General features: G+C 46.7%; 1 protein-coding gene across 1 annotated transcript; it reads right to left on the bottom strand.

Annotated features, from left to right (window-relative positions):
• Positions 1-40,855: 40,855 nt before the first annotated feature.
• Positions 40,856-68,028, bottom strand: LOC135892818 (NACHT, LRR and PYD domains-containing protein 3-like). The gene is made up of 10 exons (XM_065420614.1): positions 67,908-68,028; positions 64,678-64,737; positions 59,073-59,239; positions 56,191-56,368; positions 50,867-50,932; positions 47,915-49,649; positions 46,166-46,252; positions 43,350-43,520; positions 42,792-42,959; positions 40,856-40,937 (listed from the first exon to the last, which is right to left on the bottom strand). The coding sequence occupies exons 1-10, from the start codon at positions 68,026-68,028 to the stop codon at positions 40,856-40,858; spliced, it is 2,835 nt and encodes a 944-aa protein (XP_065276686.1).
• Between the last annotated feature and the right edge of the window lie 4,061 nt (positions 68,029-72,089).

Below are 72,089 nucleotides of genomic sequence, written 5' to 3'. Positions count from 1 at the left end.
GTGGCTCAATGCTATCACCTGGCTGCTGTATAAGAAACAGATGGAAATTGAAAACCATACTGCTATAGCCATGGGATGTACTGAAATGCAGATACTTACTTTGTCCACCTTGGAACACGAAATGTTTTGGGTAATATCGGGAAACACTAAGGTTTTAATACACTTGCTAAAGCAAAGAAAAAGATCATTGTTTGATACTTATCAATATGAATGGATGCAGTATGTTTCTAGCATGGTAAGGCCAGACCTTTTAATTGGAGAAATTGTTGGTAAAATTGCACCCCAACAGTCTCTGGAAGCAAGGATATGGAAAGTTAGTCCACTCCCCATATTGCACATGGGATCTTTCTTGCTACCCCGGATCTCGAGCCAGTGGGCTGGGGAGGGAGGGAAGCTATTGGACACCAGAGGTTGAACCGAATGGACTCCTCAAAAGTGGGTATGTTTGTCCTTACCTATTGCCCCAGAGCCCTGTACCAAAGATATATCGCTGGGATCGTGTATGTGGGATAAATTGGATAATGAGACCAAGGTACTGTATAATGGGCAATGTGTATGTGTGAATTCTTGGGAAGAGGTCTTTTGGGAGATGAATGTAAATGCAATGTAAGTACTGTGTTTACCAATAATCACACTTACTATCTACCACAGCCAGAAAAATGTCATCTTACTGTGAGCACTAATGGCTCCTCTGGGAGGGGAAGGGGGAGGGGACGGAGCGGCTGCGTCGGTTGGAGCCGTTAGGGAGCAGCTCCTGCAGGGGAGGGAGCCAGATTAGATTAGATTAGAGAAAGGGAGAGACTCAATATATTGTTAGGAGGATGGATTAGATGGATAGGGAGATTAAACAGATTTAATAGATGGGTAGATCGATTAGATGGATTGGGTGATTAAATAGATTAAGTGGAGGATACGTGGATAAAATGGATGGAGAGATTAAATGGATGTAATAGATGGATAGGTTTGTATTGGCAATTGTAATCAGTCACCCTGAAGAAAAAACGGTGCGATTTTTTTATGACTAAAAAAATTTCCCAAATTGAAAATTTTTTGGTTTTGGAATCAATAAAATTTATTTTCCAAAACTACTTAACCTGTAAATGGGAAACTGAAACATAGTTTTAAAATGTTTTTTAAAAAGGAAAATAAAAAACGAACAGAATGAAAATGAATTCAAAATTCACCATTTGGGGTTTGTTTTCAACCAGCTCTACCTGTAAAGTTCTTTAGAGGGGCGGGGTTCTGCAGGGCTACTTCCAAGACTGCGTGTACGACTATTGCTTCTTCAAAGGCCAACAAGCCGTGATATGCCAGCTTATCACCAGCTATACTGCAGCCTGCCAGGCCACCGGGGTGACTATAATGCCTGGAGGACCAACTCCTTCTGCAGTAAGTGGAAGCAGCTTGGGACCGCCTTCTGGGATGAAAGTTAATGTACGAGGGAAAGAAAACAGGGTCTTTGCTCAAGGGAAAGCCAAGTTGGTTGGTGTTCAAGGAAGGGGATATGAGATGTTTCTCCGCTAGGGGGTGCAGGCTTTGATCCAGCCCCAGGGTAGGGGGACTGGCCAGGTCAGGGTGGGCATGGGAGATGATATGGGGCTTTTCCCCTCTAGGGGGCACCAGCTCTGATCTGATCCCAAGACAGGGGAACTGACTGGCTCAGGGGCAGGGAATTGGAATTCAGGGCCTGTCCCCTGGAGGGTGCAAATTCCAATCCAGGCCCTGCCTAGGGGTAGAAGTTGACTCAGTGTGGGTTGTCCAGGGATATGGGGCCTGTATTTCATGAGTGTGTGGGTCTCATGCAGGTCCTTATTGTACAAATGAGCCTGTCACAGAGCTCATGCTAATATCTGGAGTTGCCAGTGTCAGAAGAGGCCAAGAGCTGAAGGGGCCATGGAGACTGAACTTTCCTCTGACAAGGGGTCCTGCAACAACATACTGGCAAGGCACAGTATGAAGGAAGCTTGCCTGGCAGCTTCCCATACTGCACCCAACAGACTCCATTCTCCAGGGCTGTCATCAGGCTCCCTTCTCCAGCCCTTACATTGTTACATAGTTCAGAATACATTTAGTTTTCTTTTATGGGATGCTACCGTCTTGTTGTTTCAATGACAGGTCTCTCCTGTGCCCAAAACAGCCACTGTGAGGTCTACGCCCGGGGCTGCCAGTCGACCTGTAGCAGCCTCTATGCCCCAGTTCAGTGCTCAGCCCAGTGCTGGGACGGCTGCGTGTGTGATGAGGGCTTTGTGCTCAGTGGTGATGAGTGCATCCCTATGTCCCAATGTGGATGTGTCTACCTGGGATTTTATTATAAGGCTGGGGAGACCTTCCACCCAACGTGCCAGGAGCAGTGTGTGTGCCAGGCCAGCGGAGATGTGGTTTGTAAAGTTTTGTCCAGCCTCCCTAATGAGGAGTGCAAGCTGGTGAATGGCATCCGGAAATGCCAGCCTGTCGGATCCGCAACATGCTCCGCAGCCTGAGACCCCCACTACCTCTCCTTCGATGGGGTTGCCTTCGATTTCCAAGGCACCTGCACCTACATCCTGGCCAAGACCTGCACCAACACCGGGAACCTGACATTCTTTGCCGTGAAGGTGGAGAATGTGCCCTGGGGCAATGGGAAGATGTCTGTCACCAAGCTGGTGTCCGTGGAGGTCTACGGGCTCACGCTCACCCTACTGCAGAACAGGAAGGGGCTTGTCATGGTAAGTCCTGCTCAAGATGTTCCCAGGGGGCTGAACCCTGCAATGGGGCAGCCCCACTGATGTGGCAATGCAAGGAGCACTTGTCTCCTGGGTCACTCACTAGGAGCGTGCAGGCAGGAGGGGTCAGACACTCAGGTTCTGATCCTGACCTTATTGGCACCAGGGCCAATCCAGAGGCATCCCGCTGAAGAAAGCAGAATCGCTCTGGATTTTCTCTGGGACAAGTGAGATCGGAATCCTCCCCTCAGCTCATTGCGCTCAGTGGATGATTGCAGAGTAAGCCCAGGGAACTGATATCAGAATCAGGCCCTGATGCCATTACACTGGAAGAGGTGACCCTGGATTTACCTTGGGGTCAGTGAAATCAGAAGTGACCATAACATAATTGAGTTCAGTGGAGTCACTACAGATTTGCCCAGGTGTCACTGAGACCCTATCTTGTGCCCATAACCCACCCCTACAGCATCCACTCCCCCGACTCACAGGGAATGCTCCGTCTCTTCCATGTGGACGGGGCGTCTCACAACCTCCCTGTGGTCATGACCGATGGGCAGCTCCAAGCATATCAGCATGGTGGAAACGTGCTGGTGCAAACAGACTTCGGCCTCACTGTGAGCAATGACCTGGTTTACCACGCCAGAGTCACCATCCCAGGGAACTACCAGGGCCAGACGTGCGGCCTGTGCGGGAACCACAACGGGCGTTGGGACGACGAGTTCCTGCTCCCCGATGGAAGGGCGGCCCCTAACGTGGCAGCGTTCGGTTCTGCCTGGAAAGTCCCGATCCCGGGGGTGGCCTGTGAGGATGGATGCACCAGGAACAGCTGTCTGGTCTGCAAGGAGATGAAGAAGGACTTCTTCAAACAGCGCAAATACTGCGGGTTGCTCACGGTGCCCGATGGCCCCTTCGCCACCTGCCACAGCACAGTCAGCCCCACTGTGTATTTCAACAGCTGTCTGTATGATCTGTGCCTGGGCAATGGGGACTCCCAGGTCCTGTGCCAGAGCATCCACAGCTACGTGACGGCCTGCCAGGAGTTCCGGGTCACCGTCCAGCCCTGGAGGAGCACCTCCTTCTGCAGTAAGTGCCGTGATGCTGGTGTAGCACAAGGGCCTGTCCCACTCGCTCCCCTCCCTCTGCAGGGCGGGGACAGTGATTCTAGGTATCTCATTCCAGGCCGCTGAGCTTCTTCAGAGACTCCTTTGGGTGGGAACCAACAACTTCATGTTCCGTTATAAAGGTGACCTGATCCTCTCGTCCCTGTTAGATTCTCCTCTCCTTCATGTCTGTCCCTCTAAGGTGTGGGGTGAGATCTCTCCAGCCATCAATTACTTCTCTCTCTGCTTTAGCTCTGAGCTGCCCGGCCAACAGTCACTACAAGCTGTGCGCCGACCTCTGCACCACCACCTGTGCCAGGATCACCGACGCCAGGAAGTGCCCAGACACCTGCGCCGAAGGCTGCCAGTGCGATGATGGCTTCCTCTTTGATGGCCAGGGCTGCGTGCCTCTGCAGATCTGTGGGTGCTTCAAAAAGGGGATATATTACAAGGTACTGCCCCCTGCTGGGGTATTAAATCCTATCCGTTCGCTTCCTCCATGCCCTGCTCTCATCAGCCATGTTGGATCAGACCGTTGTCACTTGCCAATGGCAATACATGAATCTCTGTAGAAAGGCGAAAGGCACTAATGGTGCAAGGCTTGTTCCATGAACCGTGTCCCTGCAAGGGCAGTGGAGTCTAGGGGTTGGAGCAGGGAGCTGGGAGTCAGGACTCTTCGGTTCTCTCCCCAGCCCTGGGAAGGCAGTCATGCTGTTATACTTAGAAAATGAAAACCAGCAGGATCTTATTCAGGGAATAAGGCAATAGTAGGGGATGTAACATTACAGTAGTTGTGGGGGACCATCCGGAAAATATGTCATACCAATGGTAAGCTGTTATCTGTCTCTCTGCAGTGGCAATTCTTAACATATCCCTGTTTGTATTCATAATATGCATGGTTCGGTTTCCCACATTCCCTTTTGTTTGTTCTAGGAACTGTGTTACCTCTTTACCTTTTAATAGGTGATTGGTGAATTCCTGCCATTCAATATCAAGATTGACAGAGAATTCAGCTAAATCAGTGCTCACAGTAAGATGAGATTTTTCTGGCTGTGGTAGATAGTAAGTGTGATTATTAACTAACATGGCCCCCTCCCCACAGGAGCTGCACCCCAATGGCTCTAACCGACATGGCTCCCCCCCCCCGCAAGAGTTGCTCACTAACAGCTCCAACCAACACAGCCCCGTCCCCCATAGGAGCCGTTCCCTAATGGCTCTAACCAGCGTGGCCCCCTCCCCCACAGGAGCCGCTCCCTAACGGCTCCAACCGACGCAGCCCCCTCCCCCACAGGAGCTGCTCCCTAACGGCTCCAACCGACGCAGCCCCCTCCCCCACAGCAGCTGCTCCCTAATGGCTCCAACCGACGCAGCCCCCTCCCCCACAGGAGCTGCTCCCTAAGGGCTCCAACCAATGCAGCCCCCTCTCCCTCAGGAGCTGTTCCCTAATGGCTCCAGCTGACACAGGCCCAGCATTGCCAGTCTTGTGTTTTTTTCACAAGTGCCGGGGTTTTGCCGGGGGGCTGGGGCTTGTCTGGTGATGGCGCGAGAAGCTCCAGGCCCCTGGTGAAGTCCAGCCCCGCTGGGAGCCAGCAAAGTCGCTCCTCTCCGCTCACCGCTCTGATTGGGGGAGCAAAGAGTCCAGCTGCCCAGGGTGGTGCCGCTCCCTCCCTTCCCCTGTCCCATGAGTAACGGGATGGGACAGCTCCTATGCTCCTCCCCCACCCACAGCACCCACCCTGGGAAGGGGCAAATGGGGGTGAGGAGCCCCAGGAGCTGCTCCCAACCCATTGCAGGCCTCCCTGGGATGGGAGGGGGAGGGGTGAAAAATCCCAGGAGGAGCAGAGGAGAGGCTGTGGGGGGCTGAGTTGAGCAGGTGGGAGTCTGGGATTGCTGGGGCGGAGGCTGGGGCTGAACTGATGGGGTGGGGGCGGGGGCTGGGGCCGAACTGACGGGGCTGGGGTGCTGAACTGAGGGGAGCTGTACTGCTGGGGTGGAGAATGGGGAGCTGAACTGGGGGTGTTGGACTGATGGGGATGTGGGCTGGGGTGGGGTGGGGGGGCTGGACCGATGGAGGGTGGGCAATGGGGGGTTACTGAGGTGGCTGAACTGATGGGAGGAATGGGTGCAGAGAGAATAGAAGGGGGAACTGGGGGACAGGATTAATTACTGCACAGGGGACAGGCAAATGTGGGGGTGACAGCTCCTGCAACAGGGACCAAAATCCCCTTCCCTTAGGAGAGTGGGCAACACAAATTGTCACAGACACGCACTGAGGTGGGCGGGAGAGTTCTAACATCAAAAGACAGGCCACAATTCACAGTGCAGTCCTTTTAAAAGAAGCTCTTTATTTCTTGGGGCCGATCTCATGAGTTTTAGGGTCTGACTCACAATTTTTGATCTCTTGAGATTGGCAATACCATAGACCCCTCCCCCACAGGGGTGGCTCCCTAACGGCTCTAACCAGAGCCGTCCCCCTCCCCCATGGTTGGCCTCACCAATTCCTAGTCTTAGTCCTTTTGAAATCCCAATGAAATAGTTTTTCTTCAGTATTTGCCAATTTGTGACAATCAAAAGGCTTTGAAGAGATGGTCCAATTTCAATGATGTTCTGATGGAAACCATGCAAATTCCAAAACCCACCTGGTTTTCTCCCAGCTTGCTGACCTGGCTCTTTGGCATCTTGCCAGCAGGATTGCCTCAGAGCCGGGTCTCCATTTCCCTTCAGAGAAAATTTTGCAGTTGATTAGATTTATTCTAAATTGGGACGGAACCAATTTTCGAAATATTGAAATCCTCCACCATGAAGAATTACTTTTCTCCAGCCAGTTCTATCTAACATGATGCTATAAACTATTTCTGGCTCCGATTCACTGAAAATTTTGGATGGGGCCCATTGCTAATCTGAGCAGAGGTCGGAATGAAATGTAAATGACTAGTGCCATCGATTGTGACCTTTGCCCTTTCTTTCTCACCATGAAGGTGAATAACACCAGGGCCCACTTACCCATCTCCCTCAACAATGGGGCCCTTCGGCTCTATCAGAGCGGCACCTCCCTCGTCCTCCACACCAACTTCAACCTCAGAGTGTCCTACGACTGGAACAAACACCTGAGGGTCACCATCCCTAATGACTTCTCTGAGAGCCTGTGCGGTCTATGCAGCAATTATAATGGGGACCCTTCCGATGACTTCTGGACCCCAGCCGAGGATCAGGATCCCAGTGCCATACTCCAGGAGCAAAACTGGGAAGTGGAAGATGAGGATCAGTTTTGCTGGCACAATTGCATTGGAGGTTGCAGACCCTGTGGCCCCAGCATAGCCAGACAGTACAAGGAGGAGGCCTCGTGCGGCCTGATAACCAAGGTCTCAGATGGGCCCTTCAGCCAGTGCCACATCAAGGTGGATCCTACAGTCTACTTGGACAACTGCATGTACGATCTGTGCCACAACGACGACTACAGGAAGGCCCTGTGTGAGGCCCTGAAGGCCTACGCAGATGCCTGCCAGCTGGAGGGGGTCAGGATTGGGGAATGGAGGCAGCTGGCCAGATGCCGTGAGTACAGATTTGAATGCCAACATTATATAAACGGGTCTGGGGGTCAGCACTCCTGCATTCTATTCTTCTCCTTAGGAGGGAGTGTGGCCTAGTGCTTTGAGCAGTGGTTGGGATATGAGGACTCTTAGTTGTACTGTACCTACAGTATCTCTGCCTGTCTGTCTATGGTATTTCTAAGGTGGCTCTCACTGTGAATATATAACATCTGCTGATGACACATGGGAGTCTGAGATAAGTTGATGCCAATTTTTAAGTCAATCATCCCTTTATGGGCCTGATCCTTTAGGGTGCCAGGCACCTCCTGCAATGTGATGAGCATCATTGACTCTTCTTGAGGTGAGTGGGATTGGAGAGCTCTCTGTGTCCCATTAGAGACGTCCCTTTCTGTCTATTTTAAATGCTGCTTTTTCATGGAGAGAACTTGCTGCTAAAGCTGTGGGTCCTTCACTCTCCAGCCATGGAGTGCCCCCTGGAGAACAGCCAGTACCAGCTCTGTGGAACAGCCTGCCCAGCCACGTGTGTGGACCAGTCAGTCCCCAGCAGCTGCCAAGACCCCTGCGTGGAAAGCTGCCAGTGTAAGAATGGTTTTGTGCTGAGCCAGAGCAAATGCATCCCACAGGGCAGCTGTGGGTGCCAGTTTAAAGGGTGCCCCATGCCCCCAATGAGAGCTTCTGGATTGACTAGGCATGTGGGACATGGTGCATGTGCAATGCAGCCACTAGACAAGTCGAATGTGTGGGTGCTACATGCAAACGTTCAGAGAGATGCGGGCTAGTGAATGGTGTACGGGGCTGTTACCCTTCCAGCTACGCCACCTGCTCTGTGACAAGGAATCTGTGCTATGCCACCTTTGATGGACAGAGATACGACTTCCAAGGGCACCTGCCACTACCAGCTCACGGCTCTGTGCGCGAAGGCAGAGGGACTGGTGGACTTTGAAGTCTACTTCCAGGAGAACAATACCACTCCTGTACAGATCAAGGTTTATCAGACCAACCTCAGGGTCAGCAATCAATTCCCTGGGAAAGTCCTGGTGAGTTTCTCAAATTGTCTCTAACCTCTCTAAAACATTTGTGGAAAGTCACCTGTGTGATCCAGAAAAGTTGCAGACAGCGCATGGAAGGATTTTGAAATATAGGGTGAATTGTAACCACATTCTTCTATAAACAGGGAGCCAATGGAGATATTTAAGGACTGGGGTGATGTGGTTACACTTCGGATGTGTGAGAAGGTGTCTGAATCATAGAATCATAGGACTGGAAAGTACCTCGAGAGGTCATCTAGTCAAGTTCCCTGCAATCATGGCAAGATTAAGTATTACCTAGACCATTCCTGACAGGTCGTTGTGTAACCTGCTCTTAAAAATCTCCAATGATGGATATTCCACAACCTCCCTAAGCAATTTATTCTATTTCCCAACGTCCAAACTAAACCTCCCTTGCTGCAATTTAAGCCCACTGCTTTTTGTCCTATCCTCAGAGGTTAAGGAGAAAATTTGTTCACCCTCCTCCTCGAAACAACCTTTTATGTACTTGAAAACTGTTATCATGTCCCCTCTCAGTCTTTTCTTCTCCAGACTAAACAAACCCATTTTTTCAATCTTTCCTCATAGGTCATGTTTTCTAGATCTTTAATCATGTTTGTTGCTCTTCTCTGGACTTTCTCCAATTTGACCACATCTTTCCTGAAATGTGGCACCCAGAACTGGACAAAATATTCCAATTGAGTCCTAATCAGTGCAGAGTAGAGCAGAAGAATTACTTCTTGTGCCTTGCTTAAAACACTCCTGCTAATAGCAACAGTGTTACACTGTTCAATCATATTTAGCTTGTGATCCATTATGACCTCCAAAACCCTTTCTGCAGTACTCCTTCCTAGGCAGTCATTTCCCATCTTCTATGTGTGCAACTGATGGTTCTTTCCTAAGTGAAGCACTTTGCATTTGTTACTCCTGGGGAAATTCTCGCATAATTTTGTATGTACCCACATAAAAAACATTTTCCTAAGAAGTGCTGCAGTTCTGCCTTTTTCCCACCAGAGGCCGCTGTGATACCAGAACAGCCAGCTGCTTTATGCCTGCTGTTATAGTGCCGTAGCGGCCTCTGGTGTGCAAAAGTCAGAATTGCAGCACTTCTTAGGCAAAATGTATTTTATGCGGGAAAATACTAAATTCTATGGCCAGTGATGCAGAATTCCCCCATGAGCAGCACCTTGCCCGTGGAGCCAGTTTAGGACAGAGTGGGGCACACAGGGCTGCTGGGGGGTCACAGACTGGGGTTCAGAATGACTTGTAGGGAGGACAGACTGGCACATGGGCTCAGGAGCTAGTTGGGTGACAGCGTTGAGCCTGGGGAGGGGGGAGGGAGGCTGCAGAGACCCGTGGGGATGAGGGGTTTGGGGATGGGGCAGATGTGCCTGACTGAATGGGAGAGGCTTGGGGTCATCCAGAGTCTGCATGGGGGAGGCTTCCCAACACCCTAACAATCCCACCCCCCATGAAGAAAAACCTCCCACCCACACCCAACACTCTCCAGTTTCACTCCTAGGTTCCTTCTCTCTCCCTGAGGTCCTCCGTTACCCCTGACTCCCCAAGCCTTTGCCCTGCTTCTGACAGGTGCCGGAATTATAGTTCTGTATTGTAATATAAATGAATTACACAAAGTTCTGTATGAATATGCCTAGTAAGGAATCTGTCAAAAACAACTTTGCCAGAATCTTTTCTCTTTTTTTGGTCTTTTTTTTTTTTTTTTTTGATCTATACATACTGACAGATATCTTGAAATAAATTACCAAAATAATTGAAACTGGCATGATTATATTGTGTTATTTTGACAAATAAGATATGCAGAATTTTGCAGAATTTTCAAACATTGTGGGCAGAATTTTTTATTTTTTGGCGCAGAATTCCTCCGGGTGTAATTTGTCCTTATTGAATTTTATCTTATTTACTTCAGACCATTTCTCCAGTTTGTCCAGATCATTTTGAATTTTAATCCTATCCTCCAAAGCACTTTCAATCCCTCCCAATTTGGTATCGTCCACAAACTTTATAAGTGTCCTCTCTATGCCATTATGTAAATCACTGATGAAGATATTGAATAGAACTAGATCCTTGCAGCCAAAACTGATCCTTGATATGCTCTTCCAGCTTGACTGTGATCCACTGATAACTATTCCCTGGGAACAGTTTTCCAACCAGTTATGCACCCACCTTATAGTAGCTCCATCTAGGTAGTATTTTCCTAGTTTGTTTATGAGAAGGTCACGCAAGACAGTATCAAAAGCCTTACTAAATTCAAGATATACCACATCTACCTCTTCCCTCCCATCCACAAGTGTCCACACTGTCAGAGTGTGCTCTCACCCCCAATGGGGCACCTCCTTGTGGCTGCAGCTTGGAATTAGCTCTGCCTTTCTGAAGCCCCTGCCTGCGAGTGCTCACTGTATGACACTCTCTCTCTACCTGAACTCGATGGCTCCCTCCTGGTGGCTTGGCCCTCTGGCTAGGTCACTGTAGTTTCTCCTTTCTGGGAGGTTTGTGTACCGAGTGTCACCAACTGCCCCAGGCAGTCTTCCAATTCACTGCCCCTCTATGGTGCCACATCCCCAGTGGCTGGTAGGGGAACGTAGGCTCACCCTCATCTTTGGGTTCCAGCCCAGGGACCCTAAAACCAGCAGCTAAGGTCTACCCTGTCCCATGCCTTGTTTCTGTTTCCTTGGATTGCTTCCTATGTTGCCTCTATCAGTCTCCTTCTCTACCCTTCTCCGGCTACACCCTTCCCTCCTGGCCAAGACCCCCTCACCTCTCCCTAGCCTCAGAGAGTGACTGCAGACCTCCTCCCTGCAGCCCCCTTCTGCCCTAAGCTACCTTGCTTTATACCAACCCCACCTGTTCCTGTTCAGCTTCACCCTTTAATTAGTTCTCATTGCTCCCTGGCTCCTCCTCCAGGTGCATCTTAGGTGGTTAATTGGCCTGTCTAGCCACCTTAACCCTTTCAGGGGGAGGTGTGGGGTGAGCACTCCTTCACAGTGTCAATAGCATCCAGCAGAGGTGGGAACCTGGGGAGCTGGGGCTCAAGTAGGACAGAGAGGAGGGACCTGCAATAGCTAATGCCAGGGGAAATTCAAGTCTGGTTAGAGCTGGGATTCAGGCAAGCTGTAGGGAAGGAAGCAGGCCGGACTGGATGATTATTTGAACAGAGGTGGCTTATTATTGTGTGTGTGTATATATCTCCTCAATATATGTTTCACTCTATATGCATCCGAAGAAGTGGGTTGTAGCCCACGAAAGCTTATGCTCTAATAAATTTGTTAGTCTCTAAGGTGCCACAAGTACTCCTGTTCTTTTTTTGAACAATACAGTTGTACTGTATGCTGAGTGCTTTGGTAGGGAGAAGGTATCTGATGAATACTATTGTTATAAAGTTTATAGATTCATAGATTCATAGATTCTAGGACTGGAAGGGACCTCGAGAGGTCATCGAGTCCAGTCCCCTGCCCGCATGGCAGGACCAAATACTGTCTAGACCATCCCTGATAGACATTTATCTAACCTACTCTTAAATATCTCCAGAGATGGAGATTCCACAACCTCCCTAGGCAATTTATTCCAGTGTTTAACCACCTTGACAGTTAGGAACTTTTTCCTAATGTCCAACCTAGAACTCCCTTGCTGCAGTTTAAGCCCATTGCTTCTTGTTCTATCCTCAGAGGCTAAGGTGAACAAGTTTTCTCCCTCCTCCTTATGACACCCTTTTAGATACCTGAAAACTGCTATCATGTCCCCTCTCAGTCTTCTCTTTTCCAAACTAAACAAACCCAATTCTTTCAGCCTTCCTTCATAGGTCATGTTCTCAAGACCTTTAATCATTCTTGTTGCTCTTCTCTGGACCCTTTCCAATTTCTCCACATCTTCCTTGAAATACGGTGCCCAGAACTGGACACAATACTCCAGCTGAGGCCTAACCAGAGCAGAGTAGAGCGGAAGAATGACTTCTCGTGTCTTGCTCACAACACACCTGTTAATACATCCCAGAATCATGTTTGCTTTTTTTGCAACAGCATCACACTGTTGACTCATATTTAGCTTGTGGTCCACTATAATCCCTAGATCCCTTTCTGCCGTACTCCTTCCTAGACAGTCTCTTCCCATTCTGTATGTGTGAAACTGATTTTTTCTTCCTAAGTGGAGCACTTTGCATTTGTCTTTGTTAAACTTCATCCTGTTTAACTCAGACCATTTCTCCAATTTGTCCAGATCATTTTGAATTATGACCCTGTCCTCCAAAGCAGTTGCAATCCCTCCCAGTTTGGTATCATCCGCAAACTTAATAAGCGTACTTTCTATGCCAATATCTAAGTCGTTAATGAAGATATTGAACAGAGCCGGTCCCAAAACAGACCCCTGTGGAACCCCACTCGTTATGCCTTTCCAGCAGGATTGGGAACCATTAATAACAACTCTCTGAGTACGGTTATCCAGCCAGTTATGCACCCACCTTATAGTAGCCCCATCTAAATTGTATTTGCCTAGTTTGTCGATAAGAATATCATGCGAGACCGTATCAAATGCCTTACTAAAGTCTAGGTATACCACATCCACAGCTTCTCCCTTATCCACAAGACTCGTTATCCTATCGAAGAAAGCTATCAGATTGGTTTGACATGATTTGTTCTTTACAAATCCATGCTGGCTGTTCCCTATCACCTTACCACCTTCCAAGTGTTTGCAGATGATTTCCTTAATTACTTGCTCCATTATCTTCCCTGGCACAGAAGTTAAACTGACTGGTCTGTAGTTTCCTGGGTTGTTTTTATTTCCCTTTTTATAGATGGGCACTATATTTGCCCTTTTCCAGTCTTCTGGAATCTCTCCCGTCTCCCATGATTTTCCAAAGATAATAGCTAGAGGCTCAGATACCTCCTCTATTAGCTCCTTGAGTATTCTAGGATGCATTTCATCAGGCCCTGGTGACTTGCAGGCATCTAACTTTTCTAAGTGATTTTTAACTTGTTCTTTTTTTATTTTATCTGCTAAACCTACCCCCTTCCCATTAGCATTCACTATGTTAGGCATTCCTTCAGATTTCTCGGTGAAGACCGAAACAAAGAAGTCATTAAGCATCTCTGCCATTTCCAAGTTTCCTTTTACTGTTTCTCCCTCTTCACTAAGCAGTGGGCCTACCCTGTCTTTGGTCTTCCTCTTGCTTCTAATGTATTGATAAAAAGTCTTCTTGTTCCCCTTTATTCCCGTAGCTAGTTTGAGTTCATTTTGTGCCTTTGCCTTTCTAATCTTGCCCCTGAATTCCTGTGTTGTTTGCCTATACTCATCCTTTGTAATCTGTCCTAGTTTCCACTTTTTATATGACTCCTTTTTATTTTTTAGATCATGCAAGATCTCGTGGTTAAGCCAAGGTGGTCTTTTGCCACATTTTGTATCTTTCCTAACCAGCAGAATAGCTTGCTTTTGGGCCCTTAATAGTGTCCCTTTGAAAAACTGCCAACTCTCCTCAGTTGTTTTTCCCCTCAGTCTTGATTCCCATGGGACCTTACCTATCAGCTCTCTGAGCTTACCAAAATCCGCCTTCCTGAAATCCATTGTCTCTATTTTGCTGTTCTCCCTTCTACCCTTCCTTAGAATTGCAAACTCTATGATTTCATGATCACTTTCACCCAAGCTGCCTTCTACTTTCAAATTCTCAACAAGTTCCTCCCTATTTGTTAAAATCAAGTCTAGAACAGCTTCCCCCATAGTAGCTTTTTCAACCTTCTGAAATAAAAAGTTGTCTGCAATGCAGTCCAAGAATTTGTTGGATAGTCTGTGCCCCGCTGTGTTATTTTCCCAACATATATCCGGATAGTTGAAGTCCCCCATCACCACCAAATCTTGGGCTTTGGATGATTTTGTTAGTTGTTTAAAAAAAGCCTCATCCACCTCTTCCACCTGGTTAGGTGGCCTGTAGTAGACTCCTAGCATGACATCACCCTTGTTTTTTACCCCTTTTAGCCTAACCCAGAGACTCTCAACACTTCCATCTCCTATGTTCATCTCTACCTCAGTCCAAGTGTGTACATTTTTAATATATAAGGCAACACCTCCTCCCTTTTTCCCCTGTCTATCCTTCCTGAGCAAGCTGTATCCATCCACACCAACATTCCAATCATGTGTATTATCCCACCAAGTTTCAGTGATGCCAACAATGTCATAGTTGTATTTATTTATTAGCACTTCCAGTTCTTCCTGCTTATTACCCATACTTCTCGCATTTGTATATAGGCATCTAAGATACTGGTTTGATCTTTCCTCCCAGTTTTGTCCTGACCCTCCTTTCTCTCTGCCAATATAGCCCACACTCCCTCTCATTTCCGAGCCATCTCCCAGGTCTCCATGTTCCCCACTTACCTGCGGGCTTTGCTCACCTGTCCCCGTCGAACCTAGTTTAAAGCCCTCCTCACTAGGTTAGCCAGTCTGTATCCAAATAGGGTCTTTCCCCTCCTCGAAAGGTGAATGCCATCTCTGCCTAGCAGTCCTTCCTCAAATAGCATCCCGTGGTCTAGGAAGCCAAAGCCCTCCTGGCGACACCATCTTCGCAGCCAGGCATTCACCTCCATGATGCATCTGTCTCTGCCCGGGCCCCTACCTTTGACAGGAAGAATCGAAGAGAATACCACCTGCGCTCCAAACTCCTTCACCCGTACTCCCAGAGCCCTGTAGTCACTCTTGATCCGCTCAGTGTCACACCACGCAGTATCATTTGTGCCCACATGGATGAGTAGCATGGGGTAGTAGTCAGAGGGCTGGATAATCCTCGACAATGCCTCCGTAACGTCTCGGATACGGGCTCCCGGCAGGCAGCATACCTCCCGAGATGAAATGTCAGGGCGACAGATGGGCGCCTCCGTCCCCCTCAGCAGAGAGTCTCCGACCACCACTACCCTACGTTTCCTATTCGCAGTGGTGGCAGCAGACCTCCCAGCCTTAGGGGTACGAGGCTTCTCCTCCTTTCCTGTAGGGGGTGATGCCTTCTTTCCTGTATCAAGAGGAGCATAACGGTTACCTATTACCACAGCGGGAGGGTTCGGAGCACGGGTGGAGCACTGCCCGCTGCCAGAAGTAACCAGCTGCCAGTGTCCACCCTGAGCCATCTCCTCCTCCACCAGTGGTGTATCAGCAGTCCTGTGTACTGGGACAGCTACCTCAGCTGTCTCCACATGGACACTGTCCAGGAATTGCTCGTGGATTCGGATGCTTCTCAACCTAGCCACCTCCTCCTGTAGCTCTCCCACCTGCTGCCTGAGAGATTCCACCAGCAGGCACCTTTCACATTGGATGGTCCCCCCAGCCTGGATATCAGTAAGTGGAAATTGCAAGTTACAGTCTCTGCAAAACCACACCAGGATCTGGGTAGAAGCATCCATGCTCAGGCGCTCTGTCTGGCTACAGGCGCAGGTGGAGGAGACAGAAGCAGTGCTGGCACAGGTGTTGCGGGTCTTCCTAACCATCGTAAGCCTCCCTCTGTCAAACTCCCGTCTGCAGCCCCCTGTCCACTGAAAGGGTTGTTTAAGCAAGAAGTTTTAGGTTAAGTTAAAGGGGTTAATTTGGATACAACCAAATTTGGTTATTTTTAACATAACTATGACCTTTCTATGACTTTTACTAAAATTTGCCATGATGCCCACATTGCCATATACACAAATCTCTTGCCAACAGCAGTTAGTAATAGAGAACATTTGTTTATAATCTATGAATATCGAGCTATTCTGATGAATGAGTTGCATTCTGCCATCTTCCCACCTCCACAGCCATCAGTCATTCTGTTTAGTTTGTTGCTGAATTAAAATGTATTAAGTTTTTCAGCATGTTACCACACAAAATCACTCTGTGAGTTACACATGACTTGGCTATCTGAAAAAGCACACAACTACAACAAATATGTGCTTTCAGGGGTCATGTGCATATCTCTGCAAAAGTGACAAAAAAAGTGAAAATAAAATTAGAAACTAAAAACAATGTAGAGTCAGAAAAAATACTTTAAAAACTAGAGAGAGGAAGCAGTACTAACAGCCTGTGAAATTACTAGCTCTGTATGACAGTTCATACTGTGCTATCAGGGATTTCATGTTCTTTTTTGACAAATATTAAGTTGTGATAGATAAATAAAATAGACAAGTTTTTTCTTGTTTTCTGTGTTCTTTTCAAAGAATATAAATAAATAATAAACGAGGATACTGGGAGAAAGACTTGGAGAAACTAAGAGAGGGAAGCATATCATTGATGAAGGTACATGTGAATATGATGAACAGGATGAAGTTTAACAAAGACAAATGCAAAGTGCTCCACTTAGGAAGAAAAAATCAGTTTCACACATACAGAATGGGAAGAGACTGTCTAGGAAGGAGTACGGCAGAAAGGGATCTAGGGGTTATAGTGGACCACAAGCTAAATATGAGTCAACAGTGTGATGCTGTTGCAAAAAAAGCAAACATGATTCTGGGATGTATTAACAGGTGTGTTGTGAGCAAGACACGAGAAGTCATTCTTCCGCTCTACTCTGCTCTGGTTAGGCCTCAGCTGGAGTATTGTGTCCAGTTCTGGGCACCGCATTTCAAAAAAGATGTGGAGAAATTGGAACGGGTCCAGAGAAGAGCAACAAGAATGATTAAAGGTCTTGAGAACATGACCTATGAAGGAAGGCTGAAAGAATTGGGTTTAGTTTGGAAAAGAGAAGACTGAGAGGGGACATGATAGCAGTTTTCAGGTATCTAAAAGGGTGTCATAAGGAGGAGGGAGAAAACTTGTTCACCTTAGCCTCTAAGGATAGAACAAGAAGCAATGGGCTTAAACTGCAGCAAGGGAGGTCTAGGTTGGACATTAGGAAAAAGTTCCTAACTGTCAGGGTGGTTAAATACTGGAATAAATTGCCTAGGGAGGTTGTGGAATCTCCATCTCTGGAGATATTTAAGAGTAGGTTAGATAAATGTCTATCAGGGATGGTCTAGACAGTATTTGGTCCTGCCATGTGGGCAGGGGACTGGACTCGATGACCTCTCGAGGTCCCTTCCAGTCCTAGAATCTATGAATCTATGAAACCCACTTTTCTTATGAATGACAGACTGGCTGTTTGGCTTCTAAAGCTTCTGAGCCAGCAGTACTTGCTAATAAATGAATGGAAAACCTGCTCTTAAGTGTCCCTAGACTCTGTTTGCCAGATGCTAGAAATGGGTGACGGGATGGATCACTTCATGATTACCTGTTCTGCTCACCACTTCTGAAGCACCTGATATTGGATACTGTTGGAAGACAGGATACTGGGCTAGGTGGACCATTGGTCTGACCCAGTATGGCTGTTCTTATGTTCTAAAATACTTTTTTTCAAAACAAAACGTTAAGAGCCAGATCCTGAGCGGGTAGATAAGGCCATTGTTCAACTGAGTTCAAGGGTTTAGGCTAACTTACCTAGCTGTGGATCTGCATCTAACATTTCTACTAGAGCAGGTAGGAAAATAGAAATTTCCATACTGGATCAGACCAGAGCTCCTTCTAATTGATTATTCTGTCTGAAATCTTGCCGAGTACCTGCTGCTACAGAATAAAGAAGAACACAGAAGTGACCTATTATGAAAAAACTGGGGAAGTTTCATCCTAACTCCCCTATCTTGAAAGCTGAATATGAAATTATTCAAAGCTATCTATGGGATTTGAACACCTGATTCTTACAAAAGTAAACATGAACCTCTGTCCCAAATGCCTAGGCACCTCTGAAAACTGAAGCCTTTACTTGTAAACCATGAATGCAGCAGTGCCTGCAATTTAACAACTACTGTGTTATTGGCGAAACCAAGTCATGTGCAAGATTCAGTCCTAAATTAAACCATCACTAATGTGACATCACAATAGCTCTAGAGAGAATGAGACAAATGGGACTTACCCCGGTAGCTGAAGAGGATAAGTCAAGAGAAGTTGTTAAGGAACCCGGAGTTGCGAGCGCTTTTATACAATTGCTTAGACTGCCTGGGGAATACGAGACACCCTTTTGCTGAAGGTCTTAATTAGTTAGAAAACATATTATGCTGTGCAAGTCACTCCTTCAATTGATATAATTTGTTTTCAGGATTATTACCATGTGTTTTCAACCTCACATCATCTGACATGCACAAGACAGCCTATATGTTTCTTTCGTCTGAAAAGTTTTATGGGACACATTCATTCCTGGTATAATTCCAGTGACTCTGCAGGAGGTACAATGGGAATGAATGTAAAAGATTGTCAGAGCTGTAGCAGTTGCAAAATCTGCCATTAGATAGAGGACTCCCCTTTGGTCCTGGTAAGCCATGCTGGCAGGTGTTGGTGGCATTGCACAATTCTTCCCGAAATTCGTAGGAGGGAGGGAGCATTTTGCAGAGGCTGAACACCTAAGTTTTTTGATCTAATGCCCATTGAAGTTAATGGGAGTCATTACTCTGGGTGGGTTTTGTCTCAAGCCCTGTGACTTGAAATTTTGCCCTGGAAAAAGGACAGTATACGGCTTATGAGCCATTTAAGTCCCACTTAAGCTTTCAAAAGAGGTGTTAACAAGGACCTAGGAGCTGAATAGACCTTTGTGCTGGAGCTCTGTTGAGGGGTGAATTTCCTCTTATGGTGATTAGAAATTCAGTTCCTAATCCACCTCCTTTATGTCACCAATGCTGTGAGATCAAGGTGATCATCATGGCAGAAGTTCACTGTGCTGCCTCTGACGGGGTTGCTCTTTGGTGGAGGTGAGGGATGGTGATGGGTGAAAAAAAGCCAGGCCATCATTTACAAAGGCTTTGAGATAAACCCTGGAACATAGGTGGCATCGCAAACGTGTCTCCATCCAACAACAGCCAAGAGTATTGTGGTTTTACAAGAAAATAAAACTGATAAAGCTCCAGATAAAATACAGGAAATATAGAGATCTGGCTTTCTTGGCCAAAGCTATGGGATAAACTCAGATAAACTGAAAATCTGACCAGATTTAGGGCATGCTGCAAGACCATTAGCTTGCAGGAATCTTGTCTACCATGATGAGAAAGATGTTGAAAGTTTAACATCACTCCATTGAATGTTTCCTCTCACCAGGCAAAGGGGAGGAACCTGTTGTTGATTGAGAAGCACTGAACATCTTTGAATTCTCTAGAGCTGTGCTGACTTATGCTGGTTGATCTCCTGCCCTTAAACCTGAAAAAGGAATTTGTAAAATAAAAAGAAACGCAAAGCTGCTTTTTAATGGAAAATTCTGAGCTACAAATCATGATCTGATTAAGGAAATTACACAGATCACCTTGACATGCATTTTTTTAATGTGAGTCTATTACTCAATACAAGGGCGTCTTCCAGTATCAAACTATTAATATCATAATAATCTACTGCTTTGGATATGAAAAACCTTAATGTGTGTTTGTGACACGCTTTGATACCTGAAGCCCTGAAGTAGAGCATTCTCCATGTGTTATGATCCCTGTTTTTTATGCAGTGAGCCAGAGGGCACATTAACGTGAAGGTCAGAAAGGGGGCAAATTACAGAGTCCCAAATAAAACCCAGTTGTCTTGAGAACACGTGCTACATTTTTACTATTGATCCTGAACCCTCTTGGACCTTCACATTCTTGGCTTCCAAATAGGTCACTAAGAAGAGATGTTATTGTAGCCATGTTGGTGCCAGGACATTAGAGAGATAAGGCGGGTGAGGCAATACATAGTTTATGGGACCAGGTTCTTCTGGGGATAGAGACATGGTTTTGAGCTTACACAGAGCTCTTCTTCAAGTCTGGGAAATGTACTTGGAGTGTCACAGCTAAATAGAAGGTGGAACAGATTGTTCAGCATAAATAGTTAACATCTATTTCAAGGAACCATTCAAAGTGAAGTGGCCAGTTAACAGCTCACCAGTCAGAGGGAGGAGAGGAGAAGGGAAAAAAGCTGGGAGAAGGTGCCATTACTGGGTTATACATTGTTGTAATAAGTCATCAATCCACTGTCTCTAATCAGGCCATGATTAGACTCCTTGTGTGACCTTCAGCACAATGGACCTCTGTTTATTTGTATAGAAAATAAGGAGACACTCTTGTCGGATGTTAAGTGGTACCTTAGAACTCAGGATACCAAAGCACTTCATAAACAGCCAAGTTCTATATATGCAAATGTCATATGATTACAATAGTAATAGCTTGTTCATAGAAGATGTCTAAGTTTTGAGTAATAGGGTCACTTTAAATATGTATTTCAATTTCTCTCATTTCTAGGCCATAATCAGGTCATGATTTCTAGTCTCAGAATTTGTCGCTTTTTGATTTTTATTAAATAGCTGGTACGTGGTTCACTTTTGGATAAAATTCCACTGTATAGATCATGGGCCAGATCTTTAGCTGATATAAATTGTTCCAGCTTTGTTGACTACAAGGACATCTGAAAATCAAAGAAATGCTCTTCCCTTTTCATGGTTGGAGGAATCTCTGTTTGGAGTGGATGTAACACTTTTAGTATTGTAGCTAGAACACTTTCTGTAAGAGAAGGATCAGGAAACATGACCACCAGCTGGTGAGATTCTGCCTTAACCTAAAACTTATTCCACAGATGTCTCATCTTTGGTCAACGATGCCTTTTCTTCATCTCTCCTGTGCTTGACTTGGGCTCTCTCAACCACACTTTCCCATAAGCTCTCACTTCTCTTACCTGCTCATGGATGGAGATGTGGTTGCTGAGGCAGTATAGGTTCAAGGTTGTAACTCCAAGACTTTATAAAACACTGTGCCACCGACCCTAACCACAAACAGTGAGCAGCCTTGCAATAAATAACACCGCGTGCTTCTGCCATGATGATCATCCTACTCTTACATCATGAAGGACATAACTAGAGCTCTACTGAGAGCTGTATTTCTAATCCCTATAAATTGAACTTCATCCCAGGGTAGAGGGCAAGTGCGAAGTCTCTGGGAAGTGCTATTTTTGAAAGCTTAAGTGGGTCTTAAGTGGTTTATAGGCCTTGTATTGCCTCTGCCAGGAATGAATGCCAAATTGTAGGGCCTTGTGAACATCTCACTGAAGTTGATTTACAAACTACCATTCACTTCAGTGTGTCTTGGATCAGATGCATTCTGGGTGGATGTGTAGAACATGCAGAATACAGGCCTCCTGAAACGTCAGTCGTTAATGCCAGAATATCCCAAACCAAGACCAGCATGGATTTGAAGGACTAGGCTGGATTCTTGTACAAGCTACTGGTGCTCAGATCCAACTCAATTCCAATGAAGTCAGGAGAATACCAGGAATGTAGCCTGCACATGAAAATTTTCATATGAAAGAAACCTGCAGGGTGTAGTTCACATGTGAGGTTGAGAATAGACTAATGAACATAAACATTGCGGAAACAATTACATCAATTGGAAGAGTCACAACAAAGAGTCCAGCAAAATTTGTTTTGTAACTCATGGATAAATGGTGTCTCCGATCCTCCAGGCAGTTAGAGAAACTGTATAAAAGCTCCTGCCACTCAGGGCTCTTCTAACCACTTCTCTTCACTTACTCTCCTCGGTGACCTGGGTAAGTCTGATTTTAATCAATCTCTTGATAACTATTGAAGTGTCACATTAGTAATTTTTTCAATTCAGGCCTGAATCTTGTATGTTCTATGATTCTCAGCAATTGTGAGGAGTTTTTTCATAACTTTGTGTAGTTTTTAAGTTGCAGGCATTATCGGATTCAAGCTTTAGAAGTTAAGGGTGGGATTTGCAGAGCCACATATGTGTTTCCAACACCGAGTTCCTATGACTCCTCACCAGAGATAGGAAATTGGAATCCCTTTGGTAGCTCTGAATAATCTCATAGTGCAGCTTTCATTGAGCCATTTTGGGAAGAAACTCCCTCACTTTCTTCCATAAAGGGCCATTTCAGTGCTCTACTTCATTTGGAAGTGGCTAGTACTCAGACATAACAATGGATTAAATAGACCTGATCTAGTCTGACAGTTCCTATGTTCTTATGTGTGCAGGTAGCAATTTTAGATACAGATCTTAGGTTGGGGTAAGTTATCATAGCTCCATTGATGTCAGTGTAACTGAGCCGGTTTAATCCAGCTCATAATCTGGTCCTTAGTATTTTGTACAGAAAAAAGAATATTCATGTGCCATTCATTCATTCGCAAATATTGCTGTCTCACAAGTTTGACAAACGAAAACACCACTATCTGTTTAAGGAGAGAAGTGGTCAGACTGCTGAGGCAAAATCTGCACAAGAAAACTAACATTATGAACTTTGTTTATACTTTGTATAAACATTTTGTAAAAGGGAATAAATATCTCATTCATGCAAGGTAGAAATGGTCTGTACCATATGTTTAATCTACAGACAGTATTCTTCAAAGAAAGGGATTGAGAGGGAATGAGAGGGGTTGATTGAGAGGGAGGTTAAGAGTAAGTGGAAGAAGAGGATTAGGAGGAGGAAATGGGAGACAACACGTAGCCAGCAACTGAGGGTCTACGTCATCATTTCCCTGCTCTCTCGCTCTTTCTCCATGGCATCCATTACAATAGTAACTGAGCTTTGACCCATTTATTTCACCAACCCCCAGGCATTATACAGTAGAACCTCAGAGTTATGGGAATGGAGGTTGTTCGTAATGCTGAAATGTTTGTAATTCTGAACAAGCCATTATGGGATGCTTCTCAGGGTGGACTGCTCGGAGTGGGGGCTCACAGCTCTGCAGTAGTGGCCTGGTGAGTGCGGGTGGAGCAGGCAGCTGGTTCTAGCCAACTAGCAAGAGTCATGAGTGAGGCACCCTGGGGCACCACAGCGTAGCATGCAGGCAGGAACTTGGCTCTGACTCCAGCAGCTTTCACTCCACGCCAAGTTTCAGTAGCACCTCGGGAAGTTTCTTTCCCGTGTTCTGAACTTGCAAGCTTGTTCCCCTCCCAGCCAGGGGCAGGGAGAGAGGAAAACAGCATTCACCACCTCCTACCTGTAAGTGGTTGCCCCGCACTGTGGCGAGTATGGGGTGGGGTGGGATAGGCAGCCCAGATGTGCCTAACTTTAAGATGCAATACAGGCATAGTACAGTACAGTATTTGCTGGTTTCTTTGTTTGTTTGTTTGTTTTTGTCTCCGTTGCTGCCTGATAATTTACGTCCAGTTCCCCATGGTGTCCAGTTGACCGGTTAGTCTGTAACTCTGGTGTTCGTATCTTTAAGGTTCTACTGTATTGACTCTTTTCTCTTCTGTGTGTTTCAGGTTTACCTCCAACACAGAAAGATGACTTTTGACGAAAACTTTAGTGATGAATTGTATTATAAGCCCTACCATTATGGGGGTTGGGGTGGTAGAGGTTACGGCTACTGTAAGCCATGGTGCTACCAAAGGCCATACAAGTGTTGTTGGGACTATCCCAAAGGTTGTTGGTACCCTTACCCTTGCCATTGGGGCTGGGGGTATGGCTATAGAAAGGGTTGGCCATGTTTCGCCCAGGAGGAATAGACCTGGAACGTGGAAAGGCCAGGAAACGGAATGCAGGATACAGTTTCCCAGCTGAGCTTATGGGCAATGGCTTTCAGAAATGCAGAGCGACCTCGACTCCCATGGGAGCTGTGAGTGCTCAGCACCTCAGTAAATCTGCCCCGTATCTCTCTTTCCCAGGTTACACTTGATGACTGTTTCCTCTACTGCCTTCCATACTCTCTGCTTCTTCTAGATTAATCTGTTTAGGCGTGAATCTCAATTCCCTTTAGGCCACTCTGACACAATAAATGAAGCAGGGGCCTAATTGGTGGGTCAAAACAATTAACACTAATTTTAATGTTCGTTAAAGAGCCATGTAAAAGGGGCCTTTGTTTCAATGAGAATCAAGCCCTATGTGTTCAATTCTTTTCATGAATATGTACCATTGGTTTCATGAATATGTACCATTGGTTTCAACAGTGCTATAAATGTTGTATACTGGAGAAGCAGCTTCATTTTTGGCTTAACTTGTGTTTTGTCTCGTTTGAGTCTGACTGTGATGAAACAAATACCTTTAAATGGTTGCAAACAGGACTTGATTGTCAAACTCTACAACTGTGATGAAGATAGAAAAACATCTGGTGTGAAATGCATCACCTTTGAGCCATTGATTCATTGTAGACCTTCTTGAAACCCCTGAAATACATTATTTCTACTTTGCATTCTTTCTGTCTCTTGCGGTGTACTCCTCTTCTTTTTGACATTAAAGTCATTCTGCATCATAATACCAGCCTTCTGGCTTCTTTTCTGGTCCATTCCTTATTTACCAACCTCTGTGGCCCAGATTCACAGAGCTCCTTAAGCACCTAACTCCTGTTGAAATCATTGTGAGCATGGCACCTAAATACCTCTGTGAATCTGAGCGTGTGTTTTAAACCTACACTCCTGCACAGGGAGCCAGTGCTAGCTCACACATCTTCAAGTGCCCAGATCATGGAAATACCATGAGACGGTCACACCTTGGCTTGATGAATAGCACTACAGAGCAAAGAGAGCCTGTGCATTGGAGCTGGAGTTGTAATTTGCAGCTCGGACTGAGCTAGCTCACTAAAACTAGAAAATTGTGATTTTCAATCAAATTTCACAATTTTCAGAGCTTGACTCATGATTTTTGAATGATTGGGTTGACTATACTGCAAAGAGTTCAGGCTTTAACACAGTGCGCATTGATAACACTCCATTGACTTCAATACTGCTATGTAGAGCTGTGCAACATTTTTTGGCCAACATTTTTTAATAAAAATATTTATTTTCATCAAAATGTTTTGCAAAACACTTCAATGTTTGATTCATTTAAACCTTTTAAATTATTTTTTATAATATAAATACAGAAAAAAGAAACATAATAAGCTCTACAGTTTGAAAACCTCTGTTAGATCCAGAAGCGACGCATGGGATGGTCACGTGCACCCCCAGAACCTTTAGATTGTGTCCCCCAACTCTCAACAGTTACATGTCGCCTCTGCTAGTGATCATTTCAGCTGCAACCGTGAAATATAATTAATTGGTTTAATTTTCATAGTGGATATGTTTGTTATTCATAAAACAACAGTCTATTTTGGCAGTTCATGAAGCAGAAAACATCTCAAATAAGACAGAAGAGAAAGAAAGAAGTGAAATTGAACCCCCTTCAAAAAAACAAAAACTGAGGGTACTTGGTTTTATGTGTGTATGTATGTGTCGATGGAGAATCAAGACCCTAGTGTATAATTTGTGGAGAAGATCTTTCTAAAGAAGCACTTGAGCTGGCAAAACTTACAAGACATCTGAGGTCTTTGCATGTGGAAAGCATTGACAAGCCAGTGGAATATTTTGAAAGAAAGGGAAATTTCTTACTAAAACAAAAAAAGGACTGTATACACTGTGTCAACTGTACAAGAAAAGGCTCTCAAAGCATCCTACAATGTTGCAATTAGAATTGCTAAAAACAGAAAGTCACATGCAATTGCTAAAACTTTACTGATGTCAGCTGTAATTGATAAGTGCTATGAAATGTTAGGGGATGAAGCTGCTAATAAATTGAAGAATGCGCTAGTATCAAACGACACCATTAAAAGGCAAATTACAAATGTGGCAGCTGACGTGAAATACCAGTTGTTACACAGGATTCAAGTAAGTGGGAAATAAAGCTTACAGCTGGACGAATCTTGGGATGTGTCTGGTGAGGTTCAGCTCTTGGTTTATGTGCAATACATCTGTGATGGGAAAACAGAAGATCTGATGTTTTGCAGATCACTACCAACAAAAACGACAAGTGATGAGGTTTTTAAGTATCCAGTGTGACGGGGCAAGGCCAGATGGCTATAGGAAAGTAGTGGGAGATAGATATATTAGCCCCAGGCTAAAAAAAACCCTGTTACCAGGGTAAGCAAATGGCAGTTGCTCCAGGTCAATTAAGACATCTGGGGCCAGATCCTTCCAGAAAGCAGGGAAGACAGCTAGGTTGATTGGGATACCTGAAGCCAATCAGGAGCTAGCTGAAACTAGTTAAAAGCCTCCCAGTTAGTCAGTGGGGGGCGTGTGTCAGGAGCTGTAGGAGGAAGCCGCGCTGCTGGAGAAACTGAGCAGTACAACCCCTATCAGGCACAAGGAAGGAAACCCTGAGGTAAGGGTGAAGTAGATATTGAGGAAGTGGGGGGCTGCTGTGGGGAAGTGGCCCAGGGAATCGTACTCGTCCTGTTTCCACACAGTCAGCTACCAATAGCTGCCACTATTAGGGTCCCTGGGCTGGATTCTCAGCCCTCACCAGAATTAAAAACAAACACCGTTCAAGAATGAATGTTGACAATGACCTTCGCACTTTTGCCTAACTGAAATTACTCCTCAACTGGACAAGCTGTGTGCTGCCAAACAAGCCTGTGTAAGCTGTCAATCAGGTAAGCTGTCAATATTTTAATTTGCTGTGTTTTTTGTTGATCTATTCAAATAATAATAATTTCTCTACAGGAATATTCATCATAACTATTAAAGTAACAGCAAAGAAACAAATTATGAGCAACAAAATAATGAGGGTAGAATTGGGGGTTTGCAGGTTTGTCTATTTAAGTTTAGGGGACCCTGGGTAAAAAAAAGTTGAGAACCGCTGAGTAAGACAGCACGATGTGCAAACTTTGTCAAAACCCCTCTCAGTGGAGACCAGGGTGAGAATTTGTATACACTTATTTTAACAAAACTGTTCTGTTTGTGTGGCTTTTAATTTTAATAATTTAAATTGTAGCTGTATTACAAGTGCTTTCTCCAACCATTATTGGACAGCTATTATGAATATAAAAAAGCATTTTCTTTTTGGCTGTAAAGTCAATCATAACTAAGCCCTGGTCTACACTACGAGTTTAGGTCGAATTTAGCAACGTTAGATCGATTTAACCCTGCACCCGTCCACACAACGAAGCCATTTTTGTCGACTTAAAGGGCTCTTAAAATTGATTTCTGTACTCCTCCCCAACAAGGGGATTAGTGCTGAAATCGACCCTGCTGGGTCGAATTTGGGGTAGTGTGGACGCCATTCGACGGTATTGGCCTCCGGGAGCTATCTCAGAGTGCTCCATTGTGACCGCTCTGGACAGCACTCTCAACTCAGATGCACTGGCCAGGTAGACAAGAAAAGCCCCGCGAACTTTTGAATTTCATTTCCTGTTTGGCCACCATGGCGAGCTGCTCAGCACAGGTGACCATGCAGAGCTCATCAGCACAGGTGACCATGGAGACCCGGAATCGCAAAAGAGCTCCAGCATGGACCGAACGGGAGGTACTGCATCTGATCGCTGTATGGGGAGATGAATCTGTGCTATCCAAACTCCGTTCCAAAAGACGAAATGCCGGAATATTTGAAAAAGGGCATGAAGGACAGAGGTTATAACAGGAACCCGCAGCAGTGTGAAGCCTACCAAAGAACCAGAGAGGCAAACAGCCTCTCTGGGTCAGAGCCCCAGACATGCCACTTCTATGATGAGCTGCATGCCATTCTAGGGGGTGCCCCTACAACTACCCCACCCCTGTGCTTCCCTCCTCCCCCACCCCTCCCGGGCTATCTTGGCAGTTAGCCCCCCATTTGTGTGACGAATTAATAAAGAATGCATGAATTTGAAACAACAATGACTTTATTGCCTCTGCAAGCGGAGATCAAAGGGGAGGGGAGGGCGGTTGACTTACAGGGAAGTAGAGTGAACCAAGGGGGCGGGTTTTCATCAAGGAGAAACAAACAGAACTTTCGCACCGTACCCTGGCCAGTCATGAAACTGGTTTTCAAACCTTCTCTGATGCACAGTGCACCCTGCTGTGCTCTTCTAACCGCCCTGGTGTCTGGCTGTGCGTAATCAACAGCCAGGCGATTTGCCTCCCACCCCGCCATAAACGTCTCCCCCTTACTTTCACAGATATTGTGGAGCACACAGCAAGCACTAATAACGATGGGAATATTGGTTTCGCTGAGGTCTAACCGAGTCAGTAAACCGTGCCAGCGAGCTTTCAAAAGTCCAAAGGCACATTCTACCACCATTATTCACTTACTCAGCATATAGTTGAACTGCTCCTTACTACTGTCCAGGCTTCATGAGCCATGGGAGCAAGGGGTAGACTGGGGTAGGTGCGACCGCGCGGTGCTGCCGACTGGGAGAGCAGCCTGAGGCAGAAGCCTCCAGCTGGCATGATATTCCAAGCAGGACTGAATCTCCATTAGACAAAACTTAAAGAAGAGAATGACCTGGAGTCATTCCCATTTTTGTCCAGGTGCCCCTGACCGACCTTACCGAGGCCGGCCAGGAGCACCCACGGGACGACGACGACGGCTAGCAGTCGTATTGTACCATCTGCCATCCTCAAGGCAAGGCAAGGGGATGCTGCTGTGTAGCACTGCAGTACCGCATCTGCCATCAGCACCCAGGAGACATACAGTGACAGTGAGCTGAGCGGGCTCCATGCTTGCCGTGGTATGTCGTCTGCACGGGTAACCCAGGAAAAAAGGCGAGAAATTATTTTTTGCCGTTGCTTTCACAGAGGGAGGGGGCCTGACGACATGTACCCAGAACCATCTGTGACAATATTTTTGCCCCATCAGGTATTGGGAGCTCAACCCAGAATTCCAATGGGCGGCGGAGACTGCGGGAACTGTGGGATAGCTACCACAGTGCAATGCTCCAAAAGTCGACGCTAGCCTCGGTACTGTGGATGCACACCACTGACTTAATGCGCTTAGTGGGGACACACACAATCGACTGTATCAAATTGATTTCTAAAAAATCAACTTTTATTAAATTGACCTAATTTCATAGTGTAGACATACCCTAAGAAAATTTATGTAAGAGTTATTTCAGGAGACACATTGTGACATACCAGGGTGCAATCCAGACCAGTGGGGGGCTGTGTCACCTCTGCCCTGCAACTTTGGGTGCCTTACAATGCTTTGCTGAAGTAGCTCCCACCTGGGCTGCTCCAGGCCCGCTGATGGGGGGTGGCAAAGGGGGCAATTGCCATGGGGCCTGGGAGATTTAAAAGGGCCTGGGGGCTCCCGGCCACCACCACTGCTGTGGTAGCGGCGGTAGCAGCTGGGAGTCCCTTGCCCTCCTAAATTGCCCAGGCGAGCCACAGGGCTCATATGGGAGCACACGACCACTCTGGGCCTTGTGCTTTGGGGGGCCCTGTGCTTTGGGGGGCCCTGCAGGCCGGCATGGTCGGTCCTGGAAGTAACGGTGTCCCAGAAGTGACAAATCGTCACTTCTGCCCTGGGCCACCCGCCGCAGGAACTGCCCTGGCCCTGGGGCCCGGAATTGCTGTCGCCGGGCCTGGGATACTCACAAACAACCTTCCAGCATGCAAGTCACACACTGAGTGTGTGTGTGTGTAACTGCAGCCTGCCAGCTGCACTTGAGTTCCACTCTGGCTCTCACCAGCCTTGGTTATACTGCAGGGTGACCCCAACACACCCCCAGTCTCAGATCTTCCCCCAGAAACGGACAGTTCAAATATATTAAGTCTTGTGACAAAGCTCTGTCCTTGTCTCCGTGAGTCCCACATTTCCTGGCGGATTTTGCTAGCTTCAGAGGCTCGCTGTGAACCTCCATGTAGCCCTTCTCTCTCTAGAGGCAAGGGTCACAGCTTACTGAGCCATTTTCATCATAAGCCAGCAAGGGAGGTGAGGAGAAGCAACCCTCCCTCGCACAGTCTCTGTTGTCTCCCAGTCTCAGTGATTAATCGGGGAGGGGGAGCTCCAGCCCAGGGACCCTAAAAGTAGCAGCTATGGTAGCTGACTTTTTGGAAATAGGACGTGTACAATTCCCTGGGCCACTTCCCCATAGAAGCCCCCACTCAATATCTCCTTCACCGTTACCTCAGGGCCTCCTTCCTTGCACCCGATATGGATTTGTACTGCTTTGTTCCTCCAACAGCGCAGCTTCCTCCTATAGCTCCTGACACCCGCGCCTCACTGACTAACTGGGAGGCTTTTAACTAGTTCCAGCCAGCCCTTGATTGGCTTCAGGTGTCCCAATCAACCTAGCTATCTCCACTGCCTTCAGGAAGGATCTTAATTGGCCCCAGGTGTCTTGATTAACCTGGAGCAACTGCCACTTGGTTACCATGGTACCAGGGATTTGTTTAGCCTGGGGCTAACATACCTGTTCCTCACTACTTTACTGTAGCCATGTGGCCTTGCCCCGTCACAGTCTGATATTCCTTTAAGGGAATAATACACACCATCTTACCATCTTAAATGGATTTACTCAGATACTTTTACTTAAACACACTGGATTAGATTTAAAAAACCTAAGTTTATTAACTATAAAGAGATGTATTTTAAGTGAGTACAAGTAATGAAGCATAAAAGTGAAAAATGGCTACAAGAAAAATAAAGATAAAACCCAGTTTAGTGCCCAACTTAACAAACTATATCAGATTCAAAGCAAAGTTTCTCACCACATGCTTCCAACGGCATTACTGACCAAATTCTTTAGGTCAGGACCCCTCCTCCAGAGTCCAATGGCTGGTTCCTTTGTCTTCTCAGGTGCAGAGAATGAGATGGGCTAGGAGGTGGAGGGTCTCTTGGGTTGTTTGCTCCTCCTTTTTATAGTTCCAGTCCTTTTTTGAAATGCATTTCCAGCTGAGACCCAAGAGACCAGGGTCTGGTGGAAGAAGGAGACCTCGTGCTGTTTCTTTGCTAAGATAGAGATCTCTTTGTCCCTTCCCCCATTTCTTGACAAAGAATGGCCACTTGATAGGTGATGGCCCATCACCTTTTTTGACACCTGGCTTGCCCTTTGTCTTTGAGAAAACATTCACCCTCTAACAGACATAAGGTAAATGTAGTGACTCGTCACCTGTCATAGAGGAACAATTCAGCTGTTTAAGGACACGGTAAACTAGAACTTTCACCAAATCAGCATGCTGGGTCTCAGAACTTACCATGCCTCAGCTCTGCTACATTCATTATTAAAGGCACAAGAGCAAACTAACCCACTGCATAGGAAAGACAGGAAGTATGGCAAGAGACCACCCTGGCATAACCAAGATCTTCAATGATCTAAAAATCAAAAAAGAGTCCTACAGAAAGTGGAAACTAGGTCAAATTACAAAGGATGACTGTAAACAAATAACACAAGTATGTAGGGACAAAATTAGAAACGCCAAGGCACAAAATGAAATCAAACTAGCTAGAGACATAAAGGGTAACAATAAAACATTCTGCAAATACATTAGAAGCAAGAGGAAGACCAAGGACAGGGTAGGCCAATTACTCAGTGGTGGTTGGGGGGAAATAATAACAGAAAATGTGGAAATGGCAGAGGTGCTCAGTGACTTCTTTGTTTTGGTTTTCACCAAGAAGGTTGGTGGCAATTGGAGGTCTAACATAGTGAATGTCAGTGAAAATGAGGTAGGATCAGAGGCTAAAATAGGGAAAGAACAAGTTAAAAATTACTTAGACAAATTAGATGCATTCAAGTCAGCAGGGCCTGATGAAATACATCCTAGAATACTCAAGGAGCTGACTGAGGAGATATCAACATGGTGATAATGATACTTGCCTCCTTGCCTCCTTCATAAACGCTTTGAGATCTACGGAAGAAACATGCTAGATAAGAGCTAGGTGTTCTTCTTATTATCATCCAGCCCTACCCACCTAGGTGTGCCTCTAAACAGCTAACCCAGGTCCCCTCCAGGTTCCCACCCCAAAACAGTCCCTTGGGTGTTGTGCCTAAACCTCTCCAGCTCAGATGCTCACCTTAAACCACCCGCCCCAATGTGCTGCTCTAAACTTCTTCTCCTCTGTCACTCACCCAAAGCCAATCTCACTTGGGTGCTCATCCTAAACCATTCTCCATGGTCCTCACCCTAAATAGCTCTTCCCAAGGTGTCATCCTAAACCACTCCCCCAGAAGCTCACCCTAAAGTACTGCCCACAGAGGTGCTGAAGGTTATTGTTTTAAATATCTCTTAGACCATTTTGTTTGGGCTTTCATCACAGGGCCTTCGTATGGTACTAATTAGTTAAAATCCAAAGCACGGATACTTGAGGTCTCTCTGATGAGTGTACACTCAACAGCGAACCTTCAGTTATTTAAATTAAAGAACAGAAGGAAAAATATAATCTTTAAAATGAAATATCACCACTTTCCTTAACCCAGTAACCCTGGCATTGGGGAGAGCACTTTCCACTCGGCTGGTCCCAGCATCAGTTGCACTTGTGGATTCTGCAACTTATTGGTGGGTTCAGTCAATTTTGCTTCATCCTGTGACCCTACCAGAGGGAGAGTTTTTCCTACACCGAGGGTCAGCAAAGCTCCGAGGTCCCCATGTATCCACAGGTTATATCCCCCGTTTCAGGTCCGTTGGAGGTGGCAATCTCTTATTTCCATTGGCACTTGGACATCAGCTTAGTTTTCCTGCTGCTTCCATTGGTATCCAGTAGATGGCCTCAGTGAATGGCAAATTTCTTTGATGCTCCTGTTAGTCAGAAGGTTTAATTCATTCCATGGATTGTATTTCAGTATTAGCCTGAACTATGAACTGGGCTTTGCCCTTTTATAGGCTGCTATCTTTTAACATTCCTGTCTCTTGCTTGTGCTATACAATAGCTGTCACTTCTAAGCGCAGCAACCATTTAGAAAGGAAACAAACAACCTCTTATAGTCCTCTAAATCAATGGACACGGGCCAGACATTCTTTGATTGTATCTAATACCTTTCACTTCACGTCTTCCAGGGCTTATCATAGGACATGAGACATTACAGTGGGGGAACAAGACAGATTATTCACACAGAGCTGTACATCTGATAAATCAGGCAAACAAAGGTACAGTTGGGGGTGAAGGCCAGGTGGTTTGGATTTTTGGGGGTATCAGGCAGTTTGCTCCATTTGACCTTCAGTTGGCTCTCGTTGGTCTAATCCTACAGCTTCCATCCTCCTCCCTGGCCCTTGGTTCACACATAGGAGACATAGGGCAATCTGCATGGGAAAAGGGACAGTTATGCCTGTCGGTTGCCTGGCAGGGGTTCTCCTTAGCTAGACTGAGAGAGACGGGAGTCTTAGCCACAAGTGAACGATGGGAGTCTTTGGTTTCCTCCTGGCTCTTGTCCTGGGACATCCCCAGTCAGACGCTCTGTCCCTCCCGGGCTTAGAGGTGGTTCTTGGCTGCTCCACTACATGAGGGCCTGCTCCCTGTAGCCTTCTTGTCTGGAGCTACAGACACACATACACTCTGTCCTCTCCCTCTCTCCATCCTCCTCCCCCTGGAATAACCAGCACTTCCTCTGCCTCAGGATGAGATTTTAAAAGGGCCATGCTCTCTAAACTCCAAGGGAATACAGAAGGATCCATGTTTCATCAAGCTTGCACCTTTTCTCAGCAAAATAGACCCTTGGGTAGCGCCAAACCCTACTCCTTTTATTAATTCCATTGTTCGAGCATCGTGTCTGTATTGAACCCAGGCACTTCCTCACCTGGAATTTCTTTTAGTCCTCCCTGTAGCTCCTGCAGCAGGAAACTGCCATACCATGAACAGGTTGATACATTAGGATGGTTCATGATTTTTCCTGTTTCATTTATTGCTTTTTTCACTTCCTTAAACAGCTGTCCTGTTATCCTAGCATCCTGAACATCCTTTTAATCCTCCCCTTCATCCTCATTCTGTTGTTTATTTAACTTTATTAATAGGTTTTGTAAGTGAATTCTCGTTTTCTGATTTATCTCCCACAATACTGTGAAATCCATATGATTCCATGCTGATGCTCCAACCCCCCATCTCCTAGTACTGGTCCTGTGTCTCTTTTATCTCCCTTACCGTGACTCTTCCTCTTGGGCCACCAAATTTCCTCCAATTCCACCCCATCCATTGATTGTCTGAAATTTTGCACCATTTTTGCAATCATTTGCATATAGAAGCACACATATTTTGCATGCCAGAGCTGCTGTGGTAATGAAAAATTGATTAAATTCAATACTACGGGTATCATTTGGTACTGTATGTTATTATTCATAATCTGATGTTTATAATTTATCTTTAGTCCATTGTCAGGTCCTGCTTCTGTTTCTGAGCCTGGCTCATCATCTTGCTTGAAATCCGGAGTAGGAGGCATTGTTTCTCCTGTGTATTCAGGAGGGATAGTGCGCGGTGCTCTGCCAGTCCTTAATCACATTCAGAGAGAAGGTCAAGGTCTCAGGCACTTTCTTGGCATGGCGGGCTGGATCACGGGCAGCAATTTGATGATCTGCTAAAGTAACTGTAATATTTCCCGCGTGTGTTAACTGCGCATTATGCATGGTTAGGTTAGCCATTACCATCCCATTTAAACACAGCACCCCTTCTAGGTCCCCCAGACCAAGACTCTGCAGGTTCCTTATGCTGCAGGTTCCTCCACCTTGGCTGCAATCCAGTCTGTACCAGAACACCATAGACTTTCCTGCATGAGTACCCGGAAACCATAAGGCCAGGGTGGCATTCTTCCCCCCGCGCACTGTCACCACCTCGTTTCTCTGCTGTGTCCCAAACTCCATGAATCCCATTTTATGCCTCTCGTGGTGATCAACACCTGAAAGAGAAAACAAATATTCTCGCTTCCCTATTCTCCCACCGATAGATTCACTTCTGTGCTTCCCTCTGTATGCTTTCAGCTGCATAGGGTGCAACCATTGATTCACCACCTCTTCTTCATGCTTTACCTGAATCAGATATACTGATGGACTAGCTTGTCCTTACATGGTAGGGAGCCTCCCAACTGGCTGTTGGAAAAGGGTTTTTATCTGAGGCCTGGTCTACACTAGCAAAATAGGTTGGTATAACTACATCGCTCGCAGGGGTGGAAAATAGAAAGTGGAAAGTGCTAGGTCCACAGAAGAAGTCTCCCATTAACCTCCCTAGCTACGGTTTTTCGGAGAAGTGGATTGCCTATGACAAGGGGAGAACCCCTCCTGTTGGCGTACGTAGTGTATTCGCTGAAGCACTACAGCGGTGCTGCTGCAGCATTTTACATGTAGACCAGCCTTGAGACATACTGCACAAGTACCTCGGCTATCAAAATATCCTTTTCATTTTTCGGTGGGTCTCCTCTAAATGAAGCAACTCACATTTCTAAACTGGCATTTCATTTTTGTATTTCAGCTTTGAATACATTTTTCACAGGTGAGAGAATCTTTTTTTTTTTTTGGCCAGGGCTCTGTGAACTGCTGTATTTTAGCAAAGTTCTGTTTTACAGCTGCTTTGATTTCTTTATTCTTTTCTGAATCTCAGCCAACTTAGATATCAATACTTCTGCTGCTACCCTTAAACTGTTCTTCTGAAAGGCAGTGTTAGCTGCTGTGCTGCTCATTTTTTCTTATTGAACTTACTAGGTGTCTTTAAAAAAAAAATCAACAGCATTCCCTTTAACACTTACCCTTCTAACTCTGGCACTACCCCAGACTGTCAAGTCCCTTCTGAGCTCTGTGGTGTTCTTAGAGTCTGTGCAAAACTCCTTTTAACTTCACATTCATTCAAAGACGATGGCAGCTGAAAGATTTCCCAGGAACCACATGCATGCAGAGCCAGGTGTGGAACAGACTGTGGCGGCTGGTTGTTCACAAGGGAGTGCATGTCTGTGGAGGAGCAGAGAAACTGCTGCCTGGCACAGTAGGGGTTAAAGAAAACCTGTGGGTTCAGCTAGCCTCCTCCCATTATACCTGCAGCCAATGCCAGGCCTGGAGGGGGGAGAAAAGAAGGGTGCCTGGCTCAGTTAGGGTCTGACTGGCGAAAAGGCAGGAGCTCTTGGTTTGCCTGCCTGAAGGCACAGACCAGACTGGCAACCTGCCAGCCAATGCAGCCACTGGAGGCAAGTAACCCTTCCCCTGCCAAGGAGAGCCTGCAGGTACGCCCCAACTGTGTGGTAATGGGACCAGCGAGGCCACACCCCAAACTAAAAGGACTTTCATAGGAAGCAGCCTGGGAAAACAGGTCCAGAACACACACTCTGGCCAGGAGAAAGATCCATCTCCGCTGTTTAGGGGGTTGAGCGACACAGGACTCCTAGGCCAGGACCTGGTGGAGAGGCAGGGTCAGGTCCCCCTCCAGCCCCCCGACCAATGATCCAGCCACTAGGCCGCCCAGCCACTGAAGGTCTTATCACAATGTCCTTGTGGGGAAGCGGCAGTGGCTGTGCAGGGATCTGGTGCAGATGGGCCCCAATGAGAGACACTAACTGAGCCTGTCTTGGAAATCCACAAGCTCCTATTTGCTTAAATAGAGACTGGACCCCAGGCACTAGAACTGAAAAGCCCTGACCCTCAATAGGACTTCCCCAGGGACCCAAACAAGCAACGTTCTTGCTCCCTTTGAATTCTAACTGTAAGCCTCTGTACCTAGAGTATTTGCAACCTTTCCCTTTCCTGCGAGCCCTAGTAAAATGCCCTTTCCCTTAGCCATGTGTCTGAGTGGTAACTGGGACCCACCTGCAGTGCTTGCCGCTGAATTGTGGTGCATCTCTTTAATCTTACACTTATTCACCTGAGGCTGGGGAAAAGCAATTGACATTTGGAGGCATAAGGAGGCTGCAGGGCCATCCTATGCCACCTGCTGATATGGAATTGGGAAGCAGCTCTTAAAACATGATAGCTTTGGGAGATCCTGCTGAGCTCTGTGCTAGAACCACCAGACCCAGCAATGGGGACTCTCTTCAGACAGTAAATGTGCTGGAGAAAGAACATTGTCCAAAATGTTCTCTGAGTGAAAACAAGGATTTCTTGCTGTAGTGAGGTTGCAACCTTATTTACAGCATTTGGTGCTGCAAACATTACAAATGACATTAGAATTTATGGACGGATAACACAATAGGCAAGGCTTAAAACATACAAATTGCCTGCAAGGTACAGGATGTTCTATACCAGATCATTAACCATGTGATCAAAGCAAAAAATAGATCCAGGAATCTCACTGTTTTAAATCACAGAGGGTATGTCTATACTACCCAATGGATCAGCAGGCAGCGATCGATCCAGCGGGGGGTCGATTTATCACGTCTAATCTAGACACGATAAATCGACCCCCTGAGCGCTTTCCCGTCGACTCCTGTACTCCACCAGCGCGAGAGGCGCAGGCAGAGTCGATGGGGGAGCTGCAGCAGTCGACTCACCACAGTGAAGACACCGCGGTGAGTAGATCTAAGTACGTCGACTTCAGCTACGTTATTCACGTAGCTGAATTGCGTCACTTAGATCGATTCTCTTCCCCCCCTCCCCCAATGTAGACCAGGCCTGAGAGATAACAAAGAAAGAGAGGAATGTGATGCCAGACAGCTGGTAGCCCAAATCCCTCCTGCACCAAGTCCAAGTCGCTGGGCCTGGTGCAGGAGATTCCATGAGCACTGGGGCTTGGGGTACCCCACGCTGCAATGCTATTGGTAATTATTTTCATTATTAAACAGTTTATAAGCCACCAATTTCAATCTAAGTTATACAAACACAGACCAGGAATAGAATATAAACCACTTAACATCTAAATTAGACACTTGTATGAACCGAACAGGAAATAAGCATGTCATGTCTCAAACCCTTGAAAGAAAACTGTTGGCAAATGTTGTTTCTTTAATGATTTACACTGCACTTGGCAATTCTGCTAACCAGGACCAACCCCCAAACCCACCTGCCACGCAACTGTAGACGTGCCCAAACACAACTTCCTAAATAATTTCCCCAGTGTCACTCTGTGACGAAGTGGGGGATTTTCATGCAGAGGGAGTGGGACTCTGTCCCTGGGTGTTACTGGTTTAACGAGGTGAGGGGAGAGGGGGTTTGTTGTTACAGAGGACCAGCGAGGGGACTTGGGACCCCAGCCGATGGCCTGGAGAATGGACACCCCAGCGACTGGTGACCTGACAACCCAGAGACGCAACTCAGGAGTCGCAGCCGGTTCTGGCCAGTGGGAGGACCATGGGCTGTAAAGAGATGACCCCAGTGACCTAACCAGCCAGTTCCAGCCAGAGGGGACCAGAGGACAGAAGCGAGGAGAGGAGGCCCAGGCGACCCGGTTTACGACCCAGTTTCCCTGGAGAGAAGACAATGGACAGAGGCGGGGCTTGGGGCCGGTGATATCAGATGCCCAGCTGGGAAGCAGGGGGGCTCTGGGTTGGAGAGGGAGAGCAGGCAAAGCCCACCTGGATGCGGGGGAGACTTGGATGTGCTGGGCTGAGGGAGGCCAGGCCTGAGGCCCTGAGAGTTTCCTGTGCTGTGTTCACCTCTCAATAAACCCTCCTGTTTTACGCTGGCTGAGAGTCACTCCGGTCTAGAGAACAGGGTTGCATGAACCCCTTTGGGGGGTGGAGGCCCCGGGGGTCCAGAGCGAGTGGACTCCCTGAGGGGGCACACGGTGAGAGACAGACGTGCTAAAGCTCCGAGAGGTGCGGCTCCAGGAGGTGGGGGGGCCTAACCCCGAGAGAGAGTGGACCCCCGAGAAGGGCTGTCTCACTGAAAGGGGCACCCCCCCACGGACCGCACGGGGCCAAGAGTGGGCACGATCTGTGAGTCCGTGACACACCCGTCTTTACAGACAGAGTGACAGAAACACATGCAAACTGCTGGCCTCTCATTGCTAGGAAACAGCATCTCAGTACAATGTCCTAGCCAGAGCCGTGTAGGAGCTGTGATGTCCTCTCTGTAAAGCAGAGCCATCCCCTGTGCAGGCTTCTAAAGGGCAGAATGGCACTCAGTGTGACCGGATGCCTGGGATGGACCACACTGAGAATGCTATAGTCAGGGCAGACTGCAAGAAATAGGGCAGACAATCCCCAGAACTGGTGGTTTATTCTATAATTAGATTCACCACGCCAGTAGCAAAAGAGCCTCTGCAGTACCACACTGGTTAAGCAGAAGCCAAACACAGTCCCCTTTAGGCACTCCAGACCTTGACTCCCATCCAGACACAGAGATCTAATATAGTGAGGGGTGATTGAAAACCCAGTTCACCATATGTGAGGTTCTTACTAATCCCAAAGGATCAGACACTTACTCTCAGATCAATATGTATCTCATATCTGACCCAAAGATCACACTGTCAGCCAATCCTTAGTAAACTAACTAAAGATTTATTAAGAAAAGAACAGAGTTAAAACAGTTAATAGATCATATACATATAAATGATTCCAAAGTCCTTAGATCAGGTTTGTAGCAATGATGTTACAGACAGCTGGCTTGCAAAAGTCTCTCCGGTAACTTCCAAAAGATTGGACAGTGCTCAGTCCATAGTTCAAAATACTCCTTTTAGTTGTAAATCCACAGTCCAGAGAACTGGAGCAAGAAAGAGGCAAAATGGAGATGTCTCAGGTGCCTTTTATATCCTCTGCCAGGTACATGGAAAGTTACTGTCCCAAGCAAAGCCCACAGCCCCTGTGTGTGGAAAGTTACTGGTCCAAGATGGAATTGAGGGTCACATGAGCATATCACATGCCCCTACATGTTTTGATGAATCACAGGGGGTGGCCATTGGCTCCTTGCTGTCTGAGGCATCCACAGGAAAAGCTATCTGGGTGGGATGAGTTTCTCCCGTGGGCCTGTCTAGAGGTCATAGAATCATAGAGTATCAGGGCTGGAAGTGACCTCAGGAGGTCATCTAGTCCAACCCCCTGCTGAAAGAAGGACCTTTCTTTATACACAGCATCACACTCGGTTTATGGCAATTCTTTTTGCTGTAGTTGCCATGTCACACAACAATACAAATCTGAAGTTTCCATCACAACAATGGGTTTGGAATGAATTCAAAAAGAAATAAACTATGTTGGGAATGACAGCATAATTAGACCTGATTGAAGCCTGCTGTAAATTTTAAGAGTCTTTTCTGATAATATTTAACAATGTAAACATAAGTAGAACTGTGCATGTGTAAGAAATTGCAGCGTAATCATGTTTAGTTTGTGTACATGTAAGAAATTGAAGAGTACTCATATTTGTGAGAAAAAGAAAAGATAAAGTAACTAAAAAGCTAGAAAAGCCCACCTTGAACTAACACTAACCCTGTACTGACAGAGGAGGAGAGTTAACATGGAAATGACACACTAATACATATGCATAAGAAAAGTTAACCGAACATCATAAATAAGTCTGTGTAACAAAGGGAGGTTGAAGGGTTTTTGTCCAGCGCTGAAGGTGACTGCGATGAGATCATCCAGATGAGCTTCCCACTTGTAGATAATTGATCACTGCTTGCTGAGTGTTTTCCCATGATAAAGATTGGTTAGTTCCATCTGCTGAGTAAGTGAATCTCAATCCAGCAAATGACAGGTCGACTAATGGCAGTAAGAAATGAATTAGAAGAGCAGCCCATTGCGCCAGTGCTGGGGATGGACGGTTTGGCAGGGTTTCCAGGAAGTTATTTCCACATGTATCACGATGTGTAGCTGATCCCCCAACTTTGTTACTCCCACAATGAATCATCCCAGTGGTTGTTAAACCAGGCAGTGCATTCAGACAGGTGCAATTCCCCGAGTCAAGTGCTGATTTCACAGGATGGAAGAGCACAGCAGCACTGTCAGATTAAAGAGTCCTTTAAATATGAATCTTCAGGCCTGCTCTCTGCAGGCTCCTCAGCTGCTCTTCCACTTTTGGAGAGAAGTCGTTCAAACTCAATCTAGGAACAAAACGGAAAACACGCAGGGTTATTGTCTGGGAACCCACAACCCAAATGGGCGTAACTCTAGTACTGTTACAAAGCAAACTTTGGCCAGTAGTCCTGTAGGAATTGGGCGTGTTACCAGAGACCTGGAATATCTGTCTTCCAGGATCAGTCTGTTTACAGGACTCTATGTTCTTTGTCTTTCTGAGAGGTCACAGTTAACTTCTATGTCATACCTTACAGTTGTTCTGCAAAAACAACTCCATGACAGACACTAGTGTTTTACTGCAGGATTCATTCACTATTATCTTTATTTGTTAAGCACTAACAGGGTGTTTGGAGCTGCACAAGAGATTAAAGAGACCAAGTCCCTATCCCAATGACCATTGCAATTTAAAAAAACCGCCAGCAATCAGACATAAAGAACCTTTGATATTTGTGATAGAAGGAAGCCATGTTGGCTTGATAATATTGAGGTAGATTTATATCCGTGGGCTTTGCAGAAGCAGTGGGATTAAAATGAAAAGAAGGTGGGAGTCTGGCACACTGGGAGAGATCATAGCAGATGGCATGGAAGGAGGCACAAACACAACAGTGGAAGAAAGTAACCGAAGAACAGTGGGGCTGCAACTGCTGGTGAAGTGAAAGGGGTGAGGTGGAATCTGATAAGCTACAAGATCAGGGATGTCAGCCAGAGTAGAGCCTTGAAGGTGAGGATCATAATCTGAAAGTGACTTGATACTGTAGGTCAGAGGAGTCAGTGGAGAGATTTGAATACAGGAGTGGTAGAGTCCAACTGGTAAGCAAGGAAGGTGACTTTGGCTGCTGCATTGTGGGTGGATTGGAGGGAAGCAAGGTGGGGAAGATGCTAAAAAGAAACCACACCAGTGGGCATGGTATAAAACTCTAGATACATTTGCTGGAGGGAAAAAGAGCCCTGAAAGGAAGAGACTAGAGTAGTCAAGCGATCAGCTCTTGTCCCTCTGATCAATCTTTGTGGATGCAGAAGAGGTCTCTTCAATGGGGTGCCCATGTGGCCCTATTATATAGTCAAACTCCAATCCAAATTCTTCACTATGTTTGGCCATTGACATCATTGGTCTCCTGCACTGAGCCACCAAGATAGCCTAAAAACTTTCTAAATCCCAACCACCAGACTCCTATTACCACTGCTCATCTCTCCCCTATATCCCCAGAGTTCATGTATTGTCAATCAAATGAGTATGCACACAGGAATCCAATAGCAAGTCAGATGGGTTGGGCCAATCCTGAACATCTCCTTCCCAGACCGTTCTCTGATCAGAAAAGAATTCCACTGACAATCATTACTCTTTTTCATAAATCCACTGGGGAGGGGTATGGAGGGAACAGGAGTTATGACAGTACAAGGTACTGGATTGATGGCCCTGAAGACTTCATCATTTGATTAATCCCAGAACAGACACACCACAGGGAGCCCTCCCACACTCAGGCCCTGCCAGCATGCCCTATCCTTTGCCTGCAGAGATCCCCCCACCTCCAGCAGTGAGTGGGGAGTCCAGGATCTATGGCCCATTTAGTCGCTGGCTTTTCTGCTGAGTTACCAGCAAAGGGGACGAACTGATGCCAGTTTGGGTGTTAATTTTTATGGTGTGATATCTGTGCACCAGGGACTGAATCAAACCTGCCAATTTATCTCACCCAGGTCACCCACCGGCCTGGGATCAAGAGGTGATAGGCTTCATAACGCAGTTCTCATCTCAGCCATCCCCTCTTGCATAACCAGATAATTTAATCAACAGATTTGCATATACATGAGAGACATTAAAAAAAAGAGCAAAAGCCACTGTGATTCTGAACTGTGGGAGGAGCCAGAAGGTGCCATTTTACCTGATGTTGGTGAGGCTGCAGCTGGTCCGGATAAGGCGACGCATGTCTTCTGCGCACCGATCAGTGTAAACATTCGCACTCAGGTTCAGATGCCGGAGGGTGGAGTTTCTGGAGAGAGCAGAGCAGAGCCTCTCACAGGAGTCATCTGATAAACCATTTTCCTGGAGGCTGCATCAGAGCATTGGACAAATCCATTAGAGAACAGCCTCTGGGCTGCATTGACAGTTCATATCTAATCGCCTATGCCCATCTGAGCATCTCCCCACCATCGTCCCTGTATTGTTATTGTTGTTGTTCATATTATGATAATGCCTAGGAATGTTGATCAAGGATCAGGGTTTCATTGTGCTCAGCGTACAGCCAGGGCTGGTCAAAACTGTTTTTCAGTAAAAATTTGGGTTTTATTAAAAAAAAAATTAAAAATTGCAAACAAGTGTACACTTTCCACAGAAATTTGTGGGGGGTGGGGGGTGGGGGGGACATTTTAACCAAAAAGCTGATGCTCTAGAAGACATTAGTGCCCTAAGGCAGAAGTGTCGCCGTCAGGTTAATACTTACACTAATTTCTGAATCTTGCATTGTGGGGCCTTAAGCACCTCTAACAGGGCATAAAGGCCATTGTTCCGCACTTTGTTTCTGGTCAGATCAAGATTGAAGAGGGTGTGGTTCTCCTTGAGGGCGGAGGCCAGGTCTGTACAGCATGCTTCTGTGAACATGTTCTTCTCTAGTCTAGAGAGCAGAAAGGAAAAGAGAGAAAAATGTGAAGGGGAGAGGGAGGAAAAGATAAGGAGGAGACGAGGAAAAAGACAATGACAAATCAGGAAAAGGAGTGAAAATAAAACAGTAGAAGAAACAGGAGGACAAAGCAAAAAGAAAAAGTACCCAGAATAATAGACAGTGGGGCAGGAGGGCGGGTGAAAGGAGTCGTGGACAATGAATGAAAGAAAGAATAGGAGAGAGGCCCCAGGAATCACCCAGATGTGAAGGAGCAGACAAATCAGAATGAACGAAAAACAAATGAGGATGGAATGCAAGAGCCACAATGCGGAGAAAGGATGGAAGCCGTAGGAGCAGAATGAGGCAGAAACAGGAAAAGGTTACGTTAGTTTTTCACTTACTACATGTTTGACGCTCCAGCACTACACAGTGTTTTTGAGAGCCAAGCTGGCTGCATGTTGGGATGTGACTGTGTCTTTGGGACTCTAGCAGAGGGACCAATACAATACAATAAAAGGCAGTCCCAGGAAACGTAACATTGAATTATGATCCAGTGTTAGACATGAGGCATCTGGTCCATGCCCAGGATGCTAGAGTACGACTGTTCCCAAACGTCTAGTCTCCAGTGCCTTGGCCATACTGATTGCAAAGTCTTTCCTGTCTGCTAGGTTTCTCCTTCCTATCAGGTATATGTATTTTGAATGATTTATCTGTGGATGTGTTAGCTTTGTTTGTACAAGTTGAACCTGAACTTCTTGTTTCCTGCCCATGGTTTTAATCTCTTTAGGTCCCTTTAGGCTTGACTACAAACAGATTTGCACTGAAATAACTAAATTGATTTTAATTCACATCTTTTGTTATTTTGGTACAAGTCTGTGTGAACACTGATACTTTTATTTGGAAATATCCTATTTTGATTTAATTTAAATTGTTTTAAAAGCCTTTGCTAAACTGAAATAGGATGTGTATATTCTGAGATAAGAGTATCCACACATAGATTTGCATTGAAATAATTTAATGTGAATTCATAGATTCATATATTTTAAAGACAGAAGGGATCGCATTACCCTTTCTGATTAATAATCTGTCCCAACTTGTAGTTAGCTCAGACACTCTGCTTCCTTCCCCAGACCAGAAGAAGAGCTCTGTGAAGCTCTAAAGCTTGTGCCTTCCACCAACAGAAGTTGATCTAATAAAAGATACTACCTCACCTACCGTGTTTTCTGTGTAGGTACTTATAGACGGTGATCAGTCATCCCTTAACCTTCTCTTTGTTAAACTAACAGATTGAGCTCCATCAATTTCTTTTCCAGTCCTTTAAGCATTCTCATGGCTCTTCTCTGCCCCATCAGCCATTCCAGTATTTTGCCCAGAAACAAAGTTAGGCTGACAAACCAATAACTATCTGAGTCATCCCTTTTTTTAAAAATTGGCACAACACTGGCTTTCTTCCAGTCCTTTGGAACTTCCCTCGTGTTCCAGGATATATTGAAATTCAACATTAACAGTCCAGTGATCCACTCAGCAGTCTTTTAAAACTCTCAGATGCAAGTTATGGATGATTTAAGAATGTCTGACTTTAGTAGCTATTAAAACTGATTCAGTTTTTCCAGTTAGAGTTTGTGTAGACAAACCCTTTGTATCATTTCTGTTCTCAAAGCTGTTTGCAACTCCTCCCAATTTACTGTGATCTCTGAATGTAATTAACATGGTCTTTACTCCCTGTTCCAAGCAATTAATTAAAATATTAAATAAAATGGGCCCTAACTCCAGTCCACAGAGTAAACCACAAAGTGCCTCCTCACAACTTTATAATCAGCCATTTATCATTACCCTTCCGCCCACTTTCATGCTATATACTGTCATTTGCAATACACTGTATCAAATGCTCTACTAAAATCCTGGTTCATTATATCTACTGCATTCCTTTCATATAGAAATTTGTTCAACCAGTTTTGAGGGTATAGGGAAAATCCAGTATGTTATTGCAAATCTGTGAAAAATTATGCTTCTCCGGTTACCAGTGACATGCCCCTCAATGTTTTATAAGACAAGAGGAGTTTGTATCTTAACTATTCTGAATTTGGACATTCAGAATTAACAAATTATAGTATTATTTACAGGAATCATTTCACTCAGTACTGAAATGCAGTCACCTCTGCAGTGGAGTACAGGAGCTGTATAACAGCGCACAGCAACATCACATTACAGTTTAGAGCAGTTAATGAAGATTTTTCTAACAAACTGAAACAACAGAGGGAATTTATGGAAACAGAGTTCAATAGATCCAATTAGAATTTGACCAGGTCATGAGATTTGATACTTCTAATCTAGTGAAGGCTGCCATGGGAACTTTAATGGTCACAAGCACTCAGGAGGGATCTAAGTTTTGTCTCTCATTAGCATAGCCCTTGCTGGGATATCAGTTGAGTAGTGACTGAAAGGGAAGAGTGCCATGCCACATAGTACGTGATCATCCCCACTTCATGCAGCAAGTCACTGGGAAGTCACTCATCAGGTCCAATGCTACTTAGCTTTTTTGAAGATCGGACAAGACCCCAGAACAAGACAGTACAACTGCAGGCATATCACTTATTTGGAAATTGGAGACACTGAATTATTTTGAGGACACAGACAGAAAACAAGCATGAAGTTACCTCAGGTCTTCTAGCCTACAGTTTGGATGCTTTAGTACAGAGCAAATATTCTTCATTGCCTCATCCTTCAAATCATTGTCTGAGAGGCTGGGGGGGGAAATGAATAGAGAGAATTACAGGCTTGGACACAGAGACACATTGTGTTAGCTTCAAAGCTGAAATCCTGGGCTGAGCTTTCTCTTCAGTCCCTTGGAGGAGTACTATTTACTAAGACAGCATGGAGCTGTGGATAAGGCACGAGACTGACAAGCAGGACTTCTGGGATCCATCCCCAGCCCTGTTACAAATGAAAAAGTGCAATTTGCACATGCTCAGCAGGGACTGGTAGAGCTTAACAGCTAAAATCTCCTAAGCTCCCATCCTCACTGAGCATGCTCCAGCCTCTCACAGGTCCTAGTGCTGCCCAAACTGCTCATGCACCATCCCCTCAGAGCAAAACTGAGCATGTTTCCAGCTGCTCCGGGCTGGGGTGGAGCCAAAAACCAGAACTCAGAGCAAGGAACCGCCCCTCAATGTCCCCCTTGTCTCCCCTGCTGGGGCCCAGGCTGCACGGAGGAGGAGGATGCCTGATTTGAATGCAGAAAAGACAAAAGCCAGACCAGGGTGAAGGAAAGGAGTAGCCTGGGACAAGGAGTATGGTGAGACTGGGACTGGAGTGGGGAGAGAAACAGGCACTGGGGGTTGTGGGGGAGACTGGTACTAGCTGAGCAAGGGGACTGGGAGCTGGTGGGGGATAGGGTAGATTGGGACTGATCGCTGGGCAAAGAAACTGGACAAGGAGCTGGGGACGTCTGGGACAGGGCAGTAACTGAGTTTGAATGAGGAGCCAATGGAGGGAAACTGGAACTGGAAACCAGTGTGAGCAGAGGTGAGAGACAGCTCAGACAAGGAGCCGGGCAGTGGGAACTGGGACTGGCTGCGCAAGGAGACTGGGACTGGGCCTAGGGAAAGGGAGAGACTGGGATTGTGGGGGAGGCTGGGACTTGGACAGCAAGCCTTGAGGGATTGACTAGGACTGGCTGGGCAAGGTGACTGAGACTGGGAGGTGAAGCCTGAGTAGTGGAGCCTGGGACTGGGTAGGCAAGGAGAATGGAACTGGAACAAGGACCACAGGTAGAGAAGAGACCTGACCTGACTGACAGGTTGGAGGAAAACAGCAGAAGAGTCTGTGCCCACTAGAGCACACTCCCCTCCAAAGTCTGGAATGGACCCCAAGATTCCCGAGTCTAAACATTCCTCGGCTGTCAGCAAATAGCTGTAAAATCCAGTGGTAAAGTGTCTCATCCTCCTTAGAGGCCACACAGAGGGTGACAACCTACTACTGCTATCAGTTACTCATTTAGGTCAAGTGGCAGAGGCCTGTGCAATGGATCTAGACTCTGCTAATAGCCTATGTGGCTGTCAACAAGAGGCCACACAATGGAATTTCTGGGGTGGGTGTTTCTGTTTGCTTTTTCTAAAACCTAGGAAATTGCACACACATAAAACACAGGCCTAAGTTAAAAGAACATTATGAAGGTTGCAAAGTCAAGCACTCGAAAGTTAGGAAATGCCAGACTTTAAGGTTGTCTGTGTAGTCTTAATTAGCCCCATATGCATATTCATTATGATAGGTGGGTTTGGTTGTATGTTACCGAATGGTGTAACCTCTGTATCAGTAACACTGTTGTCTACCTGACAGCACAGCTGAGGCCACTGACACGTCAAGTCCCTGATATTTTAAACTTTACATATGACCTCTTTTCCTACCTCAGTTCTCTGACTTTGTGCAGCTCAGGTCTGAGTCGCTCCAGGCCCTCGTTCTGGATGAAGCCGGAATCTAGGGTTAGGCGCTGTATTTCTTCACAGCAACTCAACACATAAGCAAGGACTGTGCAATCCACTGGCATGAGGTATAACTCTGAGAAGTCCACGTGGGCATCTTTACCCACCACGTCACGCACAAGTTGGCTGTTCCGGGATTCAAACAGCAAATTCAATACATTCATCAGCCTCCTCTTCCCCTCAGGATCTTCTCTGCTCTGCAGCTCCTCATAGTTCATCTCGCTGAGCCACCCAATAACTTTGTGAGTTGCCTCTGCAGAGAACTTGAGTTGCCCCACATATTTCTCCAGGGGCATCCTGGTTGCAGGATGGGAGAGCCCAGCCAGGAAGCGAGAGAAGATCTCATAGTCACCTTCCTTACAGGACCTGACTTTAGCCATTGTGTCTCTGAACTTGTCCTCCTTGTAATCTAGGTAATGCACGAGGGCAGCAAAGAACTCCTGGATGGTGAGGTGAAGGAAGGCGTAGGTCACCTGGGAAGAGCCCTCAGCTTGAGGGTTCTCCACCAAGAAGCCAGTGAGGAATGGAGAAAACTCCACATTGGCAACCTGTAAGTGATGCGGCTGAAAGACAAGTGTGCGATCTGTGATGCCGTATTCAGCCAACCATCCAACACTTATCAATGTATCTCGCATCCTCTGAGGCTCAGGCCGCTCCTGGGTGTGATTGGCCATAATATGGGTGACGTAGCTCACAAAGAGCTGGGTCACTGTTTTGGGTGCAGGCCGTGGTCTCCCTGCCCTGGCAATGAAGCAGGGTTTCAGGGCTGTGCATGTGATCCAGCAGTAAGATGGGTTGTAGCACAGCGTGTACAGAACCTGACTGTCCCTCACATACGCAAAGGCCTCTCTGGAGACTCGCTCATCTCCAAAGAACATGGAAAAGTATCTTTCCCTTTCCTTGGAGAGGAAGCCCACGATACTGGCCACCCTATGGAAGACTCCAGCCTCCAAACTGATCAACTTGCTGGGGCGGCTGGTCAGCAGCACAGAACATCCCTTCAGCAGAGTCTGTTTCAGCAGGCTGGCGACAATCACAGTAACTGGCTTCACATTCCCTGGATTCATACACAGCTCATGGGATCCACCTCTGCTTAATTTCAAATCAGTCTTGCTCTCATCCAAGCCATCAAAGATGAAAAGCAGCTTCTCAGGGTCTTCCAGGACTCTTGGGAGCTTGTCCCGGAGGGGTGGATATGTTTGACAGATCAGAGATTCTAGACTCATCTTTTCCTCATTCACTTCCCGGAACTTGAAGAAGAAAACAAAGGCAAATTTCTGGTAGTGCTTCCCCGTTGCCCAGTCAAAGATGAATTTCTGCACCAGGGTTGTCTTGCCCACGCCGGCTACTCCGCTCACCATCACAGACAGGGGGACACGGCGGGATTGAAAGCACCAGCGGAAGAGCCGGTCAAGGGCAATGCGCTCCAGCTCACTCTTCATTCTCCTCTGGAGGCGATATTCATTCAGCTCCCCAGCTGCTGCTAGGGCCTCGTGTTCCTGGTGTGTCTGCTTCTTGAAGTGACGGTCTGAGACCACCTTCAGCTCCACATAGCGGCTAGAGATGGGGAAAATCTGCCCTTCAGATTGCCCTGGAGTCTTGTTTTCCTTCATCCTCCCTGTGAGATCACGGAGTTTGGCTTTGTGCTCTACCTGACAAGCTGAAAAGGAGAAATACGGTTATTTCCCCTCTCCCTCGTCTCATCACTGTTCATTTTATTAGGGTTAGTAAATGGAAGTTTGATTGAAAAACTTCTCCTCTAAATTATACTCTGATCAGACAATATGGTGAGGGGATTAGGTGGATGGATGCTCTGGACTCACTTGTTTGTTTCATCTCCTCTCTCCTCTGCTGGGCCTGGTCATTAACAGTTCCACTGGAACTCGCCCTGAGTCTGACAGGACACTGCTGCACTACCTGGTCCGGCTTGTGTAATCCAGTAGGGAACAGAAACTTACCGGAATCCCTGCACTTGAGTAGAGGGACAGAGGCAAAGCAGAGATCCCCAGAGATAATTTGGATACCCAGAAAAGACTTTTGGGAAACTGGCAGTTTATTACATTGCTGCCACCATTTGGAATTACAAACTGTGACTCACCTGTGTGCACAGTTTACTGGCTTTAACCTTTCAATAACTCTCATTTCCTTTTCTTAGCTAATAAAGCTTTAGTTTACTATAGAACTGGCTACCAATGTTGTCTTTGGCCTGAGATCTAAAGTACCCATTGATCTGGGGTAAGTGACTGGTTTCTTGGGACTGGCAGTAACCTGATGTGGTGTGATTTCTGGTTTAAGTGACCTTTTATCACAAAGTCTAGTTTGTCTGGGTGGCAAGATAGACTGGAGAGTCTGAGCGGACTGTCTGTGACTCTATGGTAAGACTGGGATAGTGATCCAGGAGCTCACATTTGTCACTGGTTTGGTGAAATCTAATCATAGAACACACCGCCAGTGTGGGGTCTCTGCCCTGTTTTCTGACAGTCTGCCCTGAGGTGCGCACTCACAGTCATGAGCCACTTCTGACAGTGTGACTGGGGTTATTCCCTCCTAGTGCTTCCTGGGATACAAAACCCAGGGGAGCAGGCAGGAGGCAGGGCTATGGTCCTGTCCTCCCTCTATACTGCACACCAGAGCTGATTGGGCACACAGGTATACACTGCACCCCTTGGAGGGGGAAGAAGAAGACATGCTCCCCCCACAGGCTGCAGAACTCCAAGAGGAACTGTGCCCCATTGAAGCACAACGCCTCTCAGAGTTCTCACTGGGGCCAGCAGCCTCCACACTGCCCCCAGGGCAGACCTGTGATCGAGCCCTTCTTGGCCTGACAAGAGACACAGTGTTGGCAGAGTCAAGTGCAGTTCAGTTTCCTCACGGTACCTTTCAGTTCTGGGTCGAGGGCATGTCCCGATTCATTCAGGAGAATTTCCTGTAACAGATTGTGACCTAAACAGAAAGAGAGATACAGACGGCACCGTTAGCTGGCATGGAAGAGTGTACCCAATGCTTGTATGTTAGCAGCTCCAATAGATCCAGTCCATCTCTGAATTCCCCCCGTGGGGCTCCATGTTTTGGATATCAGGACCTGCAGACTAATGAGGTCTCAGCGACATCGCACCCAAAGAACCATTGTGTTGCCCTCACTCCCCTACTACTGGCTGCTCTACCCTGTACCTCACATTCCCCTGTATTCCCCCATCCATCTCCTTCCTGCTCCCCACATTCCCTGACCCCGTGACGGAGTGCTGGGCAGCAGCAGGTGGCCCAGCACTCTGATCACTGGATCGCCAATTCAGTCGCCCCAGACTAAACCTGGGGAGGCAAAGCTGTGCATAATTGATAGATTGGAGATGGGCTGGATTAGCCCAGAAAGTAGAAAAGGTCCAGGAAGGGAGTGCTCAAGGGGCAAAGGGGGAAGAGGGTAACTAGCCTCGTGGATAGAGGGGAAGCAGTGGATATGGTTTATTTTGACTTTACTAAGACCTTTGATATTGTCTTGCATGACCTCATAAACAAACTAGGGAAATACAACCTAGTTGGTGCTACTATAAGGTGGGTGCATAACTGGTTGGAAAACCATTCCCTGAGAATAGTTATCAGTGGTTCACAGTCATGTGGGAAGGACATAACAAGTGGGGTCCCGCAGGGATCAATTCTGGGTCCGGTTCTGTTCAATATCTTCATCAATGATTTAGATAAAGGCATAGAGAGTACACTTATAAAGTTTGTGGACAATATCAAGCTGGGAGGGGTTGCAAGTGCTTTGGAGGATAGGATTAAAATTCAAAATGATCTGGCAAAGTGGAGAAATGGTCTCAAGTAAATAAGATGAAATTCAATGAGGACAAATGCAAAGTACTCCACTTAGGAAGGAACAATCAGTTGCACACATACAAACTGGGAAATGACTGCCTAGGAAGGAGTACTGCGAAAAGGATCGGGGGGTCATAATAGATCACAAGCTTAATACGAGTCAAAAGTGTAACATTGTTGCAAAAAAAGTAAACGTTGTTCTTGGATGTATTAGCAGGAGTGTTGTAAGCAAGACACGAGAAGTAATTCTTCCGCTCTACTCCGTGCTGATTAGACCTCAGCTGGAGTATAGTGTCCAGTTCTGGGTGCCACATTTTAGGAAAAATGTGGACACATTGGAGAAAGTCCAGAGAAGAGCAACAAAAATGATTAAAGATCTAGAAAACATGACCTATGAGGGAAGATTGAAAAAACTGGGTGTGTTTAGTCTGGAGAAGAGAAGACTGAGCGGGGACATGATAACAGTTTTCAAGTACATAAAAGATTGTTACAAGGTGGAGGGAGAAGAATTGTTCTTCTTAACCTCCGAGGATAGGACAAGAAGCAGTGGACTCAAATTGCAGCAAGGGCGGTTTAGGTTGGACATTAGGAAAAACTTCCTGTCAGGGTGGTTAAGCACTGGAATAAATTACCTAGGGAGGTTGTGGAATCTCCATCATTGGAGATTTTTAAGAGCAGGTTAGAGAAATACCCATCAGAGATGGTATAGATTATACTTAGTCCTGCCTTGAGTGCAGGGGACTGGACTAGTGACCATAATACAATAGCAGTGACCATAATACAATAGCATTCAACATCCCTGTGGTGGGAAGAACACCTCAACTGCCCAACACTGTGGCCTTTAATTTCAAAAGGGGGAACTATACAAAAATGAGGGGGTTAGTTAGACAAAAGTTAAAAGGTTCAGTGACTAAAGTGAAATCCCTGCAAGTTGCGTGGGCCCTTTTTAAAGACACCATAATAGAGGCTCAACTTCAATGTATACCCCAAATTAAGAAAAACAGTAAAAGAACTAAAAAAGAGCCACCGTGGCTTAACAACCATGTAAAAGAAGCAGTGAGAGATAAAAAGACTTCCTTTAAAAAGTGGAAGTCAAATCCTAGTGAGGCAAATAGAAAGGAGCACAAACACTGCCAGCTTAAGTGCAAGAGTGTAATAAGAAAAGCCAAAGAGGAGTTTGAAGAACGGCTAGCCAAAAACTCCAAAGGTAATAACAAAATGTTTTTTAAGTACATCAGAAGCAGGAAGCCTGCTAAACAACCAGTGGGGCCCCTTGACGATGAAAATACAAAAGGAGCGCTTAAAGATGATAAAGTCATTGCGGAGAAACTAAATGGATTCTTTGCTTCAGTCTTCACGGCTGAGGATGTTAGGGAGATTCCCAAACCTGAGCTGGCTTTTGTAGGTGACAAATCTGAGGAACTGTCACAGATTGAAGTATCACTAGAGGAGGTTTTGGAATTAATTGATAAACTCAACATTAACAAGTCACCGGGACCAGATGGCATTCACCCAAGAGTTCTGAAAGAACTCAAATGTGAAGTTGCGGAACTATTAACTAAGGTTTGTAACCTGTCCTTTAAATCGGCTTCGGTACCCAATGACTGGAAGTTAGCTAATGTAACGCCAATATTTAAAAAGGGCTCTAGGGGTGATCCCGGCAATTACAGACCGGTAAGTCTAACGTCGGTACCGGGCAAATTAGTTGAAACAATAGTAAAGAACAAAATTGTCAGACACATAGAAAAACATAAACTCTTGAGCAATAGTCAACATGGTTTCTGTAAAGGGAAATCGTGTCTTACTAATCTATTAGAGTTCTTTGAAGGGGTCAACAAACATGTGGACAAGGGGGATCCGGTGGACATAGTGTACTTAGATTTCCAGAAAGCCTTTGACAAGGTCCCTCACCAAAGGCTCTTACGTAAATTAAGCTGTCATGGGATAAAAGGGAAGGTCCTTTCATGGATTGAGAACTGGTTAAAGGACAGGGAACAAAGGGTAGGAATTAATGGTAAATTCTCAGAATGGAGAGGGGTAACTAGTGGTGTTCCCCAAGGGTCAGTCCTAGGACCTATCCTATTCAATTTATTCATAAATGATCTGGAGAAAGGGGTAAACAGTGAGGTGGCAAAGTTTGCAGATGATACTAAACTACTCAAGATAGTTAAGACCAAAGCAGATTGTGAAGAACTTCAAAAAGATCTCACAAAACTAAGTGATTGGGCAACGAAATGGCAAATGAAATTTAATGTGGATAAATGTAAAGTAATGCACATTGGAAAAAATAACCCCAACTATACATACAACATGATGGGGGCTAATTTAGCTACAACGAGTCAGGAAAAAGATCTTGGCGTCATCGTGGATAGTTCTCTAAAGATGTCCACGCAGTGTGCAGAGGCGGTCAAAAAAGCAAACAGGATGTTAGGAATCATTAAAAAGGGGATAGAGAATAAGACTGAGAATATATTATTGCCCTTATATAAATCCATGGTTCGCCCACATCTCGAATACTGTGTACAGATGTGGTCTCCTCACCTCAAAAAAGATATTCTAGCACTAGAAAAGGTTCAGAAAAGAGCAACTAAAATGATTAAGGGTTTAGAGAGGGTCCCATATGAGGAAAGATTAAAGAGGCTAGGACTCTTCAGTTTGGAAAAGAGAAGACTAAGGGGGGACATGATAGAGGTATATAAAATCATGAGTGATGTTGAGAAAGTGGATAAGGAAAAGTTATTTACTTATTCCCATAATACAAGAACTAGGGGTCCCCAAAAGAAATTAATAGGCAGCAGGTTTAAAACAAATAAAAGGAAGTTCTTCTTCACGCAGCGCACAGTCAACTTGTGGAACTCCTTACCTGAGGAGGTTGTGAAGGCTAGGACTATAACAATGTTTAAAAGGGGACTGGATAAATTCATGGTGGCTAAGTCCATAAATGGCTATTAGCCAGGATGGGTAAGAATGGTGTCCCTAGCCTCTGTTCGTCAGAGGATGGAGATGGATGGCAGGAGAGAGATCACTTGATCATTGCCTGTTAGGTTCACTCCCTCTGGGGCACCTGGCATTGGCCACTGTCGGTAGACAGATACTGGGCTAGATGGACCTTTGGTCTGACCCAGTACGGCCTTTCTTATGTTCTTATGTTCTTATGTTATCACAAGGTCCCTTCCAGTCCTACGATTCTATGATTCTATGAGTTGTGAGGTACACTGAAAATACTTCCTAAAGTCTGTATCAAGGCAGAGTTGACAAATAGGTTTTCTGTCAGATCAAAGATGTTTATTCATCTGTCCACATGTAAATTAAATATTGTAAGCCAAGACAATAGAAGCTCCATTTACATATGAAGTCAACAGGGAGGCAGCTCACCAAAGAATAAATTATGGAGGTTGTCCTGACTCTGGGGACAAACAATAAACTTTGGGAGATATAAGAAGAAGGCAAGGAAGATCCCCGCCCCCTTTATCCTGCACTTAGGAAGTAATTGGGCAGTGTGATTACTGTGATGTGTCATTCCATATTCTTTATGAAAATATGCTTATGATATGAATATGACATAACTGAGATATACTTTATGCTGTTCCCTTGGGGACAGCAGACCTGGTATCACTGAGAGTGCTCAGTGGAGGACGGGCTGGACACTCCAGGGGGATGCTTCAAAGGGGGTCAGGGACTGGGGTGCACCTAGTCTTAGCCTGCAAGGCGATGTAAGGGCTGGCATAGCCTGGAGGAGATTGCTCAGGTGTCAACAGGCTGGTGGTGTCAGGGAGCTGACACCCAGTTAAGCACAAGCAAGACTTCCTCACGCTGGAGGCAGGGGAGTGACTTACAGTACTGGGTACCCCAAGAACCATCACATATGGATCTTGGCATACATGCCCAGGTAGCTGTGTCACAGCCAGCTATGGCACCAGTGCAGACGCAGGGCATGACAGCACCGTAATGTGGTCACACTATGGCAGTGATTCTCAAACTTCTGTACTGGTGACCCCTTTCAAATAGCAAGCCTCTGAGTCCGACCCCCCCCCTTATAAATTAAAAACACTTTGTAATATATTTAACACCATTATAAATGCTGGATACAAAGCAGGGTTTGGGGTGGAGGCTGACAGCTCGCGACCCCCCATGTAATGGGGTCGGGACCCTCTGAGGGGTCCCGACCCCCAGTTTGAGAACCCCTGCACTATGGTGAGTTAGGCTACCACAGGTTAAATTTCCCCGTGCTTAGCATGTAGTGAAGACATAGCTTAAGATTAATTAACTAACCCCACAGAACACAGCCCTGATCTGAGGGCTTGACAAGGAAGAGCCTGTTGTGAAGAACATAGATTCCCATGGATTCCCCCAGTTGACTTGTTCCCCACTCTGTGCGATGGGTACGTTACCATTCTGAATTATTTCATCCAGCATCCCATTGAGATTGGGGTGAGCCCATCTGCTCTGCAGAGCAAACAGACATGTCCAGAGCCCCAGCCTCGCAGCATAGCTCACAGCGAAAATATCACGCACTAGCTTCTCTGCGGTGCCGGTTGAGTCGTGGTTCTTCTCCCAGTCACTGTAATCCTAAAACACAGAGGGACACAAGAGGCTGAAGACTCAGAAGCAGCCTGCAATGGCGGGGGGGGGGGGGGAACTTGTATAAAGTAATCAGAAGAGTGACATAGAATCATGGATATGAAGGACAGGAAGGGACCTAGATAGATCATCTACTCCAGTCTCTGACGCAGGGCTCAGTATTATTTAAAACTTCCCTGACAGGTGTTTGTCTAACCTGTTCTTAAACACCTCCAATGATGAAGATTCCACAACCTCCCTAGGTAATTTGTTCCAGTGCTTAACCACTCTGACAGTTAGGAAGTTTTCCTAACATCCAATCTAAACCTCCGTTGCTGCAATTTAAGCCCGTTGCTTCTTGTCCTATCCTCAGTGGTTAAGGAGAACAGTTTATCACCCTCCTCTTTACAACAACCTTTTACATACTTGAAGACTGTTATCATGTCCCCCCTCATCCCCCCTCAGTCTTCTCTTCTCCAGACTAAACAAACCCTTTTAAAAAAATCTTTCTGAGTAGGTCATGGTTTCTAGACCTTCAATTATTTTTGTTGCTCTCCTCTTAACTGTCTCCAATTTGTCCACATATTTCCCAATGTGTCGTACCCGGAACTGGACCCAGTACTCCACTTGAGGCCTTATCAGTGGCCCATAACATCCTATGGGCAAGGGCTACTTCCTAAAAGTGACCATCTGGGCAGTTGAGCCATGATTATAAGGGCAACAAAAGGCTCTGTCATAGCTGAGTGACCTGGTGGTGGAGTAAAGGCTGCATGTGACATTGATAGACCACCCCCAGCTCTCACTCCTCCAATCAACCGAGATTGGGGACACTGAAGCATTTCCATTGCTAGGAGAGGTGTGGGGTAGGGGTCCTACTCTTACAGAGCCTTCTAGTGGCCTCCTCAGGAATTATAATTAATGGAATGGAATTAATGGATTGTTTCTCTTTCAGAAAACACTCTTGCATGCAGAGACAGAGCCGACCCGTGCCTGCTGTAGCTGAAAGGGAGCCTGAGACACAAGGTCTTGTATCAGAGCCCAGTATGGGGCCTGAGGCCTGAACTAAAGTAGTGGTCAGGCCTTCCTAATATAAAGCAAAGTTAGCAAGAGACAGGCTGTGAGCAGAAGTCAGGCTCTGCCTGTGTGCAGGCTCACTGAACCTGGCAAGAACAGGGCTGGTTTTACAAAAACACACACATTCCTAGGCACGGGACACTCACGCAAACACATTCCAGAAGGGTGGCACCAGAACACCCCGATACGAAGGATGATACAAATACTCCTCAAAGCTGATACAAGGACACACTGATCCCCAGTGTGATGGACAGAGATGTTTTGATCAAACCAACAAGTACAAGGTAATGGGTGGTAACAAACCACCTGAGGGGGCAGTAACTAACTTAGTCAGACAGGCAATACATAGCTTGTTTGTATTGGGGTATAAAGAGGTATCTCAGAGGGAGTGTCTTTGGCTGGCCTGGGGGGGAGTGGAAAGTCCTGCCACTGACTGAGCTGCGTCCATTGTCACAGGCATACATGTCATAAGTGTACTCGTAGCAAGTATAGGGCACCAGTACTATGCTTTGTCGACAATAAACCTGGCCGGGTGCCTTCGCTTCTAACGGGTCTGTGATTATTGGGCAGTTCGATTGGAGCCTGCTGTATGGGCTAGCTGGCCAGAGCCAGTGCAGCACACAGAGAGAGCACATACACAGCCAACATTTGACCACACCTGCCGATAGTGGGGGGGGCGGGGGAGGGAGCAGAGTGAGGGCAGCTGGCTTCAGTAGTGTTACTGAGCATGCTTAGTCTGTGTGAGCATGCTCAGAATAAGCCAAGCAGAAGTTCCGGGAGCCTGTTATTATCATAGAATATCAGGGTTCGAAAGGACCACAGGAGGTCCAACCCCCTGCTCAAAGCAGGACCAATCCCCAACTAAATCATCCCAGCCAGGACTTTGTCAAGCCTGACCTTAAAAACCTCTAAGGAAGGAGATTCCATCACCTCCCTAGGTAACCCATTCTAGTGCTTCACCCCCCTCCTAGTGAAAAAGTTTTTCCTAATATCCAACCTAAACCTCCCCCACTGCAACTTGAGACCATTACTCCTTGTTCTGTCATCTGCTACCACTGAGAACAGCCTAGATCCATCCTCTTTGGAACCCCCCTTCAGGTAGTTGAAAGCAGCTATCAAATCCCCCCTCGTTCTTCTCTTCTGCAGACTAAATAATCCCAGTTCCCTCAGCCTCTCCTCATAACTCATGTGCTCCAGCACCCTAATCATTTTTGTTGCCCTCCTCTGGACTCTTTCCAATTTTTCCACATCCTTCTTGTAGTGTGGGGCCCCAAACTGGACACAGTACTCCAGATGAGGCCTCACCAAGGTCAAATAGAGGGGAATGATCACGTCCCTTGATCTGCTGGCAATGCCCCTACTTATACAGCCCAAAATGCCGTTAGCCTTCTTGGCAACAAGGGCACACTGCCGACTCATATCCAGCTTCTCGTCCAGTGTAACCCCTAGGTCCTTTTCTGCAGAAGGCATATATGGCTAGCAGCAGCCCTAGACTCTCTCCTGCCCTGGAAAAAGACAACCCTGTGTTCGCAAACCCTATCTGCCCTGATATCCAAGGACAAGGTTTCTCTAGGGAAATTGGAATGTCAGCTCGGACAGCTTTAGCCGGGGGTCCGTTGTTATATGCAGGACGCTGTACCTGGGCCTGCTGAGCAGTGATGACGCGTCTGCTGGTGAGTTCCTGCAGCACAATGGGAATGTCGTTCTCTATGACATAGACCATGTCGGGACGGAAGTGCTCGCTCAGCTTCATCAGCTCCCAAGGGCTATAATTATCCATGTGTTTGCTGAAGGCTATAACGTCACCTGTGGAGAAGACCAGCACTTAGACTCCATGGCACTTATTGACTGGCATGGACCCGTGCCTGTTCTGTGATCTCTAATCCCAGAGCTCAGGTCTTCTGGCTGTGGGGGCTGAGCTCTACTGCGGGCAGAGTGCTGCTTGGTCCATAATGAGAGGAGCCCATCAGCCACACTCCTCTGTGGTCACAGCAGGTGATCCAGTAGGGAGTGGGGCAGGAGCACGAGCTGTGGGGAGCTCACAGATACTCTCCTCCCAGCCTTTGCCCAGATGAGACTATTTGTTGTATTAAAAAGCTTAGAAGTGGCTCATAGCTAAGGCTGTAGTTTGTACAGCACCTAGCACAATGGGTTGGGATCCATGACTGGGGCTCCTAGGCGCCACAGTAATACAGATAATAAATAAGGCTACAATTTTGTCACAGAGGTTGCAGAAGCCACGGAATCCATGACTTCCAAAGACCTCTGTAACTTCAGCCCCAGCGGCTGGGAGCTGCACGGTCCCACTGCCTGGAGCTGTGAGGTACCCCCGCCGCCTGAGGCAGCAGTGCCCCCAAACTCCCATCCGCCATGGGCAACGGGGGTATGCCACAGCTCACCGCCAATTGCAGCGGCAAGGGGACCCTGGCAGCTCCCGGCCGCCACCATGGGGCAGGGGGATCCCGGCAGCTCCCCGCCACTGCCATGCTGCCATGGGGCAGGCACCGCTGCTGCCATGAGGCAGTGGGATCCCAGCAGCTCCCTACCTTCACAGGACAGGGAAACCCTGCAGCTTCCTGCCATGGGGCAGGGGCATCCCAGCAGCTGCCCACCACAGCCATGGGGGAAAAGGCATCCCGGCAGCTCCCCACCGCCGCCATGGGGCAGGAGGATCCCAGCAGCTCCCCACCACTGCCGCGGAGCACGGTGATCCCCACAGCTCCAATATATGGTGGCGGCAGGGGGATTCCCGCAGCTCCCCACCACTGGGGAACAGGCAGGGGGACCCTGCGGCTCCCTACTGTGGTGGAGGCAGGGAGATTCCCGCAGCTCCCGGGGAAGGAGCAGGGGGACCCTGAAGCTCCTCTCCACCACAGGGGGCAGGAGAACCCTGGAGCTCTGAGCCCCCATGGGTGGTGGGGGCCCCAGAGCTCCCAGCCACCCCACAGCTGCCCAGTCCCTTCCCATTTTATCATGGATATTGTTAGTAAAAGTCAGTGACAGGTCACGGGCTTCCGTGAATTCTTCTTTATTGCCCATGACTTTTACTAAAAACACCCATGACAAAATCTTAGCCTTAATCATAAATAATACTCATAGTTGCCCCAACCAGATATTCTGAAATCAACATGAGATCACCTACTGAGCACCAAACTCCCTTCTGCCCCCCGTTTTTTCACAAAGACGTCCCTGCCCCACGGCCCATGTAAATAGATGTTTCTTGCAGTGGAGGGCCCCTCACAGGGAGTGCTCAGCTGCCAGCCCCCTCTCTTTTAAACCAAGGGCGACCAGCTCAGGTGCCTCTGCCTATAACCACTGTGCCAATCTGGTACAAGGAGAAAGGGGGTCACTCCCCACCTAGGAGTTCACACATCAGATCCAGCACCTTACATTATTCAACCACAAACCAATCAGTAGCAAGAACAGATCAGAGCACAAGTAAAACATGCTGCCACCAAGGAGCATCACCTAAGAGATGGGCTGCTGCATTCTGCACCCTTAGGCATAGTCCCTTAGGAGGAAGCGCTGTAAGGAATGGGGCAGGGGCTATGGCAGTGGGGCTGAGCTCTATTGCAGGAGCAGCGCCGCTTTGTTCATGATTCGTAGATTCCAAGGCCAGCACTGTGATGATCCAATCTGCCCTCTGGTACGATGCAGGCCACAGAATTCCCCCAAATAATTCTTAGAGCAGAAAAACATCCAGTCTTCATTTACAAACTGTCAGTGATGGAGAATCCACCACAGCCCATGGTAAGTTGTTCCAGTGGATAATTACGCTCACTGTTAAAATGCGCGCCTTATTTCCAGTCTGAATTGATCTAGCTTCAACTTCCAGCCATTGGATCGTGTTAGACCTTTCTCTGCTAGACTAAAGAGCCCATTATTAAATATCTGCTCCCCATGTAGATACTTATAGACTGTGATGAAGTCACCCCTTCACCTTCTTTTTGTTAAACTAAATAGATTGAGCTCCTTGAGTAAACCACTATCATAGAATCATAGAATAGAATCATAGAATCATAGAATATCAGGGTTGGAAGGGACCTCAGGAGGTCATCTAGTCCAACCCCCTGCTCAAAGCAGGACCAATTCCCAACTAAATCATCCCAGCCAGGGCTTTGTCAAGCCGGGCCTTAAAAACCTCCAAGGAAGGAGACTCCACCACCTCCCTAGGTAACGCATTCCAGTGCTTCACCACCCTCCTAGTGAAATAGTGTTTCCTAATATCCAACCTAGACCTCCCCCACTGCAACTTGAGACCATTGCTCCTTGTTCTGTCATCTGCCACCATTGAGAACAGCCGAGTTCCATCCTCTTTGGAACCCCCCTTCAGGTAGTTGAAGGCTGCTATCAAATCCCCCCTCATTCTTCTCTTCTGGAGACTAAACAGTCCCAGTTCCCTCAGCCTCTCCTCATAAGTCATGCGCTCCAGACCCCTAATCATTTTTGTTGCCCTCCGCTGGACTCTTTCCAATTTTTCCACATCCTTCTTGTAGTGTGGGGCCCAAAACTGGACACAGTACTCCAGATGAGGCCTCACCAATGTCGAATAAAGGGGAACGATCACGTCCCTCGATCTGCTGGCAATGCCCCTACTTATACAGCCCAAAATGCCGTTAGCCTTCTTGGCAACAAGAGCACACTGTTGACTCATATCCAGCTTCTCGTCCACTGTGACCCCTAGGTCCTTTTCTGCAGAACTGCTCCCTAGCCATTCGGTCCCTAGTCTGTAGCTGTGCATGGGATTCTTCCGTGCTAGGTGCAGGACTCTGCACTTGTCCTTGTTGAACCTCATCAGGTTTCTTTTGGCCCAATCCTCTAATTTGTCTAGGTCCCTCTGTATCCGATCCCTACCCTCTAGTGTATCTACCACGCCTCCTAGTTTAGTGTCATCGGCAAACTTGCTGAGAGTGCAGTCCACACCATCCTCCAGATCATTAATAAAGATATTAAACAAAACCGGCCCCAGGACCGACCCTTGGGGCACTCCGCTTGAAACTGGCTGCCAACTAGACATGGAGCCATTGATCACTACCCGTTGAGCCCGACGATCTAGCCAGCTTTCTATCCACCTTACAGTCCATTCATCCAGCCCATACTTCTTTAACTTGGCAGCAAGAATACTGTGGGAGACCGTATCAAAAGCTTTGCTAAAGTCAAGGAATAACACATCCACTGCTTTCCCCTCATCCACAGAGCCAGTTATCTCATCATAGAAGGCAATCAGGTTAGTCAGGCACGACTTCCCATTGGAGAATCCATGATGACTGTTCCTGATCACTTTCCTCTCCTCTAAGTGTTTCATAATTGATTCCTTGAGGACCTGCTCCATGATTTTTCCAGGGACTGAGGTGAGGCTGACTGGCCTGTAGTTCCCCGGATCCTCCTTCTTCCCTTTTTTAAAGATGGGCACTACATTAGCCTTTTTCCAGTCATCCGGGACCTCCCCCGATCGCCATGAGTTTTCAAAAATAATGGCTAATGGCTCTGCAATCTCATCCGCCAACTCCTTTAGCACCCTCGGATGCAGCGCATCCGGCCCCATGGACTTGTGCACGTCCAGTTTTTCTAAATAGTCCCGAACCACTTCTTTCTCCACAGAGGGCTGGTCACCTTCTCCCCATATTGTGCTGCCCAGTGCAGCAGTCTGGGAGCTGACCTTGTTTGTGAAAACAGAGGCAAAAAAATCATTGAGTACATTAGCCTTTTCCACATCTTCAGTCACTAGGTTGCCTCCCTCATTCAGTAAGGGGCCCACACTTTCCTTGACTTTCTTCTTGTTGCTAACATACCTGAAGAAACCCTTCTTGTTACTCTTAACATCTCTTGCTAGCTGCAACTCCAAGTGTGATTTGGCCTTCCTGATTTCACTCCTGCATGCCTGAGCAATATTTTTATACTCCTCCCTGGTCATTTGTCCAATCTTCCACTTCTTGTAAGCTTCTTTTTTGCGTTTAAGATCAGCAAGGATGTCACTGTTTAGCCAAGCTGGTCGCCTGCCATATTTACTATTCTTTCTACACATCGGGATGGTTTGTTCCTGCAACCGCAATAAGGATTCTTTAAAATACTATCAGACCTACAAAAGCAATTTTCCCTCTCTTGGTATTGACACCTCTCATCAATTATTGGGAGTGGACCACATCCAGCCTGATTGAATTGGCCTTCAGCACTGGTTCTCCACTTGTAAGGTAACTCCCTTCTCTTCATATGCCAATATATATTTATGCCTCTATCTGTAATTTTCACTCCATGCATCTGAAGAAGTGGGTTTTTTACCCACGAAAGCTTATGCCCAAATAAATCTGTTAGTCTTTAAGGGGCCACCGGACTCCTCGTTGTTTTTGTGGATACAGACTAACACGGCTACCCCTCTGATACTTTACTATCAGGCCTGTTTTCTAATCCTGTAATCATTCTCATGACTCTTCTCTGAATCCTCTCAAATTTATCAACATCCTTCCTGAATTGTGGACACCAGACCAATGCCAACTATAGAGATAAAATAACCTCTCTACTCCTACTCGAGATTCTCCTGTTTATGCATCCCAGGATCGCATTAGCCCTTTGTGCCACACCATCCCACTGGGAGCTCGTGTTCAGCTGACTATCCACCATAATCCCCCAAATCATTTTCAGAGTCACTGCTTCCCTGGGAATAGTCCCTCATCCTGTAAGTACAACCTACATTCTTTGTTCCTATATGTATACATTTAGCCATGTTAAAATGAATATTGTTTGCTTGCACCAAGCTTACCATGCTCTGTGTCCTCTTCATTATTTACCACTTCCCCAATTTTTGTGTCATCTGCAAACTTTATCAATGATGATTTTATATTTTCTTCCAGGTCATTGATAAAACTGTCAGTGTAGGGCCAAGAACTGATCCCTGCGGGACCCCATTAGAAACACAACAGCTCGATGATTCCCCACTTACAACCACATGTTGAGACCTATCAGTTAGCCAGTTTTTAAGCCATTAACTGTGTGCCATGTTAATTTTATATCTTTCTAGTTTTTTAATCAAAATATCATGAGGTAGCAAGTCAAACACCTTACAGAAGTCTAATTATATTACATCACCACTATTACCTTTATCAACCAAACTTGTAATCTCATCAAAAAAGATATCAAGTTAGGTTGACAGGATCTCTTTTGCATAAACCCATGTTGATTGATATTAATTATATTACTTTCCTTTAATTCTTGATTGATAATGAGATATGCCCATCAGTCACACTCACCTTCAGTCACCATAGGCCTTTGTTTGGAAGCCATTTTATTCCCTCTGTGCCGTTGTCTCTCTGGAAAGTTTACGGAGAGGAAAATGTACATCAGACAGAGGCAGGGAGATCATATCACTCTACAGCTGAGACAGTCTCACACTTGTTCTTAGTTTTTTCCATCTTCGGAGAAATCTGTGATGACGGTTGATGCCCTCCATAAAGGGCTCCTGTCTCTGAGTTAATAACACTCAGCATCTATCCCGGGATTCTCATTCACAAACCTCAGAGAGCGCTACGAAGCTCTACGAATCGCAGTATTGCTAACCCCAAAAGTTCAAAACCTATAAGATTGGCTCAGACATGATGGAATAAAAAAAAGATGACATCATGGGGTTTGGTCTGTCTGCGGATTGCTGACCGTCTCCCACCAGCCCCATTGGGTGTGACACCTAGTGCAGGCAACTCTCACACTTAGGCAGTTTCAGCCGCAGGGGTGATGAAGCCGGAATGTGCCAGAACGGCATTCCAGCACTTTTGCCGCATGGAGGCTGCCATTTTGCTCACACCGCATGTCCTTGCACTCAACACACATGTGAGGTCATGCTGCATGGAGGGTGCCATTTTGTGGAGCAAAATAGCACCTTCCACACAGCGTGATCTCACACCTGCGTGTGAGGTCACCCGGCGGGGGCATTCTGGTGCTGTACAGTCCATTCAGGATACAGCACTAGCTTTCAGCTGCTGCTGCAGGAGCTCTCATTAAAGGACCCACCCGCGATTGGGACCCCGTTGTGCTGGGCACTGTACAAACACATAGGAAGATACAGGGTACATCTGCACTGCAGCAGGAGGTGTAATGTCCAGCTTGGGTAGACCTACATGTGCTAGCCCTGAGCGAGCTAGTGCACTAAAACTAGAAGTGCAACCAGTGACCTGAGGGTGGTAACGCAGGCTGGCCATCTGAGTACATCCTGTCTGAGCCCCTAGGTATGTTCCTGGTTAGCTAGCCTGTGCCACTGCGGCTACACTGCTGTTTTTAGCATGCTAGCTCAATCAAAGCTAGCACAGGTACATCTCACAATCCAATGCTAAGCACCTTGATGTGGGAGCTGGAATTTGGACCCTCCAAACTCGTCTCCAGGCCCCCAGACAGCCATTAGATGGGAATAACTTTTAATCCTAGTTGTGCTGGGTAAGAATCGAACCGGAAACCTGCAGGTGAACGGTTCCATAGTGCTTGAGCAATGAGTTAACCAATCCCTGCTGGGGCCAACCTTCCACCTTTGCAAAAGAGGTGTCCTTCTGGCAAGATAACTTTGTTAAATCAAAGTGGGTTCTGACTGCATCAGGTTTTGAGTGGAGAACTGTGGTCTACAGAATGCTTTATATTAAATGGTCCATCCTAAATAGAACACGTTTCCGTTCCCTGTCATTCCCTTTCATTTGCTCTAACTCAATGGTCAAATCTATCCAAGTGTCACTCCATGCACTTCCCTGGGCTCATGTAGCCCAGGGATGAGTGTGTATCTCAAGTTCCCACTGTGCTGATCTGCAAAGGATATGAGGTGTTACAGACCCCAGCTACAACACTTTGGACCTGTACTTGGTCATGCTTTTTTTCAGCTCTAGATGTCCCTGGTTCAGTCCTTGGTGTGTTGGCCAACATGGCGACCATCAACTTACACCAGGGGAGGACTAAGTTCCTTGTACCTGTGATCATCTCTGTTGTGAACAAGTGATAAACTGGGCCTGGTTTCCCCTGCCACAGCTGTGTACACGTGTATAGTGGGTGCAAATGCTTCCCAGGTGTATGTGTCACAAGACAACTCTGAGTTGATAGGATTTGCACTCATTGCGCATGGGTGTAACCAGAACAAGGCAAAGAATCAGGTTTATTCGGCCCAGTTCATGGGCTGTTGCCCTGCAGCCCAGGAGCAGGAGGCCCCAGCACAAGGGATGCTCCAGGGCAGGCTGGGGCAGAATGGCCCGTGGGCAGTATGTGGAGAAGAAAGCACACCGGGGCCATTGCAACCATGGTGCAATTTAAAGCAGCACCTCAGGGCTACCTTAACCTATCCTGGGGGCCAAATCAGCCTGAAAACGACCTCCACTCTGTCCTGGTGCCAGTGCTGGCAGCAGCCCTGGGCTAAATGCTCCTTGTTATCCAAAATTCCTTGCTAGCCCACTTGGCTGGTGTCATCTCTCACCCTGGTTTTGCCCCAGTTTAACTTTGTTCCCTCCAGTGATGTTACTCCTGATTTACATCGGTGGGGAAGCAAGCCCAGCAGGTTGCTCTTTTCCCACCATTTCTGCTTTTCCTGCAGTTTCTCACTCTGCACTTGGACCTTGTGCAGCCCCTTTGCCGTCTCCTCCTGCAGTGCACCTCCGCAGTTCTAGGGGTAGCAAAGAGTCCTGTGGCACCTTATAGTCTATAAGGTGCCACAGGACTCTTTGCTGGTTTTACAGATCCAGACTAACACGGCTACCCCTTTGATACTTGAGTTCTAGGGGTGAATCTCTCTGTCGCTGAGAAAACTTCCAGAGCTCGGGACTTTGGGAGGCATCGTGTTTTGTTTTCCAAATAGTAGAGAAAAAACCCAGGAGCTAGATCATCCCAGTTTGTGCCATAGGGCCTGGAAAGATGATTTGCCCGGGGGGGTCCCCGTTGTAACCTGCTCTCCCCACACAGATTTTCTCTGCACTTCAGGAGCCAGGCCCAGCACAGTCCCCATGTGAATCTGAACTGGCTCAGCAGATGACAGCCCGCTCTGGGAGGACAACTCAGAGCAACCAAAATGAACAACACTCTCGGGGTTGTTCAGACAGCTCCTCAGACTCTTCAGACTTCATGGGACAAGGGCAAAGTGAGCCCTGCAATCAACAGGTGCAATTCACCTGGATTTCAGTGCAGCTCCACCTGTGTAGTCCTGGGCTGGGTGTAGTCCTGGTCCCCTGTCCCCTTCAGAGAGCCCTCGGGGGCTGACTCAGGCCTGTTTTCTGACCTCCTTCGCTGAGTTCATGTAAATGTCTCAGACTCCTTGGCAGAGGATGAAAAAGCCCTGCTGCAGCGTCACAGACTGCACTGCCTCCTCCCGCCCAGCCCCTCACATTCACTTTCAATCTGCCTCCCACCCGGAAAGCTGCACTTCAGGGAGATTCTCCCCCCACCTCGCCCCCAATCTCAGCTCCCCAGCTCTCCTTTGTGGGAGAGGGAGATGGAAAGAGCCCAGGGAAAGCCTGTCACTTACCTTGCAGGCTGTGGGAAGAAGCACCATCTGCAGCCCCCTCCCAGATGTGTCCTCTGGTTCTGCGTGTGTCAGGGCAGCTCAGTGCGGAAGTGAAGCCCTGCTTCTGATTTCTTATCTGCATGCCGCTCCCTGGGTCCAAGGTTCACTGTACACTAGTCATGGTTTTAAACATGGTTCAGGGTTCCAAGTATATAGACCTCAGCCTGCTTAGCCCCCCGGCAAACCCACCATTAAAAATCTTAATAACCTTTTATTAAGGCTATAGAACAAGAGGGAAAACAATTAGCATTAGCAATGTAAAGTATTAAATAAGGTTGTCATTTTAACACTAACCCTTGATCCCTTAGCTGGAGAAAGTCTTTAAAAGGAACCCTCCCTTCCCACCCACCCACCCCCTATGTGGCAGTCTCTTAGGGTACGTCCAGACTACCCAACGAATCGGCGGGTAGTAATCGATCTATAGGGGATCGATATATCGCGTCTCGTCTAGACGCAATATATCGATCCCCGAACGTGCTCCCATCGACTCCGGAACTCCACCAGGGTGAGCGGCGGTAGCGGAGTCGACGGGGGAGCCGTGGCCGTCGATCCCACGCTGTGAGGACGGAAGGTAAGTCGAAATAAGATACGTTGACTTCAGCTATGCTATTCCCGTAGCTGAAGTTGCGTATCTTACATTGACCCCCCCACCCCAGTGTAGACCAGCCCTTAGTATGAAAAATTGTATTTACTGTTCTTTGGGGGGAAATTAGTTGAGATGGGCTGCAGCTGTCAGTGTTGCTGCTGTTGTTACAGTCTAATCTCATGCTCAGAATACAAGACAAACATACACAAGCACACACAGGGGATGGATCACTTGATGATTACCTGTTCTGTTCATTCCTCTGGGGCACCTGGCATTGGCCACTATCGGAAGACAGGATACTGGGCTAGATGGACCTGTGGTCTGACACAGTATGGCCGTTCTTATGTTCTATGTTCTAAAAGAGGAAAGAAGAGAACAGCAAAGATAGAAAGGGCAGCGTCTGTCTCTGGAGTTGACTGTCACTTGCAGCCTCACTGTTGGAGAAACACAGGCCCAGCCCATGGTCCAATCAGCCACCCTGAGACCTGCCAAACTTGTACCAGAATCAGGCTTTTAGCTGCCTCTCTAGTCATGGACTTACACCATAGTTGCAAAATATAGTCTTCGAGAGCTAAGCCAGACTCTCATTAGATTGACGGCAATAGGAGAGTATGATGCAGTGTTTACCCCACACTGGCATAAAAGGGGTTAATAGAGCCCTAGGGAGGCTGTGTGGGAAGCAACCAATAGAAGAGAGGCTGCGAGGAGCAGCCAATCAGGGTCCAGCAGGCTCACATAAAAAGGGCTGCAGGGCCAGAGGTAGTCAGTTGCTGCTGGGAGTGAAAACCGTGTCCCTGGAGGGCTGAGAGACCTGTAACTACCTTGGACAGAGCAGCTGCTAGCAGGGACCAGGAGAGCGGGAGGGAGCTCCTGGCTGGCTGCTGGGACTGAGCAGCTGAGGGCACTAAGGTGAGTGCAAAGAAGGTGCTGGGGCAGTGGGGAAGTGGCCCAGGGAAATAGAAAAGTTAAAGTGGTGCAGCAGGAGGCTGCTATTTACAGGGTCCCTGGGCTGGAACTTGGAGTAGTGGTCCCCCTGGTCCTCACCACTGGGGAAGTGGCTGGACAGTAGGGCTGTGAAATGCACACCTCCGCTGGAAGGGGGGAACATGGAGGGTGACCTAATGGGAGGGCTGAGTCGTGAAGAGGGTGCTGTGATTCCAGAAGCCAAGAGAGAGGCCATAGGTGGAAGCAGAGACAGAGTGATGGTGTGCAGACCGCGGAGGGCAGCATTGGCCTTGAGCTAATCCCCAGAGCAGCCAGGCGGAGGCGCCAGTCCAGCGGTGAGGGCTGCACCCCATGACAGAGAGTGGTGAAAAAAATAAGGTGGGAAAGACACATGGAGAAGAGTGGGCAGGTGTCTGAATGTAAGAGACAAAAATCTCACCTCCCAAGGGGTATTTGGGATTTAGCCAAGCTGATGAAAGTGGCAATGTCATTTGGGTCTCTCTCTCTGCCCTGATCCAACCAGGACATCTCTCAGGGTCAGGATGACAAAGGCCCAGTGGTGTCACAGTGGATCCCAAGAAGGGTTAGTGTGGCAGCCATCGCTCCTTCTAGTCCACCCATCTCCTGGTCAGCAGTTGCCGTGAGAGCGCCTGCCGCCATTTTCCCCCACACACACCCATGGTTTTGTCTTTTAAAGACCCCAGAAGAAAGCTTTGGGTGAAACAACCCATCCCTTCATTATTTTATCCACCAATTAGACCTAATTTATTACAACACATCAATTTTGGTCCATTGATTTGCATTCCCCCTCATCTCTTGTTTACCAAGCATGATCTTAACACAGGCCTTGAGTTATAACAGGAGGCCTTTTTGTTTGGACTAATTCAGTCCTTCTGTCTCCCTTTTTTACTTTTTTCCATCAACATTCATTATTACAGGTTTCTGTGACCATTCTATGAACTTTCACTCGCTTCTCACAATTTGGGTAAAGGTGTAGGCCCAGTTATTACAACACCACTCCCCCAATCTTTGTGTCACCCACAAATTTTATCAGCGATGGTTTTCTATTTTCTTCCTGGTCATAGATAAAATTGTTAAGTAGCTAGGGCCAGGAACCAATCCCTGGGAGAGCCCACTAGAAACACATCCGCTTGATTATGATTCCCCATGTAAAATTAAATGTTGAGATCTGTCAGTTAGCCAGTTTTTAATCCCTATAATGTGTGCCATATTAATTTTGTGTCTTTCTAGTTTCTTAATCAAAATGTTGCATGATACCAAGTCAAATGTTGTACCGAAGTCTAAGTATATTACTTCAATACTATTACTTTTATCAGCCAAACTTGTAATATCAAAAAAGATATCAAGTTAGTTTGCAAGATCTATTTTGCATAGACCCATGTTGATTGACATTAATTATATTGACCTCCTTTAATTCTTTATTAATCGAGTCCTATATCAGCTGCGCCCTTATCTTGCCCAGGCCTATAAGTACCCACATTGTCCTGTTTACTCTTTTTAGACATTTACACAGTTTAATAATCACATAACACCCATGACAAACTAACAGTAGTAAAAAATGATTAAAACAGTTTAAACCATGGCAGAATTACAGACCTTCATTATAGCCACACATCTCCTCATCCACATCACCCTGCATTGCAAAGACGTCAGCACACTAGACATCCCTTATTCCCCTTGTCCCAGTGATGACAGGGGCACTTCCTTGTGTCCTGAACTGGGATTCCAAATCTGCAGTGTATTGAGACAGCTGCATGCAGAAACATTCGCCTTTAGCCTCACAGACGCTGTGCAGGCCACATCAGGACACAATCATACAAATGGTATTTTCCACACTGGCATGCAAACAGTTCTGTAGGCAGCACCAACTTGCCTTGAGCCTGGCAAATGTGCACACCACCACCATCCTGTGACTGCTAAGCATGTAATTGAACCTGCTTTTGCCAGGCCTTCTGAGGCAGCATATGGTTTTGTGAGCCATGGAAGGATGGATAGATGGGGTCGCCTAAAATAGTAGCAGGCACCATTGTATTAATTCAGATAGAGTATAGGAGCCCAAAGAGTCAATGGTGCAAATATAACCTAGTCACTGTCCAGTATTAGACAGTTTTAAACAAGGTTTAGAGTTTGGTATGCAAAGACCTCAGCCTGCTTGGGACCAGACAAACACACCATTAAAAATCATTTAAACCTTTTATTAAAGACCCAGAAAAAGAAGGAAAAACTATTCAAGCATTTGAAATGTAAAGTATTAAGTAAGGCTTTTCATTTTCATGTCCCTTATTCCCTTTCTCATTAGCTAGAGAGTTTTAAGAGGGAAAAAAATCCTTCTTTGAGTCTTTTAAATGGTATCAAAGATGGTAATAACTGTCCTTTTTGGGGAAAGAGAAGATAGTTGAAATAGGCTGCGGGGTATTGTTAATGTCCAATCCCATTTCCTAAGAAGACAAAACAAAACACACACAAAAGGGGAGAGACAAGAACAGCAAAGATAGAAAATGCAGCTTCTCTCTCTGATGCTGATCATCACTTGCAACCTCACTGCTGGAAAAACACAGCCACTCTGAGACCTGGCAATGTGGGATAGCAGC

Source organism: Emys orbicularis, chromosome 20 (assembly GCF_028017835.1).
Source record: "Emys orbicularis isolate rEmyOrb1 chromosome 20, rEmyOrb1.hap1, whole genome shotgun sequence".
NCBI lineage: Eukaryota > Metazoa > Chordata > Testudines > Emydidae > Emys > Emys orbicularis.
This window is presented reverse-complemented; position numbering and strand designations above follow the sequence as displayed.

What these genes read in the sequence shown, in the direction of transcription:
- LOC135892818 (XM_065420614.1), bottom strand. Translation starts at nt 68,028, where the DNA reads ATGCAGATAAGAAATCAGAAGCAGGGCTTCACTTCCGCACTGAGCTGC. An exon ending in AAGGCCTATGGTGACTGAAG is followed by an intron (nt 59,240 to 64,677) that starts GTGAGTGTGACT and finishes TCTTCTCCACAG; the next exon opens with GTGACGTTATAGCCTTCAGC. An exon ending in CCTCGACCCAGAACTGAAAG is followed by an intron (nt 49,650 to 50,866) that starts GTACCGTGAGGA and finishes TCTCCTTTTCAG; the next exon opens with CTTGTCAGGTAGAGCACAAA.